This window comes from Symphalangus syndactylus, chromosome 18 (assembly GCF_028878055.3).
Source record: "Symphalangus syndactylus isolate Jambi chromosome 18, NHGRI_mSymSyn1-v2.1_pri, whole genome shotgun sequence".
Lineage (NCBI taxonomy): Eukaryota > Metazoa > Chordata > Mammalia > Primates > Hylobatidae > Symphalangus > Symphalangus syndactylus.
Window position 1 is genome coordinate 76,547,386 of NC_072440.2, and position 72,089 is coordinate 76,619,474.

General features: G+C 41.8%; 1 long non-coding RNA gene across 1 annotated transcript; it reads left to right on the plus strand.

Annotated features, from left to right (window-relative positions):
- The first annotated feature begins 350 nt into the window (after positions 1-350).
- Positions 351-26,959, plus strand: LOC134733590 (uncharacterized). Its single transcript, XR_010117219.1, has 5 exons — positions 351-608; positions 10,153-10,192; positions 14,241-14,296; positions 25,115-25,163; positions 26,331-26,959. It is a non-coding gene; the product is annotated as an uncharacterized lncRNA (long non-coding RNA).
- Positions 26,960-72,089: the final 45,130 nt, after the last annotated feature.

Sequence of the window (72,089 nt, forward strand, 5' to 3'; positions counted from 1 at the left end):
TTAAGTTTTCGTGTGATCTGTTACTCAGCAATAAGTAAACAAAATCCAAAAGTTTATCATTGCCTTCAAGACCCTGCATAATCTGAGCACTGGCTATATCGCTATACTAGTATCATGCCATTTTCCATATTACTCACTATGCTCCCAGCAAACTGGACTCCTTAGAGATTCTTAAACGCATCAACCCTTTCTTGATTCAAGCCTTCTGCTTTATCATTCCAACTCCCTGGGACATTATTTTCTTAATTCTTAGCATGGCAGGCTTCTATTTGTCCTTCTGGCTTAAATATCCTTCCTTTTGAGAAGCGCCATGTCATCCCTATTAAATCAGCCACCCAACCCTGTTTTTTAATTTATCACTATATTCCGATTATTTTATTACTACCACTGTTATAATTTGCAATTGCATATTTCTCTGTTGACTCATTATCTGTCTTTCCCAATAGATTTATTTTATTTTATTTTTTATTTATTTATTTTTTTCGAGACAGGTCTCACTCCGTCACCCAGGCTGGAGTGCCGTGGCATGATCTCAGCTCACTACAACCTCTGCCTCCTGGGTTCAAGCGATTCTTGTGTCTCAGCCTCCTGAGTAGCTGGGATTACAGGTAAATGCCACCACGCCCGGCTAATTTTTTTGTATTTTTAGTAGAGACGGGGTTTCACCATGTTGGCCAGGCTGGTCTCGAGCTCCTGACCTCAAATAATCCATCTACCTCGGCCCCCCAAAGTGTTGGGATTACAGGCGTGAGCCACCGTGCCTGGCCTGTCTTTCCCAATAGATTTTAAATACCACAATGGTAAAGACCAGGTCTGCCTTTTTATTTATTTATTTTTTTATTATACTTTAGGGTTTTAGGGTACATGTGCACAATGTGCAGGTTTGTTACATATGTATCCATGTGCCATGTTGATTTCCTGCACCCATTAACTCGTCATTTAGCATTAGGTGTATCTCCTAATGCTGTCCCTCCCCCCTCCCCCCACCCCACAACAGTCCCAGAGTGTGATGTTCCCCTTCCTGTGTCCATGAGTTCTCATTGTTCAATTCCCACCCATGAGTGAGAACATGCGGTGTTTGGTTTTTTGTCCTTGCGATAGTTTACTGAGAATGATGTTTTCCAGTTTCATCCATGTCCCTACAAAGGACACGAACTCATCATTTTTGATGGCTGCATAGTATTCCATGGTGTATATGTGCCACATTTTCTTAATCCAGTCTATCGTTGTTGGACATTTGGGTTGGTTCCAACTCTTTGCTATTGTGAATAGTGCCGCAATAAACATACGTGTGCATGTGTCTTTATAGCAGCATGATTTATAGTCCTTTGGGTATATACCCAGTAATGGGATGGCTGGGTCAAATGGTATTTCTAGTTCTAGATCCCTGAGGAATCGCCACACTGACTTCCACAATGGTTGAACTAGTCTACAGTCCCACCAACAGTGTAAAAGTGTTCCTATTTCTCCACATCCTCTCCAGCACCTGTTGTTTCCTGATTTTTTAATGATGGCCATTCTAACTGGTGTGAGATGGTATCTCACTGTGGTTTTGATTTGCATTTCTCTGATGGCCAGTGATGATGAGCATTTCTTCATGTGTTTTTTGGCTGCATAAATGTCTTCTTTTGAGAAGTGTCTGTTCATGTCCTCTGCCCACTTTTTGATGGGGTTGTTTGTTTTTTTCTTGTAAATTTGTTTGAGTTCATTGTAGATTCTGGATATTAGCCCTTTGTCAGATGAGTAGGTTGCAAAAATTTTCTCCCATTCTGTAGGTTGCCTGTTCACTCTGATGAAAGTTTCTTTTGCTGTGCAGAAGCTCTTTAGTTTAATAAGATCCCATTTGTCGATTTTGGCTTTTGTTGCCATTGCTTTTGGTGTTTTAGACATGAAGTCCTTGCCCACGCCTATGTCCTGAATGGTATTACCTAGGTTTTCTTGTAGGATTTTAATGGTTTTAGGTCTAACATATAAGTCTTTAATCCATCTTGAATTAATTTTTGTATAAGGTGTAAGGAAGGGATCCAGTTTCAGCTTTCTACATATGGCTAGCCAGTTTTCCCAGCACCATTTACTAAATAGGGAATCCTTTCCCCATTTCTTGTTTTTGTCAGGTTTGTCAAAGATCAGATAGTTGTAGCTATGCGGCATCATTTCTGAGGGCTCTGTTCTGTTCCATTGATCTATGTCTCTGTTGTGGTACCAGTACCATGCTGTTTTGGTTACTGTAGCCTTGTAGTAGAGTTTCAAGACAGGTAGCGTGATGCCTCCAGCTTTGTTCTTTTGGCTTAGGATTGACTTGGCAATGCGGGCTCTTTTTTGGTTCCATATGAACTTTAAAGTAGTTTTTTCCAATTCTGTGAAGAAAATCATTGGTAGCTTGATGGGGATGGCATTGAATCTATAAATTACCTTGGGCAGTATGGCCATTTTCACGATATTGATTCTTCCAACCCATGAGCATGGAATGTTCTTCCATTTGTTTGTATCCTCTTTTATTTCATTGAGCAGTGGTTTGTAGTTCTCCTTGAAGAGGTCCTTCACATCCCTTGTAAGTTGGATTCCTAGGTATTTTATTCTCTTTGAAGCAATTGTGAATGGGAGTTCACTCATGATTTGGCTCTCTGTTTGTCTGTGATTGGTGTACAAGAATGCTTGTGATTTTTGTACATTAATTTTGTATCCTGAGACTTTGCTGAAGTTGCTAATCAGCTTAAGGAGATTTTGGGCTGAGACAATGGGGTTTTCTAGATATACAATCATGTCATCTGCAAACAGGGACAATTTGACTTCCTCTTTTCCTAATTGAATACCCTTTATTTCCTTCTCCTGCCTGATTGCTCTGGCCAGAACTTCCAGCACTATGTTGAATAGGAGCGGTGAGAGAGGGCATCCCTGTCTTGTGCCAGTTTTCAGAGGGAATGCTTCCAGTTTTTGCCCATTCAGTATGATATTGGCTGTGGGTTTGTCGTAGATAGCTCTTATTATTTTGAGATACGTCCCATCAATACCTAATTTATTAAGAGTTTTTAGCATGAAGGGTTGTTGAATTTTGTCAAAGGCCTTTTCTGCATCTATTGAGATAATCATGTGGTTTTTGTCTTTGGTTCTGTTTATATGCTGGATTACATTTATTGATTTGCGTATGTTGAACCAGCCTTGCAACCCAGGGATGAAGCCCACTTGATCATGGTGGATAAGCTTTTTGATGTGCTGCTGGATTCGGTTTGCCAGTATTTTATTGAGGATTTTTGCATCAATGTTCATCAAGGATATTGGTCTGAAATTCTCTTTTTTGGTTATGTCTCTGCCAGGTTTTGGTATCAGGACGATGCTGGCTTCATAAAATGTGTTAGGGAGGATTCCCTCTTTTTCTATCGATTGGAATAGTTTCAGAAGGAATGGTACCAGTTCCTCCTTGTACCTCTGGTAGAATTCAGCTGTGAATCCATCAGGTCCTGGACTCTTTTTGGTTGGTAAGCTATTGATTATTGCCACAATTTCAGAACCTGTTATTGGTCTATTCAGAGATTCAACTTCTTCCTGGTTTAGTCTTGGGAGGGTGTATTTGTCAAGGAATTTATCCATTTCTTCTAGATTTTCTAGTTTATTTGCATAGAGGTGTTTGTAGTATTCTCTGATGGTAGATTGTATTTCTGTGGGATCGGTGGTGATATCCCCTTTTGCGTTTTTTATTGCATCTATTTGATTCTTCTCTCTTTTCTTCTTTGTTAGTCTTGCTAGCGGTCCATCAATTTTGTTGATCTTTTCAAAAAACCAGCTCCTGGATTCATTAATTTTTTGAAGGGTTTTTTGTGTCTCTATTTCCTTCAGTTCTGCTCTGATTTTAGTTATTTCTAGCCTTCTGCTAGCTTTTGAATGTGTTTGCTCTTGCTTTTCTAGTTCTTTTAATTGTGATGTTAGGGTGTCAATTTTGGATCTTTCCTGCTTTCTCTTGTGGGCATTTAGTGCTATAAATTTCCCTCTACACACTGCTTTGAACGTGTCCCAGAGATTCTGGTATGTTGTGTCTTTGTTCTCGTTGGTTTCAAAGAACATCTTTATTTCTGCCTTCATTTCATTATGTACCCAATAGTCATTCAGGAGCAGGTTGTTCAGTTTCCATGTAGTTGAGCGGTTTTGAGTGAGTTTCTTAATCCTGAGTTCTAGTTTGATTGCACTGTGGTCTGAGAGACAGTTTGTTATAATTTCTGTTCTTTTACATTTGCTGAGGAGAGCTTTACTTCCAACTATGTGGTCAATTTTGGAATAGGTGTGGTGTGGTGCTGAAAAAAATGTATATTCTGTTGACTTGGGGTGGAGAGTTCTGTAGATGTCTATTAGGTCCACTTTATGTAGAGCTGAGTTCAATTCCTGGATATCCTTGTTAACTTTCTGTCTCGTTGATCTGTCTAATGCTGACAGTGGGGTGTTAAAATCTCCCATTATTATTGTGTGGGAGTTTAAGTCCCTTTGTAGGTCACTGAGGACATGCTTTATGAATCTGGGTGCTCCTGTGTTGGGTGCATATATATTTAGGATAGTTAGCTCTTCTTGTTGAATTGATCCCTTAACCATTATGTAATGGCCTTCTTTGTCTCTTTTGATCTTTGTTGGTTTAAAGTCTATTTTATCAGAGACTAGGATTGCAACCCCTGCCTTTTTTTGTTTTCCAGTTGCTTGATAGATCTTCCTCCATCCCTTTATTTTGAGTCTATGTGTGTCTCTGCACGTGAGATGGGTTTCCTGAATACAGCACACTGATGGGTCCTGACTCCTTATCCAGTTTGCCAGTCTGTGTCTTTTGATTGGAGCATTTAGCCCATTTACATTTAACGTTAATATTGTTATGTGTGAATCTGATCCTGTCATTATGATGTTAGTTGGTTATTTTGCTCGTTAGTTGATGCAGTTTCTTCCTAGTCTCGATAGTCTTTACAATTTGGCATGTTTTTGCAGTGGCTGGTACCGGTTGTTCCTTTCCATGTTTAGTGCTTCCTTCAGGAGCTCTTTTAGGGCAGGCCTGGTGGTGACAAAATCACTCAGCGTTTGCTTGTCTGTAAAGTATTTTATTTCTCCTTCACTTATGAAGCTTAGTTTGGTGGGATAGGAAATTCTGGGTTGAAAATTCTTTTCTTTAAGAATGTTGAATATCGGCCCCCACTCTCTTCTGGCTTGTAGAGTTTCTGCTGAGAGATCAGCTGTTAGTCTGATGGGCTTCCCTTTGTGGGTAACCCAACCTTTCTCTCTGGCTGCCCTTAACATTTTTTCCTTCATTTCAACTTTGGTGAATCTGACAATTATGTGTCTTGGAGTTGCTCTTCTCGAGGAGTATCTTTGTGGCGTTCTCTGTATTTCCTGAATCTGAATGCTGGCCTGCCTTGCTAGATTGGGGAAGTTCTCCTGGATAATATCTTGCAGAGTGTTTTCCAACTTGGTTCCATTCTCCCCATCATTTTCAGGTACACCAATCAGACGTAGGTTTGGTCTTTTCACATAGTCCCAAATTTCTTGGAGGCTTTGTTCATTTCTTTTTATTCTTTTTTCTCTAAACTTCCCTTCTCTCTTCATTTCATTCATTTCATCTTCCATCAGCGATACCCTTTCTTCCAGTTGATCGCATCTGCTACTGAGGCTTCTGCAATCTTCGCGTAGTTCTCGAAACTTGGCTTTCAGCTCCATCAGTTCCTTTAAGCCCTTCTCTCTGTTGGTTATTCTAGTTATCCATTCTTCTAATTTTTTTTCAAAGTTTTTAACTTCTTTGCTATTGTTTTGAATTTCCTCTCGTAGCTCAGAGTAGTTTGATCGTCTGAAGCCTTCTTCTCTCAACTCATCAAAGTCATCCTCCATCCAGCTTTGTTCTGTTGCTGGTGAGGAACTGCGTTCCTTTGGAGGAGGAGAGGTGCTCTGTTTTTTAGAGTTTCCAGTTTTTTTGCTCTGTTTTTTCCCCATCTTTGTGGTTTTATCTACTTTTTGTCTTTGATGATGGTGATGTACAGATGGGTTTTTGGTGTGGATGTCCTTTCTGTTTGTTAGTTTTCCTTCTACCAGACAGGACCCTCAGCTGCAGGTCTGTTGGAGTTTACTAGAGATCCACTCTAGACCCTGTTTGGCTGGGTGTCAGCAGCGGTGGCTGCAGAACAGCGGATTTTCGTGAGACCACAAATTCAGCTGTCTGATAGTTCCTCTGAAAGTTTTGTCTCAGAGGAGTACCCGGTTGAATGAGGTGTCAGTCTGTCCCTACTGGGGGGGTGCCTCCCAGTTAGGCTGCTCAGGGGTGAGGGACCCGCTTTAGGAGGCAGTCTGTCCGTTCTCAGATCTCCAGCTGCGTGCTGGGAAAACCACTACTCTCTTCAAAGCTGTCAGTCAGACAGGGACATTTAAGTCTGTGGAGGTTCTTGCTGAGTTTTTGTTTGTCTGTGCCCTGCCCCCAGAGGTGGAGCCTACAGAGGCAGGCAGGCCTCCTTGAGCTGTGGTGGGCTCCACCCAGTTTGAGCTTCCTGGCTGCTTTGTTTACCTAAGCAAGCCTGGGCAATGGCGGGCACCCCTCCCCCAGCCTCGCTGCCGCCTTGCAGCTTGATCTCAGACTGCTGTGCTAGCAATCAGCGAGACTCCGTGGGCATAGGACCCTCCGAGCCAAGTGCGGGACACAATCTCCTAGTGTGCCGTTTTCCAGGCCCATTGGAAAAGCGCAGTATTAGGATGGGACTGACTCGATATTCCAGGTGCCGTCTGTTTCCCCTTTCTTTGACTAGGAAAGGGAACTCCCTGACCCCTTGCGCTTCCTGAGTGAGGCAATGCCTCGCCCTGCTTCGGCTCGCGCACAGCGCGCTTCACCGACTGTCCTGCACCCACCGTTAGGCACTCCCTAGTGAGATGAAACCCGTACCTCAAGCAGAAATGCAGAAATCACCCGTCTTCTGTGTCCCTGGGGCTGGGAGCTGGAGACTGGAGCTGTTCCTAGTCGGCCATCTTGGCTCCACCCCCCACCAGGTCTGCCTTTTTAAACAATGGATATTTTGTATCTAGTACTGTGCCGAGACACATGGCAGGTATACAGTACATTTATTTGTTGAGTAAATAAATGATTGGTATGTCATGCATTCCAGCCCCTGTTAATAGGTTGCTTAAAGTTATTCTAGCGCTATATCTCTGCCTTCCTAGGCAAAGGCTACATCTGGCACGTGGACATTTTTCTCCCTTTGCACATTAGGCAGATGTTAGTGTGGGATCCTGCATGATATATACTCAGCCAGAACTTGTAAAATGCAGAGATCATGGGTGTGAATCATCTGGATTCCTTTCTTTTTGTCCAAATACTTGCTTGCTTTGGTTTATTTTGTAGGTGGGAATCTGACAGCTACGTAGGCAATCTTTACAAATATGACCTAAAAATATTACACTCTCTGCTATACAAAGTATTTTAAAATATATTCCTTTATTTCATCCACCCATTCATTTATCTATATATCTATCCTTCCATCCATCTGTTCATTTATTTGCTCATTCTTTCAGCATTTTTTTTTTTGAGACAGAGTTTTGCTTTGTTGCCCAGGCTGCAGTGCAACGGTGCGATCTCAGCTTACTGCAACCTCCACCTCCCAGGTTCAAGCGATTCTCCTGCCTCAGCCTCTGGAATAGCTGGGATTACAAGCATGTGCCACCATGCTCGGCTAATTTTTGTATTTTTAGTAGGCAGGGGGTTTCACCACATTGGCCAGGCTGGTCTCGAACTCCTGACCTCAAGTGATCCACCCTCCTCAGCCTCCCAAAGTGCTAGGATTACAGGCATGAGCCACCACACCCACCCTCTTTCAGCAAATAGTTATTGAGCCTCTTTTATGTGCCAGGCACCATTCTAGGCACAAGCATACAATAGTAAATAAAGCGGATGTGGTCCTGTCCCTAATGAAGATTACTGATATGTGGCTGGCCATGAAAACACAAACAAAAATGTTAAAAGTATGTAATTACAAATATGTACAAATTACATATTTCTTACATGTTAAATTGGTGAAGAGGGTGCTGTCATATGTGCTGACTTGCTCACGCTTGCCATGAATATATCACACCTCTTTCTGGCTTAAATACCTTTCAAAGACCCTCCCATTGCCCTTGACATAAAATTCATCTTTCTTATGGTCCTTTCATGGCTCCATCCTCCCTTTTTCCCTCTTTCCTAAATGACTTTTGTTGTTTCTGTTTTCACACATATTTTCACCTCTAGATCAAAGTTTTTCAACCCCAGGGCTAAGTAATTCTTTGTCGTAGGGGGTGTCCTGAGTATTGTAGAATGTTTGCAGTCTCCTTTCCTCTACCCACTAGATGCCAGTTGACTTCCCCTTACCCTCAATTTGTGACAAGCAAAAATATCTGCAGAAATTCCCAAATGTTTCCTGGGAGGTGAAAGCACGCTTGTTTGAAAACTGCAGTTCTAGGTGAAGAGTATGGGGTTTGGCATTGGGAAGTCTATCCCGTCCTTTTTGAGCACTCTCTACTGTCAATCAAAGTGCACCTGTCCTCCAGCCAAGGGGTGGCTGCGTGACTGACATTAGGCTCCTATAGTGCTCCCTCTCTGGAATTTATTCTTGGGTGAAACACTGGATTGAAAACACGTTATCCATCCTCCTGCAACTTCCAGAGGAATCTAGTTACCTAAAGCTTCCTGAAACTGCACGTTGCAAGTTCTAGTTCACCTGTCTTGGTGCTTCTTAGAGCTGCCCTATATTAATCCAGTAAGCTTCCTTTCTCCCTTAGTTAGAGTCAGTTTCTATGATTTATGACCAAAGAATAACTAACTGGTACATCCTCCTACATGCTTTACAATTCTTTAAGATACCAGTAGTTACATAATCCCTGTCTTTTTGTCTCTCGTCTCTCTCTCCCCCGACCCCCTGCGCCTCCTTCTCTCCCTCTCCCGCTGCCTCCTCCCAAACTCCACTCTGTCTTTTCCCTTCTCTCTCTATTGCTCTTTCCCTCACTTCCATTGCTGTGCCTGGAAAACCCTACCATTCACCTGGCCCATCATCCTACAAGACCCAGATTAATTGCTATTTCCTTCCATTAATATTCCAGAAACTTTACGCTGGTTCTTCTATTTTCCCCATGGGGCTGTGTACATTCCTCGAGAGCAGCACTGTTTTAGTCCTTTCTCACACTGCTATGAAGACATACCTGAGACTGGGTAATTTATAAAAGAAAGAGGTTAAATTGACCTACAGTTCCATATGCCTGAGAAGGCTTCAGGAAACTTAAAATCATGGCGGAAGGTGAAGGGAAAGCAAACTTGGTCCGTCTCACATGGCGGCAAGAGAGAGAAAAGTGAGCAGCAAAGGGGGAACAGCCTCTTGTAAAACCATCAGCTCTTGTTAGAACTCACTCACTATCACAAGAACAGCATGGGGGAAACCGCCCCCATGATCCAATCACCTCTCAGCAGGTCTCTCCCTCAGTACCTGGGGATTACAGTTCAAGATGAGATTTGGGTAGGGACACAGCCAAGCCACATCAAGCATCTATCACACCACGCTGCTATATTTGCTTGGTCGTCTGTGTCCCTGCCATGCAGCACTCCTTTGGGGTGAGGATCAAGCCTCTGAGGGCTGCATGTGTGAAGATGAGCACAGTACCAGGCACATAGTTCCTGCTCAGCCATTGTTCTTTGTTTGGGTAAGTAGACGGATAGATGCACTGGCCCTGCACAAGGACAAAAGGTCTGAGAATCATTCTCCGTGACTCAGAGAAATTGTGCTGAATTGTCTCAGAATAAACCTTTTGTGGGTTTGCACTCATATGTTCAAAGTGCCCTGGGCCCAAATCAAAGAGTTTATTCTTCCTGATGTGCAGAGGACAAACAGTACAAAGTCACTGTGACCTTTGAGATTCTGCTTTCTTCAAAAATAAATGTTTTTTTTTACAAAACAGTACAAATATAGAGAATTTATATAATACAAAAAGGCATTAAGAAGAAAATAAGAATCACCCATAACCCCAGAACCCAGAGACAAATGCTGGCTTTTTGAAGTACTTTCTTCTGATCTTTTTCTATGTACTCATAATTTGTAGAGGTATTTATTTACATACTATTTTTGTTACATGCTTTCTCTCATTTAATCTTAAATAACATTCATTTTCCTTTGTGTATTCTTACAGAGCACCGCTTTTAGAATCTGCATACTATTCCACCCTACAGGTAAGATAATGTTGATTTAATCCATCTCTTTCTTTGCCAAAACTATGTCATTTTCCTATTTTTTGTGGGTGGTGATAAAATAACACTTTTCTTCTTCCTGCCCAACTTCAGAGCACAATGAAGTTTAGACACAGGAAATTCAGACAGGTGGAGATCAAACTGTCAACTTAATTACTGATTGGTTACTGATTGGTTTCTGCTTTAGAGGATGCTGCGTAGGTGGGGAAACAGAGTTCTCTGATACTGTACCCCAGAAGTGCACAGGCTTATCCAGGGCAGGCATAAGCATTGCTGGCAAACCTCAGGGGCAGACCTCTCACCTTATGTCTGGAGAACAGACCTGTAGGTATCCTCTCAGCAAGAAGGCAGATTCTTTCCAAAAGGAGGTGGAAAAAGAAGGCAGGACAGGCCAGATCAGTGTCTGCTAAATTCACAAACCAGACTGACCTCTCCCCTTTCCTTGGCACAACCAAGGAGTAATACCCTGGTGGATGTCTTCCATCTTACTACACTGGACGTCTTTGAAAACAAATCCATGATTACTTTCTTTTCTTTTCTTTCTTTTTTTTTTTTTGAGATGGAGTCTCACTCTGTCACCCAGGCTGGAGTGCAATGGTGTGATCTTGGCTCACTGCAACCTCCACCTCCCAGGTTCAAGTGATTCTCCTGCCTCAGCCTCCCAAGTAGCTGGGAATACAGGCGCCCGCCACCATACTCGGCTAATTTTTGTATTTTTAGTAGAGATGGGGTTTTACCGTGTCAGTCAGGTTGGTCTCAACCTCCTGACCTCAGGTGATCCTCCCACTTTGGCCTCCCAAAGTGCTGGGATTACAGGTGTGAGCCACCGCACCCAGCCGTGACTACTTTCTTAGGGTAAATTTCTGGAAGAATTACTGTGTAAAGGAAATTGAATATTTTTAAGACTTTTGAAACTTAGTTCCAACTTGTTTACTGCAAAGTTTACTCCAACTGCAATGTATGTAGTTGACCATGTCACTGTCTTTACACTAGCATTGAGGGGTAACAATTTAAAGCTTTCCTTCTATTTGTTTGATTTTTAAAGGCAGCCTTTTTAAAACATTTTTGTTTATCTGAATAATAATGAAACTGATTTTTTTGGTATCAATTTGTCATTTAGGGTCCTTTTCCTCTACATTGTCTGTTCACATCCTTTGTCTATTTTTTCTGCTGAATGTTAATATTGTCCCATGGATTCATATGCTAAATACATTAAACTTTTATCTGATATTTTTTAATTTGTTGTTTTATTTTGTTTGTAATTTAAATAGATTCTATATTGTCAAATTTGTTGAGTGTTTGCTTTGTGATTTTTTTCTATTGCTCACAAATTTCTTTCTCTTCAGATGCAAAATCTTTAATGTTTTAAGATTTCATTCATGTATTTGCACTTATTTTAATCTGATTTGAATTTATTTTGGTATTTGAAGCTTGTTTTCTCCTGTAACAAATAGATAATTAATTGTCCCAGCACCATTTATCTTTTCTTTCACTGGTAACTGGTGCATCTTTTATGTTTCATGTATCTGTCTGTCAACTTGTCTGCTAAGATATTTTATGTAGTATCTTATTAAAATTTTAATTTGTCCTTTTCTTTTTTTCTTTTTTTTTGGAGACAGAGTGTCACTCTGTCACCCAGGCTGGAGTGCAGTGGTGCAATCTCGGTTCACTGCAACCTCCGCCTGCTGGGTTCAATCAATTCTCCTGCCTCAGTTTCCTGAGTAGCTGGGACTACAGGCATGCACCACCATGCTCGGCTAATTTTTTGTATTTGTTGTAGAGATGGGGTTTCACCATGCTGGCCAGGCTGGTCTCGAACTCCTGACCTTGTGATCCTCCTGCCTCGGCCTCCCAAAGTGGTGGGATTACAGGTGTGAGCCACCACGTCCAGCCCCTCTCCTTTTCTTTACTGATTCATATGATGGTGGATACCTGGGTTGCTTCCATATTTGTTAGACAGATTTAATCATTCCACATTGTAAACATGTATCCAAGTATCACACTGTACCCCATAAATATATACAATTATTATTTGTCAATTAAAAATAAAATTTTTAAAAAGATGACTAACAACAAAATTGTAATATCTGGCAGGACAAGATGTTCCTTTTACTTGTCCTGTTTTTCCTCATATCTCTTGATCAGTCTCATCTGCTTATATTTTCAAATAAACTTCAGAACAATTGTATTAAGCTTTGAAGCAATCCTTTTTAGAATTCTGGTTAGCATTGAATTAAATGCATTAATTAACTTTGGAAAAAGTGACATTTTAATAATACTAAATTTTCCTATTTAGGAAAATGGCATATTGAGCTCTTCAAATCTTTATATATAGATAGATACTGATATATCTTCATCCTTTGGCCAAGATCATGTGTGTATTTTAACTTTCAGTTCTGGATGTTTTGTTTTTATTTCTATTATTTCTACTGTGAATGGATTTTTTTGTATTTCCTAATTGCTTTATGTCAAATACTACATAGGAAAAATGTAGACATACTGATTTTGTAACTCATCACCTCCAGACCATAATTATTATTTCCAATTTTTTTCCAGCTCGTTTTGTTTCTAAGTAAGCAATAATATCTTATGGAAGCAGTGATGAACTTCCTTATTTTTTTTTTTCTCATGACATATTGGATTTACTAGAAAATCCATAATGGTAATAAATAATAGTGGTTTCCTTATCTTATTAATAAATGAAAACTCTCTTTATATGATGTTGACCATTGACGTGAGATGGTTAAATAATTATTTTGAGGCACTTTCATCTTATTCTAGTTGTACTAAATTTTAATTAGTTATGGCAGTTTAGTTATCAAGTGCCTTATTGTTTACTTAATCATAAGTAACAATTATGATTATGTCATTACCTTATTATTATTATAACAGCTTGGAAATTTGGTGGAGATGCTTGGGTCATAATCTTTCCTTCTCAAAACTTGATGTTATGGAGAAAAAAAAAATGAGACCAGTTTGATGTTTTCATCTTTCTAGGTAAAACATTTTTTGAGTTGTTTTATTTTCTGCCTGGCCACATGCAGAATATAATAGTTGATCTTTGAAATTCTGAAAACTTATCATGTATATTTCCAGACAGTGGCATTTAGTGTATCTATTTGAGTTACAAATTCAGGTCATCCATAAATCTGGACAGTGTTTTGCTATTTTGTCTCTGTGATTATTGCTTTTGTCCTATTTTTTAGGATAGCTTTTTTAGAAACACCAGCTAGTGGTATGCTGAATCTATATGTTTGGTTCTCCACATCTTTTATTTTGTCTCTATTTCATGTCTTTGATCTTTGACTCTGCATTCTGGGCAGGGTTTGTGTGTTTGTCCTACATACCATTGGTTTAGTTTCTAAAGTGTTTTGTACTGTTTCAATGTGTGATTTAAGTTTGCTATTACATTTTGTATTTCCTTGCCATGTTTTCATATCTTACCGAGTCATTTTCTTTTTTGCCCTTCTTTTTCTCAATTCCCTTTTATAATATTATTATATACTTTTTCCTTTAAACGTTTACTTTTTACATTCACCAAATATTTAAAATCAGAACTTATAAGTTCTTTTCAGATTACAAAAGTAACATATATTACTGCAGAAAGTTTTGGAAGTACAGAAAAATACATAGAAGAATATAAAAATGACCATTATCCCGTTAACCAGAAAAGAAAAGTCACTGCCAATATAATGGAGTATTTTCTTCTAGTCAAAATTCGGATTTCTTTCTTTACAGTTCTTAAATGAAATTGGGATTCTTTGGTATATATTATCTTTCTTAATTTTTATTTTGAAATAATTATAGGAAATTGCGAAAATACGACATAGAGTTTAATGTCCATTTCACCTAGCTTCCTCAGGTACCATCCCGTGTAACTTTAGCAGAATATCAAAACTAGGAAATTGACCACTACTAAAATACTGTTTTCTACACTACAGATCTTACTCAGTTTTCACCAATTTTTACATGCGTCTGTTACCACATGTGTGCCTATGTGTATCATTCTGTGCAATTTTATCCCATATAGAGATTCATGGAATCATGACTACAATCAAAATACAGAGCTATTTCATCATCATAAAGGTACCTCATGTTACCCCTTTATATTTCCACCTCATCGTTATACCTTGGCAACAACTAATAATATGTCTCATCTGTATAGCTTTGTCGTTTCAAGAATGTTACATTAATGGAATCATACAGTATGTAATCTTGTCAGATTGACTTATTTTGTAAGGTGCAATGTCCTGGACATTTATGCAGGGTGTTGCATGTATCAGTGTATAGATAGAACAGAGTTTATATAACCATTGAGCTATTAAAGGACATTTGGGTTATTCTCAGATTTTTGCTATTGTGAATAAAGCTTCTATGAACATTCATGCACAGATAGGGATTTTCTGGTATTCACTGGTTTTAAATTCCCCTTTTAAAATATAGCATTCTATTGTTAAGTATGTTTCTACGTCATTATTTAGTTTCTGAAAACGTGGTTTATAATGGCTGTAAAATATTCTGCCATATGGATGTATCTCAATTTATTTAACCATTCCCCTATCAGTTCATGTTTTCTTTAATTTTACTGGCAGCATACCAGATGCTTTGCAGAATTTTCTTCTCTTTCTCATAACGAATCTTTCAAATGTGTGTACTTTCTATGCATTTTGGGTGCAATGTTCCTTTTCATTTATGATTGGAAGTTGTTTCTCAGACTCCAGGTTGTTGTTTTTTTATTTTAATTTTTTCCTTCTTTTTAAAGACAAGAAAACATTTAGGCAGTCTTGGTGTTTGTCCGTCAACACATTGGGTGGAGTTTTGGGTTTTTGGGTGTTTTTTTAGTGTCCCTAATTGTTCACCTGTATCCTGTTGCATCCTCATCCCTCAGACCTTTGATGAAAGGCTGATTAATCTATTCTGCTGTTGGCCAGACTTCTGAAGCCTGGTGGCTATATATTGAGTGTGGGCAGAGGAGAAATAGTTGCCCCACTGATGATACAGAGGGAATTTATTCATGGATTGTTTAACATGTGTCTAGCTCTTGTCTCATCAGCACCAGTGCATTAAATCTTACTCAGCATACACTGTTCCTACCACTATTTCTCTATCCTTCTTTCTTCCCACTTCAGTTCTCACATGTTGCATCTCAGGTTCCAATAAGCATCCATTGTTTACTCTTTCTGTTGCATCCTCCACCATGTCACAACTCCAGCCATCAGAATCTGCAGACCAGAGACCAGAACCTGAAGGCCCTTGGGGTAAACTGAGTCTGGAACTTTCATCTGGGATCTATGAGCTCTTCTGATTCTCTGCCCAATTATATTCCTGGTGTAATGTATGTATTGATCCACTCAAATGCTTTGAGACCTTCTCTGTCTTCTTCCCTTCTATAATGTGCCAGGCAAAGCAATTAGCACATAGAGGTGCATTAAATCTTACCCAGGGAACACTGTTTCTACCACTCCTTCTCTCTTCTTCATTCCTCCCACTTAGTTCTCACATCTTGGCTCTCAGGTTGCAATAAGCATCCACTATTTTCTCTTTCTCTTGCATCCTTCACCATGTCACAACTCCAGCCATCACAGTCTCCAAGTGAAAAGTAGTAAGAAAGACAGTATTTGGGGCATTGGGTCAATAAAAAAGCCATGACCTCATTAGAATGTACCTCCTACCTAACAGAGCCCCGTGTGTCTCAGATATCAGGGGTCATGAGAAACCATTACCTTTTCCCTTCCTGATCTCGCTGTTCTGCCTCAGGTAGCCAAGAGTGAATTCTTCACGGGAATTTTGCCTGGAGTCTGGCCAGTGCTATTGCAATCCTGCATCTTGGTGTGGTTTGAAATTATTTTAACAGAAATAAGGCACTGTAAAAAATCAGGTGCCTCTAGATTTCCACCCTCATTACCCAGAAATCTGTAATAGCTTTGTGATCTGAAAGAATGGTATTGGAGGCAGTGTCTTATTCTCCTCCAGCTGATGATGAGTGTCATTTCTGAAACACTTCATTGTTTCAAAAGCACTTTATATGCATTATCTCAGCTCATTCATCCAGTTTCTGAGCACCTGTTATGTGCCAAGCAATAGGGACACAGAGTGAATGACACATTCCCTTCTCCTCCACTTTTCCCCCTTAAAACTCTCCAATAGCTTTACATAACACTTAGAAAAATAATTCACATCTATCCTCTTGCAGCAGGAGCTGGCCCTTTCTATCTCTCCAATCTCATCTCTGCACACTCTGTTCATTCTCCACTTCTCTCTAGCCACAGAGGCCTCTGGCTGTTTCTCAAACATACTAAACTCCTTCCAACCCCAGAACCTGCTATTCCTTTACCCTGCAATGCTCTTTTTTCATATTCATATAACTCGCTGTTTCTTGTCATTCAAATCTCAGCTTAAATGTCTCTTGCCAGAAAGGTCAAAACATTCTGCTTTAAATGATCAAATATTGGAAACAAAAGCATTTTGCCCCAACCAAAGTTTTGTTTGTGATAGCTGCAATCAGTCCATTAGTTGAACAATAATTAGTAAGTTTCCCACTCTGACTCAGGTGCTATGTTAGATACTGTGGATACAGTGGTGAATGGCTTACATGGCCCCGGCTTCTTGAAGTCTACATGCTTTTGGCAGCCGACAGTCTTCAAACAGACAAGGCCTCAGCAAAAGGTGGGCAGTAGAGGTGAGATAAGATGATGTCAGCCTAAAAAGGATGCTCTAATGCCCTAAAAATTCCTTGCCAAGAACACTCATTTGTTTCCCCCCTTTGATTTCTAATCTGCTCATTTAGGAGCTCAGATTCTGAAGTAAAAAGGATTAATTTTCAAAGTGACCCCGAGGTTCTCCAAGAACACCATTAACCTTAGCTATTTAGGAACATGGCCTGCTCCCCAGCTCCAATTCCAGGATTGATTCACCTTATTTAAGTGAGAACACAGAGGCTCCAGCACATTTTCCCCAGTGCTTGCCCACAGAATGTTGCTGGGGAAGCTCTATTTGACATTTACTTTTCCCTTCCTTCTGAGGAAATTGACTAGCGCTGGTCATCATGGTGACACCGGAACAGATAGCCTTGCCTGATGCTCCAAGGGAAGGTTTTCTTTGTTCTTCCTTCTTGGTGCAAGAGGAGTGAGGTGGGTAGGGACAAAGATGGGGTCTGGAATCTAAAACAGGCAGATACTTCTATTCAAAAGGTCATTAGCTCTGGTTTAAAATCCCAGCCCTTAGCCGGGCATGGTGGCTCATGTTTGTTATCTCAGTAATTTGGGAGGCTGAGGCAGGAGGATTGCTTGAGCCCAGGAGTTCAAGACCAGCCTGAGCAAAATAGAGAGACCCCTATCTCAAAAAAAAAAAAAAAAAGGAAATAAATAAATATTTAAAAATCCCAGGCCAGGTGCAGGGGCTCATGCTTTAATCCCAGCACTTTGGGAGGCCGAGGTGGGTGGCTCTCTTGAGATCAGGAGTTTGAGACCAGCCTTGCCAATATGATGAAACCCCGACTCTACTAAAAATACAAAAAAAATGAACCAGGCCTGCTGGCATGCACCTGTAATCCTAGCTACCTGGGAGGCTGAGGCAGGATAATTGCTTGAACCCCAGAGGTGGAGGTTGTAGGAGCTGAGATGGTGCCACTTCACTCCAGCCTTGGTGACAGTGAGATTCAGTCTCAACAACAACAACAAATCCAGCCCTCTTATGAGTAAGCTACGTAATTTCAACAGGTTACTTAACACTTGCTAGCCTCAGTTTCACCATCAGGAAATTCTCCAAAAGGTAAAAAAAAAGGCTCTGAAAAGTAAATAGTTATTCCTTGAGGTACTTAGGACAATATCTGTTACACAACATGATAATCAGTGTTTTCTAGTTTTGTGGCTACTGGCACCGTCATCCTCGTTACCATCATCATCATCGTCATTGTCATTATCACCAATGGATTCCCAGTAGCATCTTTGTAGAGGGAAAAGCCATGGCAAAGAACAAAGAGAGCAGAGTTCAAATTCTGACTTCACCATTTATAAGCAAGTCTGTTAATGCATCTTTCTCAGTTTCTTTATGTAAAGAATGGAGACAATAGAGTCTGTTTTTCAGGGTGTTTAAGATTCAGTGAACACAGTTACATGAAAGTATTGGGTGTATTATAAGTGCTTAACACAAATTAGTTGAACCTGAACTTCAATATACATCTTGCAGCAATATAGCCTTTGATTTTAGGGCTGCTTCCACTGCTGAAACTTGAAAGGGCCTTCATAATTAAAGAAAAAATAAGAACATTTCCCTCTCCCAAATAGTGAAAAGCAGAGAATATATTACAGCCTGTTTGAAATAAAGTTAACCTTTGGTTGGTTTCTCTGGCATGTAATATTGTCATCAGCACAGTATACTGTTGGGCAGTCAGCTGGCCGATCAGCAGACATTTGTTAAGCACCTTCTAAGTGCTAAGTGCTTTGCTTGACACACTACAGAAGGGAAGAAGACACAGAACGTCCCAAACAGCTCAAGTGGATCAATACATACATCGCACCAAGAAGAAAATTGGGCAGAGAATCAGAAAGCCTGTAGTTTCCAGATGAAAGACTCAGACTCAGTTTACCCAAAGGGCCTTCAGGTTCTGTCCTCATTTGCTTTATTTATTTTTGAGACAGGCTCTTGCTCTGTTGCCCAGGCTGGAGTGCAGTGGCACAATCATGGCTCACTGCGGCCTTGACCTCATGGGCTCAAGTGATCTTCCCATCTCATCCTCCCAAGGAGCTGAGACTACAGGTGCACACCGCCACAGCTGGCTAATTTTTCTGGTTTGTTGTTGTTGTTGTTGTTTGTTTGTTTGTTTTGTAGAGATAGGGTCTCTCCATGTCACCCAGGCTGGTCTCAGGCAATCCACCCGCCTCAGCCTCCCAAAGTGCTGGGATTACAGGTGTGCGTCACTGTGCCCGGCCCTCATTTTCCACCATTGTTCGACAAACACCCAACGTTCCAGCCGGCATATTGTGTTGTGCTCTTCCATGCCCCAGTAACTGCTGCTATGGCTTTTGCCAACATCATCTGTTCCTAAACTTTCTTTGCCTCTTTATCTTCACAAACTCAGCTGCAACCAAACATCTCCCAGGGATGCCCTTTTTGACTTACTATCTTGTATGTCTACTATATTCCTACCATATGAAATTGACATCTTTTAGGTTAAAGTGGTTGAATATTGCCAATTTCATTCGATTTAACCAGACCCCTAGTATCCCATGCACGCCTCTTTTTACACTGTGCACTGCAGAGTCAACACAGGCAATGGTGTACATATGTAGGCTCTGGAGTCTGACTTCCTTGTTCCAATCCCAGATCTGCTACTTACCTGCACTGTGACCTTGGGAATGTTACTTAACCACTCTGTGCCTCAGTTTCCCCATTTATGTAATGAAGATAATAGAATCTATCTCATAGCATTCACGGGGGATTGTATTTGTTCTCATGCTGCTGATAAAGACATACCTGAGACTGGGTAATTTATAAAGGAAACAGGTTTAACTGACTCACAGTTCTACATGGCTGGGGAGGTCTCACAATCATGGTGGAAGGCAAGGAATGAATGAGAGCCAAGTGAAAGGGGAAACCACTTATAACATCATCAGATCTCATGAGACTTATTCACCACCACGAGAACAGTATGGGGGAAACCGCACCCATGATTCAATTATCTCCCACTGGATCCCTCTCACAACATGTGGGAATTATGGGAGCTACAATTCAAGATGAGATTTGAGTGGGGACACAGCCAAGCCATATCAAGAATCAAGTGAGAAAAAAATATGTACACACATAATCATATATCGCTTAACAACAGAGATACAGTTTCCCATATTTTGTTTCCTTCCAATTTCTGTAAAGTGTTTGGTTCCACTCTGGCCTCAGGGGTGCATGCCAGTATCTCTGAGTCATGAAACCATCCCTTAAAAAAATGAAAAACTGCCACCAATCCAGCCCTAAATGATTCATGGTGCCCAACATACATATTTATAGGCTACATCCAAGAGTGAAATCCACTTGAGGCTCTCTTGTTCACACCCCCACGCATCTGCAAGCCTGTATCAGGCACTTGGAAAAAGCAAAGACCCTGCCACTTTATTCACCCACATATGTCTGTGATGGGGTTTGAACTCTCCGTGAACCACCACCACCCCTCAGAGCCAAACTCTAAGTGCCCATCTGTGGAAGCGGAGGTCTGAAATGAGAATTCTGCTCTTGGCTCCCAGTAAACATTGCTCCAGTTAGTTTTTCTCCGAGTTACATCTCAGCCTTGGGGCACCAGCCACTCTCTCCCCTTAAATATCACAGAAGGGAAGCATTAGCAGTAGAGTTAGACAGATCTAGGTTGGAGGATCTGCTTCTACTGACTCCGTGACCTTGGACACGTCTCTCCTTTTTTTTTTTCTTTTTTTTTTAGTGACAGGATATTGCTCTGTTGCCAAGACTGGAATGCAGTGGCATGAACAGGGCTCATTGCAGCCTTGACTTCCTGGGCACAAGTGGTTCTCCTGCCTCAGCCTTCTGAGTAGCTGGGACTACAAGCATGTGCCACCAAGCCCAGCTAAATTTTTTACTTTTCTGTAGAGATGGGGTCTTTCCATGTTGCTCAGGCTGGTCTTGAACTCCTGGGCTCCAGTGTTCCTCCTGCCTCAGCCTCCCAAACTGCTAGGATTACAGGCATGAGCCACCACACCTGGCCTCGAAATGTCTCTTAATCTCTTTAAGACTTAGTGTCCTCCCTTTAAAATGGAGCTATTAATGACATAACTGCTGTTATGAGAAAAGGGTGACAGGATTTAAGGAAACCCACATGACATTGTGAACGCCCCTGGGGTAATAACAGAAGGCAGCTGATACGTCTCTAAGCCTGCAAGGGCAAGAGGAAGAGGTGGTTACTGGCATCCAGAAAAGGCAATTGTAAGGAGAAGGCTGCAAGACAGGCACTATGGTCTTCAGTAGATACAGTTAACTCATCCACGGTAACTTGGCAGGGAAAGAGCCAGCAGACTAAATACCCAGACTGCATTTTACCCTCTTCTCTGACTTCTGCTGATGCCTCCCAATGATTGAATCCATCTAGAAGCTGGAGAGCAAGAGGACCTAGTCAGTCTGTACAGGTTGGCATTCCAGCACCAGGTCAGGGATGGAAAAAGCACAGATGTGGATCTGGAAAGGCCAGTGGAAGACATTCAGCTCAAGTACCCAATGGAGGAAGGAATGCATGTAAAGAGTGCTGTGTCAGTGGTTGGCATGCGATAAGTGTTCAAAAAATATTGGCCTTGATTATTCAATCAAAGTATGTATGAGATCTCTTAATGAGATCTCTCTTAATGAGAGATCTACCATCTTGTGATTCATTTCCACTTCAATTTTGACATTCAATTTCGTAGAAATTTAGGGGAAAGATAGCTTCTGTTTTCAGTGTTATTTGCTTTGCAGATTTGCAGATCCTTATCACCATGGCAATGACCTCTGACACCTTCGACCTTCCCTCCCAGAGAAGGCATTCACTCATTCATTCATTCATTTACTCAACAATAATTTACCCAGTAGCATCTATGTGCTGGGCATGGTACAAGGCACTGAGGACACAGTGGTAGACATAAGGCTGGTCTCACAGTGTTTACAGGGCAGAGACACATAAGCTGTCAATTACAAAACAGCGTGCGAATGTGAGATGGCGAAAGGACAGAAGGCTGTAGTGGAAGCAGAAGGGATGCACCTCTACAGCACGGTTGAGGACAGCCTGACACCATCACTGCTAAAGTTAAAAGTGAATGAGTAAAACATATAGTCAGATGGAAGGAGTACGTTATAATGTTTGCTAGCACAGCATAGTGACTATAGTTAACAAAATGAGTTGTACTTTTTCCAGATAGCTAGAAGACCTTCTATGTACCCAACATACAGAAATGATAAATATGATAAATACTTGGGTGATGGGAAAAAATGCAAGAATGTCATGAAAATTCTAAATCATGTAAATAAAGTACACAGAGAATACTGCCTGGCCAAAAACAAATTGGAAATGAACGCTCAGGGTTTCGCAAAGAGTAGAAGCTTTTCAGAAAGGAAGATCAGTCTTTAATTGCAAAGGTTTGAAGCTTAGCAAAAGTGGTTGTACAGCCCCAACTCTGGTGTCTTTCCAACTCTTTGGTGTCTTTCCAGCTTTGTGGTTGGGTGTGTGTTTAAATGAGTAAGATTAGGGTGGTTCCTAATTGCTTATAAACAAAAGGCTTTTGTTTATATGCTGAGCACATTCTTTTCTAACAAATTAGCTTGACAAAACTGAACAGAGACTTGTTTCTGACCCTCCGAAGGCAATTAAACATAAGTGTTTTATCCTGTCTACAACCCCTCCACCGCCTTCTGAGTTTCTTCTGCCAAGGAGTGATTTGCAGGGGATGGACGCACAGATGGCTTGTCTTCTAGCAAAGGGATCACTGGTTTTAGGAGCTCTACCCTTGATGGTTTTCTGGCGCCATTCTCAGCCCCTTATCTCTGGCTGCCTACGAAAGAAAGCTTCCAAAGCAGCTTGGATGAGAGGGTAAAGATATGGTTTGCTCCAGAGGGTGCAAAGCATCGTGTGGTAGAAAAAACACAGGTAAAAAATGGCAAGACCCTAGCATGCCCCCTCCTGTGTCATCAGGGAATAGCAGAGGAAAAATGGAAGTGGGGTTGCCCTGACCAATTGTTCTGAGATAGATGTGCCAGGAACCTCAAGGTTCTGAGTGACCAGCAAGGTGCACGCTGACACAGTGGGGGAATGCATTCTCTCCCTGTTCCCCAAGCCTAGAGAAAGAGCAACCAAATATTTCCTGTATTCAAGAGAGTCCAAGAGTGATTGAGGCCTGGAGTGGTCCTGGTTTTGACCAGATGAAATAGGGCAGTTCTCAGGAGGAGCTGGCACCGACTGCTAATGACGTCTTCAGCATGATGTCACTCCACATGCCCCAAAACTTAGCCTCAACCCCTTGAGAAAAGAGAGAATAAAACCCCTAAATAGCCCAAGCCTTGTTTTCTCTGCATGTTAGAATTGAGGCTCAAAACAAAAATTAAGGCATTTTAGAGAATAAAAAAGCCCACTATACCTAACACCAAGCAAAACATGGGTGCAGGAGTGAGAAGAGGTAGGCCTAGGGTTCTAGTCTTTGCTGCTAGTTAATAGCTATGAGATACCATTTTTCAGATTATAAAACTGAGGCACAGAGAGGTTAAGTAATGTGCCAAACCCAATGCAGTTAGTAAGTGGCCAAGGCAGAATGTGAATTCAGGTCAGTCTGGCTCCTAAGCCATCTTGTCTTAATAGACACTATTCTATCTTCTGAGAAGAACACAGGAAATGGAACCAGGAAATGGAACCCCACCACAGTTGGTCCAATTTTCACACATGTGGGAATCCCTGACAAACGGGATAGAACTGAACCAGCTTTACCAAACCGCCAGTGAACCTGACAATTGTATTGCGACGGCATGGGCTGCATGATGTCATTTCTGGTCGTGCCTCTGGTCTCCCTGTTTTCCAGTTAATCACAACCTCATGCAGCTGTGATCAAGGGAAAGTAACTGCTGCAAACTAGCTTATGATTGGCATGTTATGGAGTTAACAGTTGAATAATGAAAGTACATATATATATTAAAAAATTAATTGCATGATGAAATGGAGGGTTCTAAATGATGCATGTGATTGCAGATTACCTGGTGGAATATAGATTATTTTTAGCAAGTGTTGCAGTGACATCTCCTAGAGTCAGTTTATTGGGTTTTATAAGAGAAAATTTGCAGCAACAAATTCTGGGGCCCCTTGTATCAGCCTCAGCAAAATCAAGGAAGTATGGGATATAGGCTGAATAAGGGCGTCCAAAGGATGTCTTTACCTTAATACCCAGACTTATGAATATGTTACCTGCATGGCAAAAGTGGCTTTGCAGACATGATAGAGTTAAGAATCTTGAGATGGGGAGATTATCCTGGATTATCCAAGAGGGCTCACAGTAATCACAGGGGCCCTTAAAAGAGGGAAGCAAGAGAGTTAGATTCAGAGTCAGTGAAAGGGATGAGACAAAGGAAACAGATAGGAGCCGTGCAGGACCATAAGCCGAGGAATATGAGCAGCTGCTAGAAGCTGGAAAAGGCAAGGAATGGGATTCTTCCAGTAGGAGGCCCTGCTGACACCTTTATTTTCACCCCATGAAAATAATTTAGAACTTCTAAACACATACAGACCTGTAAACATGACAGACTTGTGTTGTTTTAAGACACAAAGTTTATGGTAATATTCCACAGCAGCGATAGGACACTAATAAAATGTGCTACCTGCAGAAGCATCAGATGCACTAATGGTGGATCAGAATCACCCAGGTGGCTTATTGAGTACACGTCCCCAAGCACCACCCCCAGATATTAGGATTCATTAGCTCCAAGTCCAGCCATCGAGCCTGCATTCTTAACACCCTTCCTTTTCCAATTATCTAGGTTGCACCCATGTAGAAAGGCTAAGTAATACTCATGTAAGAAGATGAAATCTAGAAAGATCCGTTGTTTTTCAAAAGCTGGGTGAAGGTTTATGGAATATGTTTGGCAGAAGTACTAACTAAATCATAAATAAATTATTTACAAAATCCTAGACTATCAGAGTGGAACAGACCTTCCCGGATGATCTAGTTCAATGCTTGCATTTTACAGCCACAGGAACTGATGCATAAGGAAGTCCAGGGTTTCTAGGGGGTAAACTATAGAGTTCAAGTCTGGCCCAGAGGAGTCCAGACCTATAGGACCCTAAGAATTAGGTCAAAAGGGATTTGACCTAAGCAACAGGGAAAGCCTGGTTCTTAGGGTATGATCTTTTGCTTTGTGAACACAGCACTGATTTGCAAGTGTATATATTTTTCTTAGGATTCCAGACAACTCCATGAAGAAGCCCCAAAACTCTCAGCACTGAGAGGTGAGTTTTGGAGACAATCTTTGAAACAGAAAACATAAGAAACAGGAGGATGCCCCTCAGTGACTCAGGATCTCTTTTATGTGTTTTGAAACACACACAGACATTAGATGCTGTCAAGACCCCAACATGTTTCCCCTGGCAGGTTCCTTTTTCAGTTAAAGAAACAACCGGATGGAAGAGAGACAGAAAGGATTTCAGAGGAAAACGGGATGTCGCTCCAACAAAAGAGGATCCATGATCAGGATGTAGCATGTCCCCAGAAAATAAGAGGGGGAGAAAACTAACACAGTCTAGCCTTTTGTTTATTTATTTTCTGAGATGGAGTCTCGCTCTGTTGCCCAGGCTGCAGTACAATGGTGTGATCTCAGCTCACTGCAACCTCCACCTCCCGAGTTCAGGCCATTCTCCTGTCTCAGCCTCCCAACTAGCTGAGATTATAGGTGCACACCACCATGGCTGGCTAAGTTTTGTATTTTTAATAGAGACAGGGTTTCACCATGTTGGTTAGGCTGGTCTCGAACTCCTGACCTCAAGTGATCCACCTGCCTCGGCCTCCCAAAGTGCTGAGATTACAGGCATGAGCCATCGCGCCCGGCCCAATCTAGCCTTTCAAGTGCAGATTTCAGTTGGCAGTCTGCATTGGGAAATACTTTTGTTTTGTTTGTGGAAGAAGGAAAGGAGAGAGAAAAAGTGTGGTGCAAAGAGGCTTTGAAATGACTTGCCTTTGGGGCCAGGCTGGGATCTCTTTCTCCAGGCTCACCTCCCCCAACCCCCTTTTTCACTTTATGGTCCAAGCACATCATAGTTCCCTGCACTTGCCATGTTGTTTCAAGCCTCTGTGATTTTACTTGGATTGCTCTGTCTGCCTTGGAATTCTTTTTCTTTCTTTTCACATAGCAAAATCCATTTCCTTTTCCTTTTTCTCTATCAATCACTTCCTCTGAGAGAGCTTTTCTAATAACTTTTGCCCAATCTGTGTAAGGTACCTTCCCGTGTGACCCAACAATGTCCTGTGCCTCTATCACGGCCCTAATTGTACTGCATTGAAATAATTGTTTTTTTTTTATTATACTTTAGGTGAAATAATTGTTTATGATTATATTTTCCAATTAGACGATGGGCTCTTTGTAGACAGGGAGATCTATTACTCATTTTTTATTTCTCCAGTGACAAGTCCAGTGCCTGACACATTGGAGGTATGCAATAAGTGTTTACCAAGACTCCTGCAGTAATCACCAGTGGACCATGTAAGAAGAGACTTCAAAAGAAAAAAAGGCCTGGCGCGGTGGCTCACGCCTTTAATCCCAACACTTTGGGAGGCCGAGGCAGGCGGATCACGAGGTCAGGGGATCGAGACCATCCTGGCTAACATGGTGAAACCCCATCTCTACTAAAAGATACAAAAAATTAGCTGGGTGTGGTGGTGGGCGCCTGTAGTCCCAGCTACTCAGGGGGCTGAGGCAGGAGAATGGCGTGAACCCGGGAGGCAGAGCTTGCAGTGAGCCGAGATTGCACCACTGCACTTCAGCCTCGGCGACAGAGCGAGACTCCATCTCAAAAAAAAAAGAAAAAAGAAAAAAAAACACAAAACAGGCATGCTTGAGGCTGAATGACAAAAGCCAAGCAAAGAACAAGATGGGCTAAGTGCGATGGGAGGCAGGGTCTGTACGGTGCTGATCCCTGCATGTCCCCTTTCAAACAGCAGGAAATTCCATCAAACATCACATAAGCCAAAGTATGAACTTTGACTTACCATTACTGACTTTGAATTTCAAATCCTCCTAAGCACTTTAACAATGCAGTCAAATATCCTCTGAAACACCAGGGGTTCAGTCTAGATCCTGTTACTCTCTGTACAGAAAGCCAATCACTGAGACAATAGTTATTGCTAAGGAAGAAGGCTTTAATTGGGTGCTGCAGCTGAGGAGATGGGAGCTCAGTCTCAAATCCATCTCCCTAACTAGTCAGTTAGGACTAGTTTAGTCAATTAGGGGTTTATATAGCAGGAAAGAAATGTAACTTGGGAGGGGTAAGGAAGCAATCAGGATGAGTAAGTGGTCTAGTTTCTCATTGCCTGAATGTGATGATCTGGTGAGTTGCAGCTTTTTGATACTTTTTGAGAGTCTGGGGCAGGGGAACAGGGATCCTTTCCTGAGGAAGGAACTCTGATAAAACAAATGTAAGCTTCAAGCTTTAAGACCAGAAAGGTCAATTTCTATGTTTACTGGGGAAAAAAAGAAAAAAAAACTGTCAGTGACAGGGGTCTCCCCCAACCCTCAGGCCACAGAAGGGTGGTAGTCTGTAGCCTGTTAGGAAATGGGCCACACAGCAGGAGGTGAGTGGTGGGCAAGCAAAGCTTCATCTTTATTTACAGCCGCTCCCCATAGCTGGCATTACCACCTGAGCTCTGCCTCCTGCCAGATCAGCAGCAGCATTCAATTCTCATAGGAGCATGAACCCTATTGTGAACTGCACATACGAGGGACCTAGGTTGACTGTTCCTTATGAGAATCTAATACCTGATGATCTGTCACTGTCTCCCATCATGCCCGTATGGGACTGTCTAGTTGCAGGAAAACAAGGTCAGGGCTCCCACTGATTCTACATTGCGGTGAGTTGTATAATTATTTCATTATATATTACAATGTTATCATAATAGAAATAAAATGCACAATAAATGTGATATGCTTGAATCATCCCAAACCATCCCCCAACAACCCGGGTTTGTGGAAAAATTGTCTTCCATGAAATCGGTCCCTGGTGCCAAAAAGGTTGGGGACTATTGGTCTACGGGACTATTGAGTTGGTTTCAATTCCATGAGGGACCATGACTGTCTTGATCACTCTTATTTCTGCTGTGCTTGACACACATTTGTCAAATGAATAAATAAATACATAATTAATGAAAGTCATGGGGTACCAGTGTGACCTTTGACAAACTTCATAGTCTCATATATAATTGTTTCATATATGTATATGAAACATATATATAAAAATATGTTTATATATTCAACATATATATAAATATATATATGTTTTTTATATATATGTTTCCTCATTTATGACATGGGGATGATAATTCCTTAGTCAAAACCCTAACAGCAATCCTTGATTCCTTTTTCTCATAGCCTGTAAGCCAATCCCTAAATAGGCTCTGAGAACTCCACCTCCAAAACACAGTCCAAATTCATCTCCATCCCTTCTTCTTTCCTATCGCCCCATCCCAGCCAAGTCTTTTCATCTTCTGAATGGCTGCAAAGCTTCCTAATTCATTTTCTTGCTTTCACTCTTTTCCCCTACCCATAATCTATTGATTCACTAAAGAACAGCCAGATTGATTTTGTAAAATATGAAACTAATCACAGCACTCCTCTTAGAATGGAATAAAACTCATGACCTTGGTTTACCCAATCCTTTATGACTGTGCTCCTACCAGTACCTACAGCTTCATCCCCTTTCATCTTCACTCCCCAAACACACAGGACCTTTTTCTGTTCCTTCAACTCACCACGATCTTCTCAATTCAAGGCCTTTTGCACTCGCTGTAACCTCTGCCTGAAATGCCCTGATTTTCACATCGTTGTCTTATTCTTGTCATTAAGACTTCTTACCTTAAAAGGCACCTCCTCAGAGAGGCCTTCCCCAGTGAGCTGCCCTAAAATAGTCACTATCTTTATCACATCAGATGATTTAATAATCTTCAGAGATTTGTTCACCGTCTTCTATTTTTATTTTATTTATTTGTTTGATGTTGCTGGTCTCCCTCACCAGGCTATAACTCCATGGATAGAAAGTACCTTATAATTGATGGCTAGGTCCACAGTACCTAAAACAGTTCTAATAAATCATAAATATTGGTTGGATAAATATATCAATCCCTGCATCTTAATGTAGTTTTGAGGATTAAATGGTATAATTCACGTAAAGCACTTCTTAACCCACTATCTGACACATACATAACATGCAACAAATGTAGTTTCTTAAATCATTTATTACTTTGCATTAAATAGAAAGTTCCTACCTTGAAGTTTCTATTTCTGTATCAATTCTGTCAAAACCACTGGGTGTTGAGATGCAGGAGGTCCTCCAGGAAGAATTGATTTATTTCTGCTTTCTATGTTTTGAGTAGTGCTACAAGCCAATATTCCGCTACCTGTAGAGGAAAGAAGAAGAGGGATATAAGTCAAAATTATGCTCAGCTACAAGTAACAGAAACCAAGAAAAAAATGATTTAAACAGGCAAGGGGTATTTTTTTCTCACACAGCAAGAAGTCAGTCTAGTGCTCATACCCAGGGCCCTTCTATCTTCCTGCGTCTTCATCCTTCTTGTTAGGGCTTCTGAGTATGGCCACATATACTGCACATTGCACAGCATCAGGCAGTGGCACCATTCACTTCTTACTGTATATAAATAGCACTATCTGGTATTACACAATGTGTGTCATATATGTGCTTCTGGTTGCAAGACTGATGTTGCATCTCTAGGCATTGTATCCAAATTCCAAACAGTAAAGAATCAGATGCAAAAATAGCTCTGTTATTAAAAAAAAAAAAAAAAAAAACCACACAAACAAACAACTTTCCTGTGGCTACCACTGGATTTAATGAAGTCCAGAGAGGTAAGACTTAGCTGAGGAAAATTGCTTTCCTGAACAATATCAGAGTTTTATTACCTAGCAAACAAGTGGGAGGGATAACTATTAGGTAGGCAATTGGCAGTGTCTTCTAGAGAAAGACTGCATTAGATAGTTGACAGCTTAATGAAGAGTGTTGGTGTGACAAAAGAAACTGAGGAAGGGTGGGTATTTCAGGGACTCTGGGAAAGGTCAGAAAAAGGAAAAATAAATTATTCAACTAAGTGGGCCAAACCCAAGAAGGCAAGTTTAATCACAAATTCCAAAGGGAACTTTGATAAGAATTAAGATCAGTCACAGTTCTGCTTCCAGTCAACATAGATTAACAGGGACTAGATTTACTTTCTCACCTGAAACAACCCCCCTCAAAAAAAAAAAAAAGAAAAGAAAGAAAGAGAGAGAGAGAGAAAGAAAGAAAGAAAGAGAAAAAAGTAAAAGGAACAAAAAGAACAAAGAAGTAAACTGTATCAGACATGTGAAGTAATGACTTTAAAGAGAAGTATCTTGCCTCAGTAATGGAAAATAGCCCAAATTAGCCCAAGACTGAGCACTGTTCTAGTCCTGCCTAACAAATATTAAAACCAAAATCTGATAGAATAAAACTTTTCCAAGTAATTTAACTGTGCCCCATAACAAAACTCAAGAATACTTACAGAAATAGAAAGATAGTCAGAATCCAACAAGGTGTAATTTAAAATGACTGGCATCTAATCAAAAATTAACAGGCCTATAAAGAAGCAGAAAAATATGACCCATAATGAGGAGAATAATTAAATAATCAAAACTGATCCAGCACTGGCCTAGATGTTAGAATTAACATGGAAGGACATTAAAATAGTTATTATAACTGTATTCAAGATATCAAAACTTTGAATAGATACATGGGGAATAGTAAAAAGACATGGACATCTTGAGATGAAAACTACAATGTATGAGATTTTAAAAACAGTAGATGGAATTAATGGGAGATTAAATATGACAGAAGAAAAGACTTGAAGACATAGCAAGATAAACTATCAAAAATGAAATTAAAAGAGAAAAGATCATTCAAAAATTTTAGCAGAGGCCAGGCATTGTGGCTCACGCCTGTAATCCCAGCACTTTGGAAGGCCGAGGTGGGCGGATCATGAGGTCAGGAGATTGAGATCATCCTGGCTAACATGGTGAAACCCTGTCTCTACTAAAAATACAAAAAAATTAACTGGGCGTGGTGGCTGGCGCCTGTAGTCCCAGCTGCTGGGGAGGCTGAGGCAGGAGAATGGCATGAACCCGGGAGGCGGAGCGTGGAATGAGCCGAGATTGCACCACTGCACTCCAGCCTGGGTAACAGAGCAATAATCCATCTCAAAAAAAAAAAAAAAAAAAAAAAATTAGCAGAGCGTTAATAAGCTGTAAAGGAAGGGATGAATTCAAACAGGAAAATATATGCTTAATTGGATTCCCCAAATGAGGGGGCAGAGGAGAAAAACATTTGAACAAGAGTTGCCAGAGCCAAAATTTCAAAGCTAGTTTAGATAGGAAATTGTAGCGAAAGCAAATTAGAATAAGCAAGGGTGGGTGACATTGCTTCAATTATTCACATCTGTGGGCCAGCAAGTATGTTTTCCAGATCAATGAGCCCACTTAAAGAGTCAGAACAGGGAATGAAAACACAGCACTAAGCTCTCCTTTTCAAGAAGAGTTTGTTCATATCTGCTGCCATAAAATGGAACACCCTCCTCTAGACCATCTGATTCTTCAGAAACAAGACATTTCTATGTAGAGCTTGGGTCACTCACTGACCCTTTCTTTCCTTGTCTTTATGATTCTCTGTGAGTTACACTAAGAAGAACAGGCAATGGTTAGTCTTTCTTTGTCCTCTCCTTGTTTTTCTTGCTGTAACACTAGGTGACCCGTATCAGATATTCTGTGTAAGGAATATCTTAGATTACAGTGACTGTTGCTTATCTGGGGCTGTGTTCTCTAAGGCTGCTGCGTTACTCAGGGTGGGCTAGGCTTTGCTGTGATTAAGAAAAAGCCCTACATTCCAGTGGACTAACACATAAAAGCTGATTTCTTGCTCACTCGAAGTCCACTGCAGGTCAGGTAGCTCCCTGGGCCAGTCTCTTTCAAGTTTGCTCAGGGATCTCATCTGCTTTCTTCCTGTGGCCATCTCAACTGATGCATTCCAGGGTTGTCACTGCAGGGGAAGCAAAGAGGGAGAGTTGTGTGGAGACTTTTTCCACTTCAGCTTGGAAGGAACACACACTCAACTCCTCTTAATCTACTGACTAGCATTTGTCAGTGCTTATATTCCCATGAGGAAAAAGGAAAGAGTCGGATCTAGAAAAACACGAATAATTTAAAACAGAGTGGTGTTTCCTAAATTGTGTACATAGATTGCAAGTTTGTTTGGATGTTAATAAATTAGCATTTTAAAACATTTAAAAAATGTTATACAATGTAGCAAGAACTTGTGATGACCACACCACAGCCCTTCAGTCCTCCATATTTCAGCACTGCTCTGGCGGACAGTTCCATGCTCCATTGTCAGCCCCATATTAAGGGTGTGTTGTGTTTTCTCTCCATCAGCTGATCAACTCAGACATACACAGAAAAACAAACAATAAGAGATGTGAGTCCGTGGATAAATGCCTCAGCCTTTCTATCCTCCAGAAGGACAATTCTGTGATGCATTCTAGATGGATCTTTCGGGTTCCAGCAAGACTGAACCCCAGTTGTCCACAGCAGTAACTAGTTCATTAATACACTTTGATTGTCTTTCCTCCTATCCTGCCTCACTTTTCCCACTTCCTCACTTCTGTTTTCTGAAATCTTCTCTCAGCAAACTAACTGTGCTAAAAGTCCTTGTCTTAAGGTCTCATTTTGGGGGCAATAAAACTAAGATTTATGGTGTTTTTTTGCCCCTGAAATGAGACCCTAAGACAAGGACTTTAGCACAGTTCAATGTGTGGTAAAATAAATGTGTAAAATATTGGGTTAACTGTGTTTGGTTAATATGTTTTCTTTGTTACAGAATTTTCACAGCCTTTAATGTATGATTCTTTGATATGGTTTGGCTGTGTCCCCGCTCAAATATACCCATGTGCACATGAATTGTAATAATTCCCATGTGCCAAGGATGGGGCCATAGGGAGATAACTGAATCATGGCGGCGGTTTCCCTCATATTGTTCTCGTGGTAGTGAATAAGTCTTATGAGATCTGATGGTTTTATGATGGGCAGGTCCTCTGCACAAGCTCTCTTGCCTGCTGCCATGTAAGACATGCCTTTGCTTCTCCTTTGCCTTCCACCATGATTGTTAGGCCTCTCCAGCCATGTGGAACTGTGAGGCCATTAAGCCTCTTTCCTTTATAAACTACCCAGTCTCGGGTATGTCTTTATTAGCAGCAAGAGAACAGACTAATACACTCCTCATACGTTAAATTCTATAGATATTAAATTCAAAAGAAGAATACCGAAATTAGAGTTTCTCTATCTTGGATTGTAAACTTTTATTCCCCAAAGCAACTTTCAGAATTAACACTTCATAACACACACGTGAGGGATGCTTTTATAACTTCTCTTATTTTTTTTCAAATCTCCCATTCTGAGAAGCAACTTTTCTTATTTTTGAATAAATAAACATATTAAAAATTTTAAAGGTGTAGAAGAGTAAGTAGGGGAAAGAAAAGGATTTTAAAAATGCATTGAAACCTCATTTGGTTCCATCAAGAAGAGAGCACTGGCGACAATATTCGTGCCTAGCCCCAAGAAGGAGATGTTCAACAGCAGATCCCAAGAGGTGACAATAAGTGGCCATTTCCTGAAAAACTTCATACAGCTTCTATTGGAGAATGGTACCATGTACTCTTTAGTTGAAAAGAGCAAACTTCCCACCCACCCCTCCCCTTAATTACTGTGATGAATGGTGAAATTAAACCCAGCAGGTAGATACCTCCTATATAGATTTCTGAAGTTATCTCATACTCTGGTTAATTGGGTCAGGCTGTAGAGGCTGATTAGCATAATTAATCTTACCCTGTGATTACCCTGAGGAGGAAGATATTCTGGATGCACAGGTGGGATGTGAGGGAATGAGTGACTGCCCCTGTCTCCAAGGGGCAAAGAAGCATGGGTGGGAGAAGGTTTGAGAACAAGAGCCAGAGTCATTTGGGTGAGCACAGAACTGGATTTTATAGGATAGAAGAAGATGAGATGATAGGCAATCTGCACAGGTTGAGGCTCAAAGGCCAAGGTGTGCCCACCCCACATATCTTTATGTATTTGCAGAGTTTCTGTTCTCTTTCTTTCTTCTTTCTTTCTTTCTTTCTTTCTTTCTTTCTTTCTTTCTTTCTTTCTCTTTCTTCTTTCTTTCTTCTTTCTTTTCTTTCTTTCTTTCCTTCTTTCTTTCTTCTTTCTTTCTTTCTCGCTGTCTCTCTGTCTTTCTCTCTCTCTTACCTTAGCTTACCTTGCTTTCCTCTTTTTTTTTTCTTGGCAGAGTCTTGCTCTGTTGCCCAGGTTGGAGTGCAGTGGCATGATCTCAGCTCACTGCAACCTCCACCTCCAGGTTTCAAGCTATTCTCCTGCCTCAGCTTCCTGAATGGCTGGGATTACAGACGCCCACCATCACAGCTGGCTAATTTTTATATTTTTAGTAGAGATGGGGTTTCACCATGTTGGCCAGGCTGGTCTTGAACTCCTGATCTCAAGTGATCCACCTGCCTCAGCCTCCCAAAGTACTAGGGTTACAGGTGTGAGCCACAGTGCTTGGCCTCTTTTTTGTTGTTGCTGTTTTATATATATAACAACACATATATTTTATATATGTGTTTTATATACACATATATAAAGCAATATATAATGTACATACATATATAAAACAAAAAGGAATACATATATATATATTACTTTTTTTCATAGAGACAGGGTCTTACTACGTTTTTCAGGCTGGTCTCAAACTCCTGATCTCAAGCAATCCTCCCACCTCAGCCTCCCAAAGTGCTGGGATTGCAGATGTGAGCCATACACCTGGACTCTTCTTTCTGGTAGGATTTCTTTGAGGACTAGTCTACAGATTCACCTCCTAGAGTTCTCTTATTACTTGGTGCAGGAATGGACCTCCTATTACTTCTGAGTAGAGCAAGATATTTAGGAAAATATGGTAAAAGCAAATAAAAGAGAAACATAGGATAGAATTAGAGAAAGAAATGAAAGTATGAAAGTATTACATTTAAAAAGTTGGAGGTAGATGGATGCTTGGGTAAATGGATGGATAAGTCTATGCATCACATTTATATCTATGGTTATTGGATATAAACATATGAGAAGGAAGAAAAAGCATAGGTATCCTGACTCACACTTGGCTGTATGACTCTGAGTAAGTCAGGTCTCCTCTCTGAACCTCATCTCCCTGCCCCTCTCCCTGGGCACCAATAATCTGGGTCCAGATCTCAGTCAATAGTTGTTGAATCAATGGAGATAAATATATTTGGCTTCCAGCCACAAGCTTTCTGTGGAGTGGATCTATTTTTCCCCCTTTAAAAAGCCTCTTGAAATATAAGAACATCTTTTAAAATGAGATCTTGCTGCAGATTGATAGGTTCCAATATTAGATGAGAAGGGGAACAAAACTATATCCATTTAAAATCTGACAGAAGAACAGGAAGAATAAAACCCTCTCAGTCTAATGGCAGGACTGAGATGAGTTTTGTTGTAATATCTGTTGCTGTTAAGTTTTTCAGTTCTTTTGAAAGGAGATAAAACACCATGAAGGATAGCGATATGTACAATGCGTAAATTTCAGGAGCACTCACACATGAAATTTGTGTTACAAGTATTCCTTCCTGAAGTGTTTCCACTTTTAAACCACAGGCTTCTTCTAGTGGAGACAAATGAACCTGGTGTTAGGTGAATAGGAAAGAAAGCAAGAAATACGGCTGGTGGCCCAAGATCCCACATGGGAATGGACGAAGGAGGGAAATGAGGCAAGCTCGACGTCTTGCTGCCCCTTGGCTCCATCCAACAGGCAACTCTGGAGAATATCAGTAGAGATGCACTCTCTAAATCATGGATGGGCAAACTGTGAGTGTCAGGGTTCTTCCAAGAGATGGAAACAATCAGATATATGAGAGGGGATTTATTAGGGGAAGTGGATCACAGGATCATGGAGTTGAAGAAAACCCATGATAGGCCACGTACAAGTTGGAGAACCAGAGAAGCCGATAGTGTGGATGAATCCAAGCCCTGAAGCCTCAAAACCAGGAAAGCCAATTGTACAGTCCCCATTCTGAGTCTAAAGGCCCTAGAACTCCCAGGAGGTGGCTAGTGCCAGCCTCAGAATTCAGAAGCTAAAGAACCTGGAGTCTGACGTCTAGGGTAGAAGGAGAAAAGTGTGGGGGATTGGGAAAAAGAGAGAAAGAAAGATAGGATCCTCCTTCTTCTGCCAGGTTGTCCCAACTGGGCCCCCAGGAGATTGGATGCTACCCCCCACATAGAAGGCGAGTCTTCCTCTCTCAGTGCACTGACTCACAGGTCAATCTCTTCTGACAACACACTCACAGACACACCCAGAAACAATGCTTCACCAGCCATATAGACACTCTTCAATCCAGTCAAGTTGACACATAAAAAATTAATCAGCACAAGCCCACCCCTTGTCAACGTGGCAGCCATACGCATCTCTTTAAACCAAACTTAATTTCCAAATAAAGATCATAACAAGGTCATAATTCCACTTAAGATGATACAACTATCCTGAGTACAACCAAAACTGCACTAATCCAATTCCCAGAAGAGGAGGTAAAGTTCTTGAGTGACATTTACATTTCTCCTGATATCCTATAACTTAAATACCATGTAAAATTAACAATGCTTAGGTGCTGATACAAAGTCAGTAAACCTAAATACTATAATGCAAAATTAACAATGCTTAAATGCTCATACAAAGTTAATCAACATTGTGTTACATGACAAAGGAATAAAAGAAGAAAGAAAACAAAGATGTTTGCTTAATATATGTGATATATGCACAAATGTATTTTTAACAAAATAGGGGGAAATACTCATTACAGTTACAATCCTCATTTTTGAAACTGGTCATGTGGTTGTAGCTGACATTTATAATTACTTTTTTTTTTTAACAACAACAACAACAACTACCCATTTTGTATTTCCTTTGCCCTCAATAAGCAACCCAGTTGGTCATGGCTTGTTACTTGGTGGGATGACCCAAACCTTCATTCCTAAAGAGTCTGGGCCATTTGTAGTCCCACCTGGATTGAGATGTTGTACTTTTTCACTGACCCTAATCACAGGGCATGGTAATTTTAAGGGATGCCCTAATGGATCTCCTGTATTCCAGACACACTCTTCCTTACTGCTATTGTGGAGCAGTATTTAATTTCCCCTTGATTGTCCAGATCAATCATCCCAGCCAGCACCATCACTCTCTTCTTAGCCTGTTGACTCAGAAGCATAGGAGCCCCAAGTGGCTGCGTGGCAGTCTTAACTCCCAGTTCAGTGGGATCATTGTAGTGTTTCCTAGTAGAAGCATTTCTCCCTCTGGAACTAAGACCTCTAGGCCAGCAGAACATAACATTGTGGGAGCAGGAAGCACATATTTTGCTAGTGGGTCACTAGGAGTAATGGTGAGTGGTGCACATCCCCCAATCCACTCAAGCCGATGCCAAAAAAATTTGGCAAACTTTTTCTTAAAGGGGCAGATTGCAAATCATGTGGGCCTTTCAGGCCATGCAGTCTCTGTTACTACTAGCCAGCTCTGTGGCTAGAGCATGAAGGCAGTCATAAGTAATATGTACCTAAATGGATTTGCCTGTGTTATAATGAAACTACTTATCAAAACAGGCAGTGGGCCACATTTGACCCATGGGACGTAGTTGGCCAGTCCCTACACTAAATCACTGCAGCAGCTTTTTCTTTCTGGAGAGGTAGAGGGGAGAGAGAGAAAGGTCCATGGAGTCAGACAGATTGAGGCTTGAACCTGGATCTGCCTTCAAAGGTCTATCACCTTGAGATAAATGACTCAGCTTTCTGAGGCTCTGTGGAGATTTGTTGACTTTTCTCCCTAGCATCCTTCCCCTCCTCCTTCCTGAGGTAGCAAGACAACAGGTACCATTTGATATCTTTGTTCTGTGTTGCAGTTCAACTTTTCCTTATGCCCAATCCTGTGATTCTCATGCCCTTATGGGTATTGTTCCTCCTCAGTCAACCCGGCTTAAGGTGATATCTTTTCAAATCCATGCCCCACAACCTACTAGAAATCCTAGCCTTGTGGATGAAATCTTATTGGGCTTTTCCTTTGACCTCCAGTTCTGCCAAAATGAACCTGCCCCATGTTCAACTTCATTTGAGGGATGATTTCTAGCATTACTCTGTGCTTCAAAGCAGCAGTCCTCAACTAGGGGTGACTGTGTCCCCAAAAGACATCTGGCAATGCCTGGAGGCATTTTTGGTTGTCAGAGTTTGGGCAGAGGGCTGCTGGCATCTAACAAGTAGAGGCTGAGTATGTTGCTAAATGCTCTGCAATGCACAGGAGCATCGCAATGCTCCTTCCTCCACCTACCCAGCCCCCTACCCCCAGAATAGATCATTATTTGTTCCAAAATGTTAATAAGACTGAGGTATAGAAGCCCTGCCATAAGGTTAATGGCAAATAGTAGCCTTTTCTTTGATAAAAGGTATGTTTTAGGATGATGTCTCCATTATCCTTCATAAGAAAATCTTTAATCCACTAGGCCCCTAAATATCAACATTAGAAAAAACTGTCTCTTTGTTTGAGGATTTATGGAAGTCTATCTAGATGTAGGATTTAATGAATTACTCATGTCTTTATTTTTCTGAACCATAAAAGGTGGAGGGGCCTAGAAATAGAATGTATCTCAGAAATTTTATGAGGACCAAGGGGTACTAACTATGTGAATCCCTTAGGAGAGCACCCAGTACTTAGTAAGCACTCAACTTCAGCCACCATTACTATCTATTTTACTGTATATTTGTAGTAGAGGTAGTAGTGGTAGTAAATGGGAAAGTTTCCGGTTGCTCTATTCAGGGAAAGCAAATCAGTGGTTTTGGGAAAGAGGGAGGCAATCTCAGCTTAGACCAAAACAAAATCGAGATGAAATTCCAAGAAGGGGGCTTTAGCTTTAGACAAGAAACTCTGGTTCAGGCTCAAGTTGCAAAATCAAAATACACGTTCAAAACATCTGAGCAGTTAGGCTGATAGGGAGAACTAGAGTTGGGGGAAATAGCACCAGTTTTGGGGCTGCAGGGTTGTAAGTTTCAGACTGATTTTGGACAAAGCTTAGCAGCTATCCATGAGAAACCCATGGTAAGACAGGCCAGTGAAAGAATGGTAGCATCGACCAAGTGTGATTCTCCAACTCCTCCAACAGGTCAGGGAGGCCTCGGCAACATCTCCCCACAGATGAGGTGATTATTTTTTAGAGCTACCCTTAATTAAACCCTAAATGCTAGGTAGCACACTTACCTGGAAAGCTTCCTCCAATCCTCACAATTACTCTATAAAGAAAGTCACGGAGTTAATCTAATTATGCCCATTTTAAAGATAAGGTAACTAAGGCATGGAAAGCTTAAGAGATGAAACTTCTATGTAATTCTCATGACATACAAGTAGTGGAATGAGGAGAAAAGAGGATGTAGTTTGAGTCTGAGAGAGCCTGGATCTTTCTGTTAATTAGCATTGCCTTTGGGCATAAGGTAACTAGGAAAAAAATTTTTAAAGAACAATCCTGCCAACTAAATAGTGAAGTAATTAGATGAAAGTCAATATTAACAAGCTTCTGCAATTCCAGGGAGCCAACAGCAGGGATTCAGAAGCCTCTGCCACTTGGCAATTTTGTAGACTTGTGGCCTAAGGGGAAGGGATGTGACACAGGAATCGATTCTTTGCCAGCTGATGAGCCCATTTGCTCGATATTTCCTGAGCAGCCAGCAGTCCTGTCCCAGCCACAACCATGAGGATGCTGCCAACTGGAACTGATGAAATAAAGAATCTGCTAAGGAAGCTCTTTCTTTAAGGAAACAGAGCTTCCTGGTTTGTACCTATTCATGACTTACAAATGCTATTTTTTCCTTCTTTTAAACCTTGGCTACCAGAAGCACCAAGCCAAGATCAAGATCATCACTCTCAATAGGTGACATTTAATTCCTTCATTTCTGCAACTGGGAAGGCAACAGAACTCCCGAGCAACTCTTCAAAGAGTAGGTGAAGCCCTCCAGCCACAACAGTCCCAGGAATCTTTCCAGACTCCTCTCTGTGTTCCACAACTTTCAAGGACTCTTTCTCCAAGTAGTGTTGATTCCACCTGCACGCTACCTCTCCTGCCCACATGGTCCTCTCCCTCTCCACACCCACTAGTTAGTTCCCAACCTCACTTTCCTCAGGATTGAACTATTGCAACAGCTTCCTCATGGGTCATGCCATGCTCTTTCTTCCCAATCTATCCTTTACATGAAAGCTATAGTGAACTTTCTACACTGCAGGGGTTTTTGTTTGTTTTTTGAGACAGGGTCTCACTCTGTCACCCAGTCAAAATGGAGTGCAATGGCACCATCACAACTCACTGCAACCTTCATCCCCCAGGCTCAAGTGATCCTCCCACCTCAGCCTCCCTAGTAGCTGGGACCACAGGCATGTGCCACCACACCCGGCTAATTTTTTTGTATTTTTATTTTTTATTTATTTATTTTTTTAAGATGGAGTCTCCCTCTGTCACTCAGGTTGGAGTGCAATGGTGTGATCTCGGCTCACTGCAATCTCTGCCTCCCGGGTTCAAGCAATTCTCCTGCCTCGGCCTCCCGAGTAGCTAGGATTACTGGTGCCCGCCACCACGCCTGGCTAATTTTTGTATTTTTAGTAGAGATGCGGTTTCACCATGTTGGCCAGGCTGGTCTCGAACTTCTGACTTCAGGTGATCCCCCCACTTTGGCCTCCTAAAGTCCACGTGTGAGTCACTGTGCCCGGCCAAATTTTTTGTATTTTTAGTAGAGACAGGGTTTTACCATGTTGGCCAGGCTGGTTTCGAACTCGTGACCTCAAAGCCATCTGCCTGCTTCTGCCTCCCAAAGTGCTGGGATTACAGGTGTGAGCCACAGCATCCAGCCTACATTGCAGTTTTGCCTGTGCCTTAGATGGTCCCAGAACAACAGGATGAAATTAAGCTCATTAACAAGACATAATATCCTCTGAAATCTAGGCCTCACCTAATCCTTCACCCTCATCTCTCACACCTGTTTTCTTCAGGCCTCTGTATTGAGCAATCTGTTAGTTTCCTGAACTTTTTTTACCTTTATACATGCTGTTTCTTTTGTCTGAATTACTTTTTCTTCCTTCTCCAAGCTGAATGACATTAAATAAATGATTTGACTCTGTTTATTTTTACAGAATTTTTTTTTTTTTGGTAGAGGTAGGGGTCTCACCATGTTGCCCAGGCTCATCTTGAACTCCTGGGCTCGAACAACCCTCCCACCTCAGGCTCTTGAATAGCTGGGACTACAGGTGGATGCCACCATACCCAGCTATTTTTTTTTTCTTTAAGCAGAGATGTGGGTCTCACTATGTTGCTCAGCCTGGTCTTGAACTCCTGTCCTCAAGTGATCCTCCTGCCTCAGCCTCCCAAAGTGCTACATGAATTAGATTAATAAGAGTGGAAAATAGTAGGTATGCAACAATTCTTCTTTATTGAATGGGTGAATACTTCCTGGGTGAATACTTCCTTAAGAAAGTAAGTCTAGGCCGGGCACGGTGGCTCACGCCTGTAATCCCAGCACTTTGGGAGGCCGAGGCGGGTGGATCACGAGGTCAGGAGATCGAGACCATCCTGGCTAACACGGTGAAACCCCGTCTCTACTAAAATTACAAAAAATTAGCTGGGCGTGGTGGCGGGGGCCTGTGGTCCCAGCTACTCGGGAGGCTGAGGCAGGAGAATGGCGTGAACCTGGAGCTTGCAGTGAGCTGAGATCATGCCACTGCACTCCAGCCTGGGTGACAGAGTGTCTCAAAAAAAAAAAAAAAGAAAGTAAGTCTATAAATCTTTTGTTTTTTTGCGAGGGAGTTCCGCTCTTGTTGTCCAGGCTGGAGTGCAATGGCACAGTCTCGGCTCACTACAACTTCTGCCACCAGGGGTCAAGCGATTCCCCAGCCTCAGCCTCATGAGTAGCTGGGATTACAGGCGTGTGCCACCACGTCTGGCTAATTTTGTATTTTTAGCAGAGACAGAATTTCATCATGTTGATCAGGCTGGTCTGGAACTCCTGAGCTCAGGTGATCCACCCGCCTTGGCCTCCCAAAGTACTAGGATTACAGGTGTTAGCCACTTCGCCTGGCTGTAAGTCTATAACCCTTTAAAGAACCACTAAACCGGAAGGGCTACCTGTCTTGGATTCAGCCACCAGGACAGTTCCTCAGCCAGTCTTTGAGGACACTAAGAGTTGCCCAAGAGGGGCGAGTGTGCACAGGTTGAGAGAGCTGTCAGAACTTCAGGCTTGAGTTTCTATTAATATTATTGCCACCTCAGCAAGGGTGCCACCTTCATTTGCCAAAGATGTTTGGGCAAATCAAAACTGTCTTGTTGCTCTGTTGTCTATTGGATAAGTGACATGTTGAGAAATGGATTACTGCCTGAGACAGCAAAAGACACAAGTAGAAAGGTGAAAGTGGTTTTAACAAGGAGCAATGAAGGACAAGGATGGGTGTGCTCATGCCATACTGAGCAGCTGGTTGGGAGAAAGTGATGACTCTGGAAGGCAAGTCCAGTTTCTCTGAACATGGGGCAGGATTTGCCACAAGACCTAACCATAGTATTCTGCATCATTACAAATCCAGACCAGCTGTAGTCGACCTAGGACAAGTCACACCAGAGAGAAGGAAGGTAGATTCTGCCCATAATATGAATCTCACTAACCTTGGGCTGCTTTGGAGTTAGACCCACGGATCCTCATGCGTGCCCTTGTTCTAAGATATCCTACTGATAAGCTCTATCATATCCTTTTAAGCATCAAACAAGTTCTACTTGAACCTATCCATCCATATGTGACACGCACTGTGGTTGTCCCTAAAAATACAAACTACGAGAAAACTCATGGGCTTTGGAGGAATTAGACATTCTTGAGTGCATTCGAGTGGGAAAGAGGTTGAAGTGCACAGTCTAACAGCTTCCACTTTTCATTTTAGAAGGATGACATGAGGAAGTCCCATCATGTGTCCAGGACATAGTGACAAAGTCATTCACATTCACAAGAAATTGGCAAAGAGGAGTCACTAGCCAGATTTTGATTCCATTTGATTTTCTTCTTAGCAGTCCTTACATCTAAACTGATTTTGTTTACGTGTTTGTGTAGTGTTTGTCTCTCCTAGGACAATGGAGAACAGCATTTGTTTGCCTTTCTTAAGACACCTGCCAGGTCCTGAGAGTCCTTAGCCCAAGGTAGCCACATTTTATCCCCTCATTAAGTGAGTCTGATTCCAATTCCAGGCAACAAGAAATATCTCTAAACTTTCTACTTACGGGGCTTAGGTTTCTCCAGCTAAATCTTAGAGAAAAACTCACAGTCACCAACAGAGTGGCTAGCTCCGTATCAACTTTCCTTCATCTCTTCAAACAGGAGAATGATGCATTGTATCGGGGGAGGGAGGCTGCGGTTAGGGTGGTTCACTTGCCCTTTTAGATGCACTAAAAAGCTGACGGGTAATTGCAGATGCAAACCTGGCACCGTTAACTGCAAAACTCCACACTGAGTTAATAAAGAATTGGTCACTTAGCTTCATGTTTTTGCATCTTAACACATGAAGGCACTTTGTAAAGGGTTGAATGAACATAATTATCAATTTCTACATGCATATTAGGATTCAGCTGGGGCCAGGCAAATGCTTCCTAAACACAGGCTGTCAGCAATGACAATGAGCACTTCTACTCTCTTCTCTCATCTACCATGTGCACATTTGTGTCACTTTTTTCTTTGGACTCCTTTTTACTGGTTTCTACATAAATCCCTGGTGAATGCAAAACTCTGAAGGTGCACTTGAAGCCAATGTAATCGGGAGTGGAGGACAAAATGGAATTTGACTTTACTTTCTTTGGAGAAAATAAGAGATATATCCTATGGGATGGTGGAATTGGCAGAGAATGACTTGGGACAATGCAGGGGAAGGCTGCTTCATTTACTGAGAAATAACTTCAGACAGAGGCTGAGGCAGGGGATGACGTGAAATAGGGAACAGAAGGGAAATCTCATTCTGGAGAAGGAAAAATACTAAGGTATGTATATAAAATGAATTTTGGATACATGGTCTATAAAGGTATAATTATGTGGTTATATATATTTGGGCATACTCTGGTGTAGAAATTGAATAAACCAAAATAGTAGAATTAGAAAATGACTTACGGGATATGATCGAAAAAGAAGGTAGCTGATTATGCTTTTGTGATTGCAATAGTGAGACTGGCCAAGGACATAGACAGCATTCAACCAAGTAGAGTGAGGTGAACACTCAGGCAAGTCTTCACGTGGTCTGGATATGCGACTGCCCTTCCCTCAGCTAATGAGTTTGTAATGAAGGAAGCCACATGCCTAGAAGTAAATAGTAAGCAGGGACAGAGTAGCACAGGTCTGGTATCTCCAATTTTGGAGAAGGTCTAAGATGGAATATAGACAAGATGATTCTCCTTCCTTCTGTCCATTTCTATTGATCCACATCCAAAGCCTAACGCCACATAATGGGCTTCGGGGGACAGTCTGGCTTCTTTCGTAGAGGCCAGGTGAAGCGCAGGTGTTAGAGCAAGTCTGCCTATATTTGAATCTTCATTTTGTCACTATCTGTGTGACTTTGGGCATATTTCTTCCTGACTCTTCCTCCCTCGCCTGTAAAACAAAGATGACGACAATGGTACCAACCTATAGAATTATTGGGAGAGACAGGTGAATTTGCACAATTCCTGGCATGTAACAAGCACTCATCAAACACTTTCTATTATGATATTTAATACATTGAGAAGAGGATCCATGCGTGTGAGTCAGAGTGAGAGGTGGAGAGGTGTCAGTGAAGGCAAACACCTTTCGTAAAGTGCTTCCCCTACTCTGCCTGCATCTTTTAGTTCTTCTTCCTTCTGCCCATATCCTCATCTCCATTTTTTCCTTAATTTACATTGATATAGTATCTCCTTCATGTTCCAAAACAAACCCACATTATAGGAAAACAGGGTATACAATGATTCTCAAAAGGTCAACCTTTAATAATTGTGCATGGTTGGTTAAATTTGTCCTGCAGGGGGAGCCCTTTCCCTCTCACCTCCTTACAACTAGCCCATAAAAGAGAAATTTCTGTCCTCTAGAAAGGATCAAGTAGATATGTCTGCCTTCTCATTACCTCTCACTGGTACTCTTCGAAGAAGGAGGAGTTCTTTAAATGACATATGAGATGAGGGTATTATTTGATGTATGAGATGACGGTATTATTTGATGTATGAGATGACGGTATTATAACATTTGATGTATGAGATGAGGGTATTATAACGTAGATTGGACGAGCCTCTGTACCGGAAAGAATTCATGTTCTACAGACAGTGGATCCCTCTTTTTCTCATCTCTTACTCTTGATTGGGAGTGAGGTGAGCTGCAGTCTTCCATGCAGCTGTCGGACAACAACCAACCAGACCTAAGCCTTCTCCTATGTGGTCCCCTATATCATTTAACAATGGGCATAAAACGAAGTAGTTTAAAACGTAGTGGCTTAAAACAACAACCATTTATTATGTTTTACTAGTCTATGGACTATCAGGATAGTTCTGCCGATTCGGGTGGGCTCATTCCTGCATCTTCAGGCAGCCGGAGGGTTGTCTGGGGGCTGGCTGGTCTAGGATGGCCTGGTCTGGGGCAATTCAGCTTTGTTCCATGTGTCTGTCATCCTCCAGTAGGCTAGCCCAGGCTTGTTCTCATGACCATGGCAGGGATTCAAGAGTGAGCAAAGCCAGTTGCATTGAGAAGGCAAGAAAAAACGCACACAGGTTTGCAAGCCTCTGCTTTTGTATGAAGTTTGTGATTGTCTTATCTTACAAAACAGCTCACATTTCCAAGCCAGGGAGCTATAGAATTACAGGCAAAAGGTGTGGATAAAGGAAGGCCATTAATTGGGGTCACGAATGCAATCAATATATGTCGATCCCAAAGTGTGCAATAAGGAGACTGGGACACATATTCCCATATTGCAAGGGCAAAAACAAATGGTTTTCCCTGGGGATGCTGGAAAAGCTATACAGGGCTGGGTGCGGTGGCTCACGCCTGTAATCCCAGAACTTTGGGAGGCTGAGGCGGGCGGATCACGAGGTCAGGAGACCAGCCTGACCAACATACAAAACACAAAATACAAAAATTAGCCGGGTGTGGTAGTGCGTGAGTATAGTCCCAGCTACTTGGGAGGCTGAGGTAGGAGAATCGCTTGAAACAAGGAGGTGGAGGTTGCAGTGAGCTGAGATTGCGCCACCGCACTCCAGCCTGGGTGATAGAGTGAGACTCTGTCTCAAAAAGAAAAGAAAAGCAAAGCTATACAAGGTGAGGGATTCTTGAGCCAACCTTTAGAAGATGAGAGTATATTCTTTAAGAGGGAAGAGGGCAAACCAGCTCAAGCAGAAGACCAGAGGCCCCAGACAGCTTGGTGTATTGGAAGACCTAGTAATAGCTCAGTGGAGTAAGTACAAAGAGGCAACATGAGAGCTGAGGTTGAAGAGGTTGAGCCAAATAGCTTAGGTTTTTATCTTGCAGTCTACCAGAAGCCACTGAAGATTATTATGCTATTGAATGATGTGATCAACTTTTCTTTGGAAAGATAACCCTTGCCCAAAGTAAGTAGGAAGAGGATGAAGAGACTTACACCCATCTGATCTGTAAGTTGGGAGAGTTTTGTTGTCAAATAATGCTCCATCTTCCACCTACCCACCTTTGTTTAGCTCTATTGTTTCTCTCAGGAACACAGCCAAGTGGTTGTAATTCACAAACCTGGAAGCCAGCTCTTTTCATAGTTGTCAGACAATACGGTATATGGACCGTGGCCACAAAAAAAGAACACTGGAAACAGTGGCTAGAATAAGAAGCAAAGCCTCAGTTTGAGGCTCTTTCTTGCATTTTCACCCCGAAGCATCTATAATTAAGCTGGAGAGAAATGATCTACTTAATTCATATTATTTTATGCAATATCATTAGCAATATTCAGTTGTGTCTTTATTACCCCTGTGCACCCTCCCTCTGTAACAGTTGAGAACAACAATGGGGCTTTACTTATCTTCAGGAAGCCAGCCCATTCATTGAAGGAAAAATGGCCCCAGCCCCAGGTTGCCATAGACACTGGAGAAGGCTGTCACCGAGCTGCAGCACACCTATTTCATGGTGACATAACAGAATTAGAGGTATTGAGGAATCAAAGGGAAAACTAACTTGATGAAACAAAGGGTCCCTTCAGCATCTCCTGACATACTTCTTTTCAAAAGCAGTCTCTCTGTACCCCTTCTCCCTTCCCCTTCTCCTTGAAGCCAGGTGAATGAATTTGAATCCCAAGCCGTTAGAATGAAAGCAGTAACCTCCATGCATGGCTCAAAGTTACGTACAGGGCAAAGACCTCCTTTAAGTCACATCAGTGACAGGATTCCAAACTTCTTGACATGTCCACATTCCTAAAGGATCTGTCACCTGCCTATGTCTCTACATTCCTCAGTTACTCTGTTATCATTATGCTGTCTTCCTTTGAGTGCATAAATATGCAAAGCATTTTCCCAACTAGGGGATCTTTGTCCTCCGTGATTCCTCTTGCTAGAATTCTCTCTCTCTTGCCCTTTATGTGGTTGGCTCCTTCTTGCTCTTCAGGTCCTCCGATCTTCAGTTTCATGGCCACTTTTCATGATGACCAGGTCTGCCCATTATATCTAAAAGTAATCCCTCCACCTTATTCTCTATCACAGCATCTTGGATCTTTCCTGGTTAATTTGAGGATCTATAATTATCTTTATTTGCTGTTGGCTTATTTATGACTTAGTCTCTCCCAATAGGGAGCAGGTTGCATAGATCGGTACCTTATAGATGTGTGTGCTTATCTGTGTTTGGTTTCTTCCCAAAGCAGACGCTGAGTCAGGGATTCAAGTGCAAGTGGTTGATCTGGGAGGTGAAGGCAGGGCAGTGATGAAAGGCAGACCATAAAGGGTGTGTTATCCAGTAAGTTACCACGGGGGCAGCTGGAGAATAATCCTCCTGGGGAACTCCAAGAGCCAGCGTGGAACACGCACCTCAGACGTACCCCAACTGAGAAGTGATAGGGCTGGGGCAGCTATACACAAATTCCCATCCATCACTGAGGGCTGTTCCTGGGAAGCAGGCATTCTCCATCACTTTCACTCTGGCATGTCCAGGGGCAGAGAAGACTCTGGTGGCCAGAGAAAGTCTTTAGGTGAACAGTTGTGGATGATACCGCTGGGAGCTGGGTTATGTGTACCAAGATGTAAGAGGAAAAAGAGGGGACACTGATAGCATCTGCCACAGTTCTCTGTGGGTATTTGTTAAATGAATGAATGCATGATTCCTATGCCTCCTGCTGACAATCATATCAGATCCTCAAGAAATTTTCAAGCCTAATAGGGCAGATCACTAGCACATGTTAAGGAAGAAAACAACAACAACAACAACAAGAAAAAAAAACACACAGATTTTGAGCTCAGACAGAGCTGGCTTCAAATTCAGCTGTGTGACCTTAGACAAATTCCACGACCCTCTCTGAGTCTGCAGTTTTCTGCCTTGTAAAATGGGGATAATAATTACACCTCATAGGACTGTTGCAAAATGATTAGAGACAGTGTATATAGTTTATAATTGTGTCTGCATATAACAGGTGATCAATAAATATAATTTTTATTTGCCATGAAATAGCAGCAAGTTCTACACGGCAGTGAGTGACAAAGGGCTAAATTGGGCTACAAAAATGAGGAGACCCATGAAAGTTGGAGTGGCCATGAATGGCTTCTAGAGGAGTTAGTTATGCTTTGAAGAATTAGTGGGATTAGCACAAATCAGTGGGGGATGGGAGACCAGTTTGGCTAAGAGTAATATTCACCTCGACTTATCAGATGCTCACCATGCCTTAGACCTTTTTGGGAAGTACTTTATATATATATATATAATCTTCACAATATAACCCTACGAGGTAGATGTTCTTAACCCTACCCTCAAGTTTGAAGATGCAAAAAACTAAAGGAAAAGTTAATTACCTGAGGTCATTCAGCAAGTAAGTAGTAGAGCATGGACTAAAAGTAGGAATTGCCTTTGGCGAGCTTTGAGTGTGTTTTTTTTTTTTTTTTTTTTTTTTAAACACAGAGTCTCGCTCTGTCACTCGGGTTGGAGTGCAGTGGTGCGATCTTGGCTCACTGCAACCTCCTCCTCCCAGGTTCAAGAGATTCTTCTGCCTCATCCTCCCGAGTAGCTGGGACTACAGGCGTGTGCCACCACACCCTGCTATTTTTTGTGTGTTTTTAGTAGAGACGGGGTTTCACCATGTGAGCCAGGATGGTCTCGATCTCCTGACCTTGGGATCCACCCACCTAGGCCTCCCGAAGTGCTAGGATTACAGGCATGAGCCACAGCACCCGGACCTGTCTTTGGAGAGCTTTGTAGGAAAGAGACAATGCGGTTCTTCCCTGAAGATGTCTACAATATAATGGTGAAGGTGGGACATGTGGGTAGAAGCAATTTTTAAGAGGAGTGATGGGAACCACATGGAAATGGGGTTTGCCATGAATATTGTGGAAGAAAGGCAAGTGGGGGCTTTACACAATGAAAGGAATGGAAGGGCAAATATGCTGTATTTTAAAAATTGAGGAAAAGTTTACCTACAATGGAGTACACACACACTGATGGTACAATCCAATGGATTCTCTCTGTATACAACCATCTAGCCGCCACTCACATCAAGATATAGAGTATTCTCATCACTCCAGGAAGTTCCCTCATGCTCCTTTCCAATCAACACCTTCCCCTTACCCCCAGGAAGTTACTCTTCTGACTTTTATCCCCAAATATTAGATTTTTAAAGTAACACTTTTCTAATGTATAAAAAGAATACACGCATGTCATAGAAAATTTAGACAATGACAAAAAGATAGAAGACAATGACAAAAAGTTAAACCACACATAATCTTATGGCCTGAACATTTTGGTCTATTCCTTGAACATTTTGGTCTATTTCTTGCTGTCTTTGTTGTATATTTTAAAATTTTAACTTGAGACTGTATTGTATATTTAATTTTATACTCTATTTTTTAAGTGAATCATTAGGACATTAGCATTTTTCCCAGCACAAATTCTTTGTAAACTTCATTTCACATGGCTTGAAATATTTCATTGAGGAATTCAGCTAAAAGGACTTACTGGTTCCCTAAATGTTGGCTATTTTAGTCTGTTTCCAAGTTTTCACAGTAATGACCACCTTTTCCATAAAGCTCTGTCTGAATTTCAGACCATTTTATTAGAATAGGGGTGAAAGTACTGGGCGAAAAAATTACATATTCTTCAAACGCTTGAAACCCATTGCCAAACAGCTTTCCAAAATATATAGATTTACATTCTTATCACCTGGATACACAAAGGGCACCCACGGAGCCACACACTTACCAGCATTGAGTGCTAATTTTTATTTGACATTTGAGACTATCCAGGAAAGTTTAGAAAAGCTCTTGAGCTAAACGTTCTGTTTGGTATTCACTCTGAAGAGCAATACTGGCTTATTTTCCTCTGATATTCTGTAATGTTTGGATATTCTGAATAGGTGACCTCAGAAATCACTTTAGTTCAACATCTGGAGCCATCAGTGAGAAATGAGTAGGGAGGACATACGAGGAACATGTATGCTCTTCCTTGGGGCAGGGTCACAGATGGCCTCCTGTTATATAACTGTCTGCAGAAGAGTACGGTCCATTCATCTCTTATCTCATTCTAGGCATCAGCAAGGAAGAAGTTGACAGACCCAGTCTGTGACTTGTGCCGCTTAAGAGAGTGTCTTTGTGACAATCGGGGCAGCATGAGAACGGATTATTATAGCGTAGGGCACAGTTAAGAGGCATAATGATCAGGGCCAGCCTAGTGCTTAGGTCAGACTCGATAATGGCCTTTGAAGGCGAGTTCCGCCATTTAAAATTACCCTCCCATCACCAGGAAATCTGGCCTTTTGCACTGGAATAAAAGACCAGGGTCCATGTGCATGCTCTCTATAGGACACCTCCAAACCTACTTCCAGGAAAAGCACTCCAACAAAAATTATTCTCCAAATGAGTGGGAAAACTCACCTCTGGCAGACTTTCAAAAGGCTCAAAGCAGCAAGTCTGATGGTGTACGTGTCTGGCAGCAAGAGGTTCATGTGGACAGGTGATTTCTAAACCCACCCTGGAAGTAATGCTTCTGTGACTAACGACAGACACCCTGGGCCTGTGTTTGTTGAAATGGTTTTCCTTTTCAGGCTTCTCTCTAAGTGACTTTGGAGCACATGACGGTCACCTTCACCTAATGACTTTTGTATGTCTTTTCTCAAGTTCATCATGCATTCAAATGAAGGGCATGCAATAATTTTTGTTGCGAATGCATTTTTTTCAGAAGACCTTATTAGGTGCTGTGATGTTTATCCACTACAGTAATCACATTTCTGTGACAATCTTTCAACATGTGGGATAGAAAAAAAAGAGTTTTTTGTGTGTATGCAGTATGCAGCTGGCGAGTTGATGCTCTCCGAGTCTCATTAGCCCCGCCATTCTTGGTTCCTCTGTGTTTATTCCGTGATTTGCTGATTATAATGCATGTCTGTCTCCCAAAGAAAATGATTCCAACTTCCATGGAGATTAGACTGAGACTAGAAAGGCAAATGCCTGGATGCTGGACACTCCTGGTAGCCTGGATCTGCCCACATGTGCAGCATCTGTAGTGGGTCTGGCAGGTGCTCTGTCTGTCCCTGTCTGCCCCACATTGCTGGGTAAGCTGCCCCACCTTTCGGCCACACTGTGCGGCCAGAGACGGGCCAACATGTGACCAGCCTTTCCACCCATCAGTTATTGCTCTCAGAGTTCCTGCCACCTCCTTGGGACACTGTGAATGTGTAGAACGCAAATCTGCAATCCATAGGGAATCCCAAACCACCACTTCTAGACTTAGGAACCCCCCTGTTGTTCCTGCAGCTTCCGAATACTGGGACTCAAACCAGCCCCCTGACACAATTCACAAAATCTCTTTAATGGATTTTTCAGAATGAAAATGTGAAAGGGACAGGGTGGTGTCTTCAGCTTCTGGGTGAACATTCTCAAGCCAAAGGCTCACATGTGCCGGGATGCCATCTTTAAGCAGGGGTGGAGAGAAAATACAGAAAACCAAATACAGATGGATCTTATTCTTTCTCTCTCTCTCTCTCTTTTTTTTTTTTTTTTTTTTTTACAGCCCCACGCATAGTTTTACCCTGTCCCTTTCACTTTTTTTTGTTGTTGTTGTTGTTGAGATGGAGTCTCGCTCTGTTACTCAGGCTGGAGTGCAGTGGCACGATCTCGGTTCACCACAACCTTCACCTCCCGGGTTCAAGCGATTCTCGTTCCTCAGCCTCCCAAGCAGCTGGGACTACAGGCGTGTGTCAGCATGCCTGGCTAATTTTTTTGTATATTTTAGTAGAGACAGGGTTTCACCATGTTGGCCAGACTGGTCTTGAACTCCTGGTCTCAAGTGATCCACCCGCCTTGGCCTCCCAAAGTGCTGAGATTATAGGAGTAAGCCACCGCACCTGGCCTGGATCTTATCCTTTCTGATTCTCCCACAACCAGAAACACACACACACACACACACACACACACACACACACACACACACAGTCTCAACAAGTTGCCTTGCCATACTTATGCTCTCTTGCTTAACTCCTATTAATCCTTCTAACCCCCAGCTCAAAATCTCATTCTCTAAGACACCTTATTGGTCTCGCTCCAGCAATTGAAAGCAATTCACTTCCCCCTCAGCTGACCCTGCTTTATTGGCCTCACTGAACTCATAAGACCAAATTCAATTTTTTCTCTTATAGACTACAAGGGACTTGTGGGCAAGAATTTTTCTTTCCAACATCTTTGCCTCCCTAGGACATAGCCCAGTGTCAAATGCATATTAGGGACTCAGTAAGTGTTTTTCATTATATTGAATGTTACAGTAAACCTGCTCCTAGTTAGTATAAATAATAATAATACAATGAGCTCTTAAAATGTGCTAGGCATGGTGGCTCACACCTGTAATCCCAGCACTTTGGGAGGCTGAGGCTGGCGGATCACGAGGTCAGGAGATCGAGACCATCCTGGCCAACATGGGGAAACTCCGTGTCTACTAAAAACACACAAAAAAACTAACTGGGTGTGGTGGCGGGCACCTGTAATCCCACCTACTTGGGAGGCTGAGGCAGGAGAATCACTTGAACCAGGGAGTTGGAGGCTGTGGTGAGCTGAGATCGTGCCACTGTACTCAGGCCTAGCAACAGAGTGAGACTCTGTCTCAAAGAAAAAAAAAAGTGCTAGGCATTATTCTAAATGCCTCTTTGACTCTCAAATGAGGGCAAAACTTCTTACTAGTCTTGGAGGTAATGTTATTAGCCCCCATTTTACAGGTAAGAAAACAGAGGCTCAGAGAGGTTTAACAACCTCCCAAAGTCACATAGCTGGTAAGTGGTAAAGTCAGGATTTGAGTCTAGGTCGTCTGGCTTCAAGTAGAACCCATGAGTTTAACCTACTGCTTCAGTATATTGTCCCTAGAATAATCTCATAGCACTGTGAATGAAAACCAAAAGTTTCAATGAAAGGAAATGGTAGTGAGCAAAATAATGTCAAATTTACCTAATAATCTCATAGCACTATGAATTAAGACCCAGCATTTCAAAGCAAAGGGTAGTGAACAAAATAATTTCAAATCCACCTCTAAGAATAACAGCCTCTTTTTACTATCACTAATATTTAAGCCAATATGTGCTCATTCCTTCGTGCCTTCCTTCATTCTTTCTGCAAATATTTATTGACCACTAGGTTCCAAAGACTATTATAGGAATTGGGCTTCAGTAATGAACAGAAAAGGACACAACCTTTATCTCCACAAAGCTTAGCATCTAAATTCATTCAAATTTAACTGTTTTTCAGCAAACCTCTCTTGAGAACCTCCTTTGTGCTGAGATTGTGTTAGGTGCTGGAGATGCAAAGAAAGATCCACAAGACTCTGTGGGTGCCTTCATGAACTTATAAATAGCAGGGAGACAAACACATAAGAAGAATTAAAATGTAAAAGGATGAAAAAGAAATCTTTTTCCAGGCCGGGTGCAGTGGCTCACGCCTATAATCCTAGCTCTCTGGGAGGCCAAGGTGGGCAGACTGCTTGAGCTCAGGAGTTCGAGACCAGCCTGGGCAACAAGACAAGTCTCCATCAAAAATACAAAAATATATTTAAAAAAATAGCTAGGCTTGGTGGTGTGTGCCCGTGGTCCCAGCTCTCTGGGAGGCTGAGACAGAGGAATCACTTGAGCCCAGGAGGACAGAGGTTGCAGCGAGCTGAGGTCACACCACTGCACTCCAGCCTGGGTGACAGAGCAAGAGCAGAAAAGAGGAGGGAAGGGAAGAGAAGGGAAGGGAAGAGCGAGGGAGGAGGGAGGGAAGAAAGAGAAATCTTTTTCCAGATCTGGAAGTCTTTCCGGAGGAGACACGGCAGCACTGAATCTTGAAGAATGCACAAGCGTTAACCAGGTGGAGAACACTGGTGCAGCTGTTGCAAAGGTGTAGAGATGAGGACCCACAACCTCCTGAGCAGCTCTTTACAAACAGTTTGGTGTTGCTCACACGTAGTGAGAGACAATCAAGACTAGCAGATAAAGTTGGAGAACATAAAGGACATAGACAATAGAATGTGCCGGAAAAATGAAAATATTTCCAAAAAACCTGCAAGACTTTCCCTTTCCTCCCTTCCTTTTTTCCTTCTTTCCTCCCTCCCTTCCTTCCTTCCTTCCTTCCTCCCTCCCTCCTTTCCTTCTTTCTTTCTTCTCTCTCTTTCTTTTCACACAGTCTTGCTCTGTCACTGAGGCTGGAGTTCAGTGGTGTGATCTCAGCTCACTGCAACTTCCACCCTCTGGGCTCAAGTGATCCTCCTACCTCAGTATCCTGAGTAGCTGGGACTATAGGTGCATGCCACCACACCTGGCTAATTTTCATATTTTTTGTAGAGACAGGGTCTGTCTATATTGCCCAGGCTGGTCTTGAACTCTTGGGCTCAAGAGATCCTCCAGCCTCCGCCTCCCAAAGTGCTTGGATGACAGGTGTTGGCCACATTTTTTACCTAATATTTAACAGCAATGAAAAGGAAACAAACCAGTCTTGGTGAAGGGGAGGGGTGAGGAGCTTACTTCTAAGATGGTTTTGTAAAACACAGATTCTGGGAGATGGCTATTCCATAACAATTATTGCCTTGCCAGGCCTAAGAAGTACTTTGGAAGTAAGTTACTGGACTTCTAGGCTGGACTTCTACTTTGTACAAGAAGAAAACTGTGCTTAAACAAGATTGATGTCCAGATGATTCCATAAGAGACAGAAAATAATGTCAAGGGGGAGAAAAATGAATAAAGAGAGGCCTAAGAAGAATAATAAAGGGGCATTAGTGGATGGTTTATGATGCGTGCCATTTTGTTAATGTTAATCTTTCCCAGGTGTGTCATAGAAGTCACAGAACAAGGCAATAAATGAAAGTTTTATTTTCTTGTTTAAAATGAGCCCCTATAAACTAAATAAAAACATAGGGGCTTGGGAACTTGGAGAATTGATTACAAGGGCATAAAATTGATCAGAGGGGTATGTCCCAGCATGTAGTAACAAAAACAATCGCTGTCATTTATGTTGGATTGCTGCTTTAAAGATTATCAGTGCTTGCATGCTGCATGACTTCCTAAGATCCTATCTCAGCCCTGGGAAGTGGAAATTGTACCATCCCCATTGTATAGATAAGAGATAATAAAATGGACAAGTATTTCCCAAAGTCTTTCAGTAAGTAAGAAGCCAAACTGGAATTCAAACTCAGATGCACTGACTCTAAAATGAATTCATTTGGTCTATATGACATCCTCTCCCAAACACCCTCTCCTAGAAAAAGCTCTCCGAAGATTAGTTAGAATTTCTTCATTTCCCTGGTCCCAAGTCACATTTAACCATCAATCTCAATATAATCTCTTCAACACAGATGATGTTCACTATATTTGGTATAGTTGGATTCCTGAAACATTGTTTTCCACTGTTCTCCAATGAACTTGCCCAGAAGGAACAGTATGTTGTCTCAAAAGAAAAGAAGTGTAATGAAAAGTCCTTTTATGGGCCGTCTTGTGAGTCTGCTCTGTTTTGCCCCTCGGTGAGTTATGGCTCTGATGAAGGAAAGAAGTCTCTCAAACTAAAGGACAGTAGGAAACAGTCAGCTGCCAACCTACTTTTATTTGGTGTGCAAAGTATTTTGTTTTGAGCAGCTTGTTTTCTTTTAACTATTAATTTTGAAATAGGTATGAACTCCCTGGAAGTTGCAAACTTAGTACACACTCCCATGCACCCTTCCTCCAGCCATCCGACAGTAACATGCTTTTATAAATTTTTATTTTTTTGTCGAGACCAAGTCTCACTATGTTGGCCAGGTTGGTCTCAGACTCTGGGGCTCAAGTGATCCTCCTGCCTCAGCCTCTTGAAATGCTGAGATTATAGGCATAAGTCACCATACCTAGTCCCCAACAGTAACATCTTGAAAATCTGAAGTACAATATTATCGCAGATTTTTTTTAAATGAATTTGTTGGCTGGGCAAGATGGCTCATGCCTGTAATCCCAGCACTTTGGGAGGCCAAGGTGGGTGGATCACCTGAAGTCAGTTCGAGACCAGCCTGGCCAACAAGGTGAAACCCTGTCTCTAATAATAATACAAAAATTAGCCGAGTGTGGTGGCGCATACCTGTAATCCCAGCTACTCGGTAGGCTGAGGCAGGAGAATCACTGTACCTGGGAGGTGGAGGTTGCAGTGAGACAAGATCGCGCCACTGCACTCTAGCCTGGGAAACAGAGTGAGACTCCATATAAAAAAAAAAAAATTGTTTCCTTGTTAACATTTGCAGACACATCAAGATTCAGGTGTCTCTGTGTCTCTTCCAGAAAGATTTCTACAGCTGGAAAAAGATTTTGTTTTTCATCCTTTTACCAAACCAAAACAAGCAAAGAAACATCAACAACAAAACTAGGATGTCTAACAGAAGAGTTAGATTTCCGGCCTTTCTTGGCGACTTGGAAGATATAGCAATGTGCTCCCACTTGGAAACTACTGAGGCTGACTACTGGCTGCTTCTTGCCAACAGGCAAGCACTCTTCAGATCTATGAAGATCCATCACTTTCATTATCTGTCAGGCCTCTGGAGGCAGCTGAGTTTGCATTTGCAAATACAGAGTAGAGGTAACTGCATTTTTTGGAAGGGAAAGTTTTGAGTCATCTTGGGTCACCTTTTCAGCACATCCCTTTGGGTTGGGAATTATATGGCTACAGCCCCACACATAGTTTCAGGTCAAAACACATCTGAAACCAGAGCTCTGAGGCTGGGGTGCCGTCATGCTTAAGTCATCCCAGTCTTAAGCTGGGGTGACTTCAGTAGGGACGGCACCAGGTTTGAGAGGCCAACGAGACCCAAAGCCAGTGAATGACACATAGAGTTCATTGAAGACTTACATACAGGGCAGTCCAGTGGGGGCAGACTGGACAGGGGAATCACAATCACTTATAGAAAGCATGCAGTCTATAGAGCATTTTCACTTAGCACCCTCCCCTTAGCAACCTACACCTAGCAACCAACATTTAACCCAAAACAAAGGGCATTGATCTCCATGCACGGCCTGTGTTCCATGGGATAGGCTGGGGGATTCAGATGTTCCTCACAGATAGGGAATGGATCTCTAGGTTGGCCACTCTTGGATTCCTTCACTTAGAACTCCAAACACAGATTCTTCTTAGATGATAGGGTCATTCTCAGGTATGCTTAAGTTAAACTCTTGCTCTCAGGTGTGTCTGCCATGCAGGTGCACAAATTTCCATTCTTGGGATTTGGTGACTCCAGGAACCTCCTGACAGTGAGGAAAGTTTTGTGTCTGTCTGAGCCTGGCAGGTTTAAGCATTTTCATTTTAGAAGGATGCCATATTGTTGATTACGTTTCCTTCTCTACAATTCAGCGTCCTCCTTCCCAACAGACAGAAATGGACTTCTAAGCACACTTTGCATGTATTTTTCTTCAACTGCTTTTATCTTCTGCTTTTATTTTTCCTCAGGTCCCTGTGAAATAAAATATATTTCTTCTCTGCTATCTCTGTCCTCTCCACTCCCTTCCCAGACCCCATCTCTTGCTCTCATTACTGCCATGTGAGTTGGATTAATTTTCTCCACTCCCAGATTATCCCTCCCAGGATCTGGAATATACCAATGACTTTTTTTTTTTCCCCCGGAGTCTTGCTCTGTCACCAGGCTGGAGTGCAGTGGCACGATCTCAGCTCACTACAATCTCTGCCTCCCGGGTTCGAACGATTCTCCTGCCTCAGCCTCCTGAGTAGCTGCGACTACAGGCACGTGCCACCATGCCTGGCTAATTTTTATATTTTTAGTAAAGAAGGTATTTCACCATGTTGGGCAGGATGGTCTCGATTTCCTTGTGATCTGCCTGCCTCGGCCTCCCCAAATGCTGGGATTATAGTCGTGAGCTGCCGCGCCCAGCCACCAATGTCCCTTTTTAAATCAAAGCACACACAAGTTTTAGGCTAACAGAAAAGACATTTAGAAAAGAAGTTCAGAGCAGAAGACACTCTGTTAACAGAATAACTAGGAGACATGCAAAGAGGACGTGAGTCTTGACATTTTGAAAACTGGATGTCTCTGCTCTGTTCTAAAGCCAGTCAATAGCAAGGGGCTTTCTTTTTCCTTCTCCGCCTTCAATAAAGGAGCTTAAACTCTATCCCTGATTCCCAACACAGCAGGAAACCAAATAGATGGAATCAAATGACTGACAACTATTCCCTAAAGCCAAAGAGAAAAGCAGATGAGGCTCTATTACAGAAACTGAAGGCATTAACGGGATTAGAGTTCCATGGATGAAGACTGGGAAGTAGAGGGTATACAAATGGGAGAGGCTTCCTTCTGAGGAAAGGGAGCCCCCAAGTATTCAGAATGAACCTTCCACCCCCACCCCCATACCATTAAGGAGATAAACTTACCAATGACTGTAGGAAGGCTTTGACCCTCCCACAACACACATCCTCTTGAGGCGCCCCTGCCTGAGTATTAACTCAGTCCCTTAACAGCATTTTATCTAATCACAGCCCCAGCTGCCCATGCTGGTAAATCACTGAGATCACTGCCCTTCTAATGGAAAGTTTGGAAGGTCAGAAGAAGCAGAGTTGACTCCCAGCTGGGCTTTTGAGAGCTGACCTTTTTATTTCCCTCCATGGCTCTGTGGCAGAACCAAGTCCTCATTTCTCAAGAAGGCCCTCGTAATTGGTTTTCACACACTCGCAGCAGCAGAGACATTTAATGAGGGGGATGCTCAGGCTCACATTCAAGGTATTAAAGATTTGAGAACTTGAAGGGCCACCAGAAGCCATGTCTCCTGCCTTCAGTTTCTGCCATTTTTTTTGTGCCACTTTTGGTTTCTTCCAGCAACCCCTAGGTCCCCTTTCCAAGGATTACATCTGAAAGACAGGCTTTCCTGAATATCCAATTCTAGAGTCACTTCAGGTAACCTCTTCCCTCCTTCCAGATGTATTAAGGTACAATAGACAAACAAAAATTGTGTATATTTAAGGTAAATAACCAACAATTTGATACATGTATGTGTTGTGAAATGATTACCACAATCAAGTTAATTAACACATCCATCTCGTTCCATAGTTACGTGTGCCTGTGTGCGTTTGGTAAGAACACTTAAGATCTACTCTTCCAGCAAATTTTAAGTATACAATAGAGTCACCATGCTGTACATCAGAGATTGGGAACATAATCATCTTACAATTGAAAGTTTGTTCCCTTTGATCAGCATCTCCCCACGTCCTTCTCCCCCTGGCCCCTGGAAACTACTCACTGTTTTGATATCAGTCTAGGGGAAAAGAGGAGATGTAGGGTCCATCTCTTGCTCTTATGTAAGCTCTCTGCTTCTATGAGTTTGACTTTTTTAAGACTTTTTTTAAGATATAAGCGAGCTCATGCACTACTTGTCTTCCTGTGTCTGGCTGATTTCACTTAGCATAATGTCCTCCAGGGGCATCCATATTTTCACGAATGGCAGGATTTTAAATGTTTGCTCTCTTCCGTAAAATGTCCCAAGAATGACCTACATTTCCTTTGCTTTCTTTTAGGGTCACTTTTTCTAGTTTTCTCATTAGCAGAGACAGCTGGGATGGAGCAGACCTCATTTTGCAAAGGAATAAAGACAGTAATTAAGTTGCCGTTTAGTCTTTTCCTTTCTGGGATAACTAATCCCAATTATTTTTAACCTTTTCACATAGGCCCTTTATTTTCTGACCTTTTAATGAATTTTCACTGCTTACTTCTGGTTCTTCTCCAGCGGTTACATAGTCTTCACAGTTTGCCAAAACTTTTCAATAGTCATAATGCAATGATTATTTTCCCCCTATTTGCAGTAGCAAACTCCCATACATTTTTGAGAAATACCTAATAACAATGATATGTCTAATTTTTCAGTTACATTTCTGTAAGGACATTTTCCCTCCAAAGTGTCAGCTATGCTCTCTTCTTTATTTTTGTAGCTTAATTTCTTATCCACAAAATAACATGATTATTTAAGATTTGTTCAAATAGCTATCAAAGCACTGCTAGGTATGTAAGAGTGTGCTAGCTACTGTTAGAGACAGAAAATAGGTAGATGCTGTTAGATCTCTGTGATACAAACACCACAATGATGGATATTGGGGAGCTGATACTGTTTGAGCACCTCCTATGTGCCCAATGCATACTTAACCTCTTCTAAACCTCCCAGAATCTTAAGAAAATGATTTCATTGCCACTTTCCAGATTAGAAAACTAAGGGTCACAGAAGGTGAACGCCTTGCAGACATTCTCACAGTTATTGAAACGGTAGAAAAAGTGCTGAGGCCAGGTGCGCTGGCTCACTTCTGTAATCCCAGCACTTTGGGAGGCGGAGGTGTGTGGATTACCTGAGGTCAGGAGTTCGAGATCAACCTGGACAGCATGGTGAAACCTCATCTCTACTAAAAATACAAAAATTAGCTGGGCATGGTGGCGGATGCCTGTAATCCCAGCTACTTGGGAGGCTGAGACAGGAAAATGGCTTTAACCCAGGAAGCGGAGGTTGCAGTGAGCTGAGATCTCGTCACTGCACTCCAGCCTGGGCAACAAGAGAGAAACTCTGTCTCAAAAAAAAAAAAAAAAAGTGCTAGGAACTTAGACTTGCCTTCCCTTAGATCCAACACTTGGAATTGTCAAGCCTTTGATTATTTTTGCTGTCCTCACTGATAGGACCTTGGATCCCTTTCCCCATGAGTCAAGGATCATCTAGGGGGGAAAAGCTGACATCAATAATGACTTGAGAAATGCTCTTGGCCCCCAGAAGTCAGTGGGGGAGTTCACAGGAGAGGGAATTGCAAGCTATCAGGATCTTCTCAGTGGAATCACAGTAACTGAGTTGTTTATGGCTTGAGAGGTAACACAGATGAGGGTAAACACACGGGCCCTGGGGCCAGGCTGGGTCTCATCCTGGCATCTCTACTTAATGACTGCTCAGCCTCGGGCAAAACGGATCACGTCTCTCCACCTCCAGCTTTTCATCCATAAAATTGGAATATTGATAATGTCTTTTTTACTGAGTGGTTGGGCATATTAATACGTTTAAAGTGCTTAGATTTCAGGCTGGAATAGATAAGTGCTGAGTAATTAGTAACCATCATCATCACAGAAATCTCTTTTCTCCCCAGGGTAGAGTGGAAGGGGAGCCTTTTAATGTCCATCTTTTTTGAAGCCATATCATCTTACAGTAACCATGGCAACCAATCCCCCCAGATGTTTCCATGACATTTTTTTTGAGTAAGAACTTGAAAATCTTTTTTGTGAACCAAAGATCCCTAATTTTTCTGGAACGATGTGGTTTGGTTGTGTCCCCACCCGAATCTCATCCTGAATTGTAGCTCCCGTAATCCCCATGTGCCATGGGAGGGACCCGGTGGGAGGTTAACTGAATCATGGGGTGGGGTTTGTGCTTTTCTCATGAAAGTGAGTAAGTCTCATGAGAGCTGCTGGTTTATAAAGGGCAGTTCCCCTGCACATGCTGTCTTGCCTGTCCCCATTTAAGACTTTGCTTTGAACTGCTGGTGAAACCGAAGGTTACCCTGATTAAGCCCATCAAACTTCACTGCCTTGCTTGCTTTTAATCATTTACTTCTGGTTGATCTTAAAAACTCCCACTAGCAAATCACGTGGCCAAACAATACATGACTCAACTCCCACTAGCTTCCCGGGTGGATAACATCTCTGACTGTGTGTCACTATAGTAACAGGTGCTTAAAGTTGGTTTTCAGGAACTAGTATTACCAGAAACGGATCCCAGTCCAGACCCCAGGAGAGGGTTCTTGGATCTCATGCAAGAAAGAATCGAGGGTGAGTCCACAGAGTAAAGTAAAAGCACGTTTATTAAGAAAGTAAAGGAATAAAAGAATGGCTACGTCATAGGCAGAGCAGCCCCTGAGAGCTGCTGATCGACTATTTTTGTGGTTATTTCTTGATCATATGTTACACAAAGGGTGGATTATTGATGAGTTTTCTGGGAAAGGGATGGGGGATTCCTGGAATTGAGGGTTCCTCTTCTTTTTAGGCCATAAGGGGTAATTTATCGACATTGCCGTGGCATTTTAAACTGTCATGGCACTGGTGAAGTGTACTTTAGCATGCTAATGCATTATGGTTAGCGTATAATGACCAGTGAGAATGGCCAGAGGCCACTTTTAATCGCCATCTTGGATTTGGTAGGTTTTTGCTGGTTTCTTTACTACATCCTTTTTTACCAGCAGGGTCTTTGTGACCTGTATCTTTTGACCTCTTGTCTTATCCTGTTGACTAAGAATGCCTAACCTCCTGGGAATGCAGCCCAGTGGGTTTCAGCCTTATTTTACTCAGTCTGTATTCAAGATGGAGTCACTCTGGTTCTAACACCTCTGACACTAGGGGGCAGCTCTTGTTAGGTTCAAGCCAGTTCAGATTGCTGACCCTTCAACTGGGCCTACAAGAGTGCCCCAACAGTGACTTTTGACAGCAGAAGACCAAAACTCCACCCTCAAGTTATGCTAAAGCCACCATTTTCTGTATGTGAGTCCTGTGAAGAGCCATACAGCTCACTTATGCTTGCACAGAAACCTGATTCCCTCACCTTTCCTACCACACGATCACGTTTCCTCACACTTTAGACCATCTTGCTTCCTATCCCACAAGTATCCCCAAGCCCTATGGTTCAAGGAGGAGGATTTGAGATTTGTTCTTCTGTCTCCTAGCACAGCAGCCTTGTGAATCAAATCTTCACTCTTTTGCAAAATCTGTCACCTCAGTGATTGGCTTGCTGCGTGTGGGCAGAATGAAATGGCTTGATAACATCAGAGGCTGTAGGATGTACTATTTTTTTCCCCCTCAGATTTTTGCCAAGGCTGAGCCCAGCAGAAGTAATTTTCAAAGGGTTGGGATAGTTTGTGTATTAGCTGACTCATTGAAAAGTGCCTTTTCTAGTCATATTCCAAAGAATGTAAAGTTGTAAAAATAAAAACCCCCATTGGAACAGGTGTCATTTTCCAGCAAGGTGGGCTCGATCACACACAGCTTTCTGTCCTTTCTTTTGACGTAGTTTACTGTCATTTGCCTGATGTTTTATTTAACTTTGTTATGTGCATCTATCTCATCTTTTCAACCATATTTCAGATTCCTTGAGGGGAGAGTTCTTGCTGAACCTCTTTGAAGTCTTTGCAGTTCTAAGTGCTCCTGACACATAGTTATCTCAGTTACATTTACTGAAAAAAAAATGATTCTAAGAATGGGTACATCTATCCTTTCAGGGAATAAATATGGTTAAAATGATAGAGGCTTTACTACAAAAATCAAAACAAATCCTTGGGATATTCCTGGAAGCTGGTGTTTTCCTTAATTAACATAATGGATTCAGTAAACAGGGAGGAAAACATGTTTGAAAAAAGAACAGATTACCTACAGGGCTGAAATCTTGTCATGTAACACATTTGTAGTTTTAGTGTACTTTTCGTTTTAAACAGGGATTATTAATTGAGCCCCAAAGGCTTTCTCGTCTCACAGTGCCTTCTGAAAAGCACCAATCTCTTTCTAAACAAAAGAGACTCCAACTACTTTGTAGTCAGAAGACTGGCTAATGGGCTGGTTGAATGCTACTGAGTTGCTTAATTAAAGTTCCACTAAAAACCTGAAATACCAGTCCTCTCCTATTCATTTATTCGTTCATTTATTCTTCATTCTAATGAGGATTATTGAGTACTTACTATGTATAAGACATAGGTTGTCTAGGCCTGGCGCGGTGGCTCACGCCTGTAATCCCAGCACTTTGGGAGGCAGAGGTGGGAGGATCATGACGTCAGGAGATTAAGACCATCTTCGCTAACACAGTGAAACCCTGTCTCTACGAAAAATACAAAAAAATTAGCCGGGCTTGGTGGCGGGCGCCTGTAGTCCCAGCTACTCTGGAGGCTGAGGCCATTCTTAGAAGAATGGCGTGAACTTGGGAGGTGGAGCTTGCAGTGAACCGAGATCGCGCCACTGCACTCCAGCCTGGGTGACAGAGCGAAACTCGGTCTCAAAAACAAAAACAAAAACAAACAAACAAACAAAAAAACATAGCTTGTCTAACACAGTGTGATGGCAATACTGAGCATCAATTTGATTGGATTGAAGGATGCAAAGTATTGTTCCTGGGTGCGTCTGCAAGGGTGCTATCAAAGGAGATGAACATCTGAGTCAGTGGACTGAGAAAGGAAGGCCTACCCTCAATCTGGGTGAACACAATCTAATCAGCTGCCAGCATGGCCAGAATAAAAGCAGGCAGGGGAATGTGGAAAGAGTAGGCTGGCTGGGTCTTCTGGCCTCCATCTTTCTCCCGTGCCAGATGCTTCCTGCCTTTGAACATTGGACTCCAGCTTCTTCAGCTTTGGGACTCTTGGACCTTCGACCACAGACTGAAGGCTGCACTGTCGGCTTCCCTACTTTTGAGGTTTTGGGACTAGTACTGAGTACTATGTTACTCACCTTGCAGACGGCCTATTATGGGACCTCACCTTGTGATCGTGTGAGTCAATACTCCTTAATAAACTGTCCTTTATATATACATCTATCCTGTTAGTTCTGTCCCTCTAGGGAACCCTGACTAATACACACAAGCAATATCACCAAGCTGACAAAAATCGGACAATAGATGGTCAAAGCCAAATCACACCAGGGCTGTCTATCCTGGGGATACAAGGGTTAGTCAGTGGACAAATCCTTCCTCCAAGCTCGGTTCCAATGCTACCTCCTCTATGAATCTATCCATTTCCCCTTGCATTCCCAGAGTTTTTACCCAATACCTCCTTTTTCACATATTTCCTTTTGTGTTATATTATTCTTACCTTGTATGCAGTGACATGCAGTGGTAAGAACATGAATCTTAGAGGCAGGTTGACATTTGCATCCTTTCTTTAACCCTTACTTGCTCTGTATCCTTGAACACATTAATTAATCTCTCTGACTTCTTTCTTCACCCATGAAATAAGGATAATAGCAGGTTGCCCCAAAATACAATATATGTGATGTATTTCATGCACATAGAGATAATGGCAATTATAACTAACACACACAGCACTAACTACATTTTTCTAAGTACTTTATGTATATTAACCCATTTGATTTTCACAATAACTCTTTTAATACTGTGGTTACTTCAGATTTACAGATGAGCAACTGAGATGCAGACAAATTGAGGAAATCTCAAAGTCACACCATGAGTTAAGTGGTGGATCTGAAGTTCGACTGGAGGCTTATTGCCTCCTGTGTTTGTCATCTTGCCACTCTGCGCTACTGATTTTTCTAGAAGAAATTGGAAAGCATTAATAAGTTATAACTATGACTATCCCTATCATAAACACAATTTTAATTGTCTTTTTTTCATTTTCAAGCTTTAATATAGCATTTTAAAAAATTTTTAAGTTCAGGGTTACAAGTGCAGATTTGTTACTTAGGTAAACTTGTGTCATGGGGGTTTGTTGCACAGATTATTTCATCACCTAAGCGTTAAGCCTAGTACCCATTAGTTATTTTTCTCGATCCTCTCCCTCCTCCCACCCTCCACCCTCCAATAGACCCCAGGGTATGCTGCTACCTTCAGTGTGTCCATCTGTTCTCATCATTTAGCTCCCATTTATAAGCGAGAACATGTAGTATTTGTTTTTTTTTCCTGTGTTAGTTTGCTAAGGATAATGGCCTCCAGCTTCATCCATGTCCCTGCAAAGGACATGAACTTATTCCTTTTTATGGCTGCATACTACTCTGTTAACAACATCTTGACACCAAAATTATATTATAATCACTTATATGCCTTTCACTCCTGTGCTTTGAACATAGTAGTTCCACAATATTTGTTTGTGGACTTGAACTGAAATGACTGCCATAAAAAAAAAGCAAAAACAAACTAACAAAAATCTAAGAAATATACTGTTAAATTAGGGTTGTGTCAATTTTTGTGGATAACTATTTTTTCTATGACTCTAGAGCCTTGTCTAGAATGCAAATTCTTGAATACTTTAGAATATCACCCTCCATTTGAATCATTTCACAGCTCATTGGCCTCCAATTCTCTTCTTTCTCAACGCATCACCACAAGTCATTTTTAGAATGTAATTCTCACCCTCCATTCCACATTTGTAACTTTTATTTATTTACAGGCTTGCAAATAGTCACCTGCCCAGTGTTCCTGGGGAACAGGCATCTATGCTAAAAGGGACAAAGAATACAGATATCCTACATCTTCTGAACTTGGAAGTGTACAGATAAGAGGACTGAGGGTGGACTTACCAGCCTTTTCAATTGGATGGGTGACTTTTTACCTATCAGAGATTATAGCCTAGAAATTCATAACAGAATTTACAAGTCTGGGTACGACATGAAGACAGGTTATTTTCATTTTGTTATTTAAGCTTTTTTGTTTGTTTTGAAATGAAGTCTCACTCTGTCATCCAGGCTGGAGTGCAGTGGCATGATCTCAGCTCACTGCAACCTCTGCCTCCGGGGCTTAAGAAATTCTCCTGCCTCAGCCTCCTGAGTAGCTGGGACTGCAGGGGTGTGCCACCACGCCTGGCTAATTTTTGTATTTTTAGTAGAGATGAGGTTTCACTATGTTGGCCAGGCTGGTCTCGAACTCCTGACCTCAGGTGATCCGCCCACCTCAGCCTCCCAAAGTGCTGGGATTACAGGAGTGAGCCACTCGCCCAGCCTATTTTGTTATTCAAATTAAATACATATTTTCTTACAGGTCTTAACTCTCCAGCAGATGTTTGTCTAAGCACTTGCTATGAGAAGGCAGGGAGCTGACTCAGTCCAGAAGCTACTGTTGAGGTCAGTGGATTCTCAGATTAATCCTTCAATGAGAAAAATCATGTAAACTACAAAAAGGACCACTGGGCATTGTGTTGGAAAAAAAAAAAAAAAGACAAGAAAACAGTGGACCAAATGTTTGTTTGTTTTTCCCTTTCTTGCTTCAAGCTGTTGTTTTGATGCCGGCCATTCAGCCTGATAAGGCCTTGATAAAAATAAGTTGCATGTTGAAAAATAACGACCAAGAAAGCATCACATATTTGAGTTCAATGGAAATTTCCTTAACTGGAAGTTTATAGGTAGTGAACTTCAATCCCTTCTCCAAAGTAGAAATTGCTTTTGTCCATCATTTATTTTTTTTTCCTATTCGACCCATCTGAGTATTTGCTCACTCCCAGACTTGATGATGGGGTCCTTGGCTAAAGGGGTGAACAACTGAGTTTCTGTTTTAGAAGAGCTCACCATTTAGTTGTAGAAAAAGGCACCTAAGCAGTAAAGGTTTTGTGTGTGGGACGAGGGGAGGTCAAATTCAAGGAGCTGAATTTAGGGTGGACCATGCAGCTTATCTGGGCAGGTTTCCTCAGTTAGGGTCATCTGAGATGGGTCTTGGAGGATGTGTAGGAGATTTCCCTCAACTAGCTGAAGAGGTTTCCCAAACAGCCTCTGCTCAACCATGTCTCCTGAGGAGACCTTCCCTGCTTCTGCAGTAGTTAGCAATGTCAGAACAGTCAACAACCTCCATTTTCAAAATATACATCTTTCATTTTCATTTTTTTTTTTAGAAACAGAGTCTAGCTCTGTTGCCCAGGATGGAGTGCAGTGACACAATCATAGTTCACTGTAGCCTAGAACTCCTGGGCTCAAGAGATCCTCCCACCTTGACCTCCCAACTAGCTGGGACTACAGTCATGTTCCACCACACCCAGCTGGGGTGTGGCTATGTTGCCCAGGCTGCTTTCAAAGTCCTGGCCTCAAGTGATCCTCCTATCTCAGCCTCCCAAACTGCCGGGATTATAGGAATAAACCACCATGTCTGGTCTGTCTAATCCTCTTTTCCATCCGACTTCTTTTCCCTCTTGATGAAAGATAAAGTATTTGTCACTGAGCAGACATTACATCTGAAAACCCACAGGGTAAGATTGCCGGGGGCAAACAACTTGGTGGTGTTTAGGATACCAGGGCTTGTTATAGTGGAGTGTCCTACATAAATGTTTCATCCTCTGAGCTTCAGGCCCACTTGAGTTTGAAAATCATCAGATTCCAAAAGGCAACATGAAATTTGTTCCTAAACAGATAAGAATCAAGTTACATGGAAAGACAGGATGGTTTCCACTTCCAAAGTTTTGTTTCCTGCACTGGTCTGGCACAATACTCAAATGACTGTCATTAGATTATTAAGCACTGTATTCGTCAGCTAGGGGCTGCCTTATCACAGACTGGGTGGCTGAAACAACACAAATTTGTTTTCTCACAGTTCTAGAGGCTATAAGTCTGAGATCAAGGTGTCAGCAGGGTTATTTTTTTCTGAGTTCTTTCTCCTGGACTTATAGATGCGTGTCTTTTCCCTCTGATTTCACATGGCCTTTCTTCTGGGTATGTCAGTGTTCTAATTTCTCCTCCTTACAAGGACATTAATCACGTTGTATTGGGACCTACATTAAAGATCCCATTTAACCTTAATTATCTCTTTAAAGACTCAATCTCCTAATATAGTCACATTCTGAGATACTAAGGGTTAGAACTTCAACATACACATTTGGGGGAGACACAATTTAGCTCATAACAAGGACATTGTCGCTATTGTTTATCCTTTGGTAAATTGCAAATATCATCTTTATATGCTGATACATCATCTGCAAACTATCTTAATTCATAAATAACCAAGCACATTCAATTAGTTATCAAGTCATTTTAACTATAACTCCAACATACTTTTGAAATAGGTCCTGTCATGGTTTGAGTTATGTACCCCCCCAAATTCCTATGTTGAATTCCTAAACTCCAGGTCATCACAGTGTGACCTTATTTGGAAATAGAGCCTTTGCAGATATAATTAGTTAAGAAGAAGTGATGCTGGAGTAGGGAGGGCCTGCAATCCAATATGACTGGTGTCCTTATAGAAAGGGGAAATTTGGACATAGGGACAGACACGCAAAGAAGGAAGACGATGTGAAGACACCCAGGAAAACACCATGTGAAGAGGAAGGCAGAGATCAGGGTGATGCAGCAGAAGACAAGGGATGCCAACAAACCACACAGAGCTGTGAGAGAGGCATGGAACACAGTCTCCCTTACAGCCCTCAGAAAAAACCAACTCTGTTGGCTTGCACTTCTAGCCTTCAAAACTGTATGACAATACATTTCTCTTATTTAAGCCACCCAGTTTGTGGTATTTTGTTATGGCAGCCCTAGCAAATTAATATAGGTTTGCTCCTCTATATTCCTATCATTACTACTAAAATTGAGATCTTTGTTATTTCTCACCTGGTCTATTGCTATCAACCATCAGCGCCAACGCCACTGCAAAACCTTCCCGTCATCCATCCTCCACCCAGCTGCCTAGTGATCTTTCTAAAATTTAGCTGGGTTTGGTGGCTCATGCCTATAATCCCAGCACTTTGGGAGGCTGAGGCGGGCAGATAACTTGAGGCTGGGAGTTTGAGACCAGCCTGGTCAACATAGCAAAACCCTGTCTCTACTAAAAAACACAAAAATTAGTCGGGCCTGGTGGCATGCATCTGTAATCCCAGCTACTCGGGAGGCTGAGGCAGGAGAATCACTTGAACCTGGGAGGCGGAGGTTGTAGTGAGTGATCACACCACTGCACTCCAACCTTCCAACCTGGGCAACAGAGTGAGACTCTGTCTCAAAAAAAAAAAATAAAATAAAAAATAAAATAAAATAAAATTCGAATGTCCCTTTGCAACAAATGTTCACCACTAGTCTCAGGATATATTTCAAGATCATCAGCCCAACAGACAAGACCCTTCATTAATAAAATAACTTCTCTTCCCTGAGCATTATTTATCCAATATTTAGATCTTCTAAATTTCTTCTTAGTGTGCAGAATTCATCTGGGCATGAAATGAAAAGAATGACCCACTTCAAGGAAGCTATCCATCAGGAGGTTTTATGACTATCTTCAAGGTTGTAGATCACCAAGTTTCCCAGAGCAGAATTCTCTCTCCACTTAGAGTTTGTGTCTATAAAACCCAATTGTTTTGAGCTCTTGGTCAATGTATTTGACAAGCCAGCCCTTGACAGCTTTTTGGTCATCCATCCAGGAGGGCTCCACCGATGAAATTCTGCCAAGGATGTAACTTAACTCCAATGTTTTTGAATGAATTTCTCTCTCTCTCTCTCTCTCTTTCTTTGTTTTTCTTGCTAGTTATTCTAAGCACAAATAATCAGCTTCATTATGCTAGGTTAGAAGAATGCTCTTCCACAGAAAATTATCCACATCAAATAAAAACAATTCCATATGGCAGTCCCTTTCATCACAAGACTATTTAAACCTTGACCACACAGTTTGCATCTGTCTTATTGGTTTGGATGTTTGCCAGTATGTTGATGTTCTGTGTCTTCAGTGACAAATTCAATCTAGAAAATTCTTTGCAGGGCTTCCTTTATGCTTAGATTTTTTATAGTTCTTTCTGTTTTGTCACTGGGGCAAACTCTAAACCTCATGTACACTTCTCCTGGAAATCATTCAATGTGCACTAAATATTTATCAAACATCTACAATGTGCCAAGCACTCTATAGAACTCTAGGACTACCGTGATTCTATAAAAGATAAGGCTTTTGACTCATTATTGAGTGGGTTTATGTTTCAGTGCATTTTCTAGTTGTGGGTATGAGTTATTCTGGAATAATACCCTGTTTGCCTCTCCTTACAGCTAGGAGAATAAAACCTGTTGTCTGTTGCCAGTCCACTTTTTGCCTCATTTCCTGCTGTATCTCTACTCATTTCTTTCTCTCAAGTTCCCTCTCTCTCTCCAGCCACACTGTCATTCATGTCCCAACTTATCCTCTGCTCTTCCCTCTCTTTGCCTCTACTTCCCTCTACTTTTTCCTGGAATGCCTTTCCCATGTTTCATCATTCAACTCAAGCCACATGTCTTCCATAAGGCTTTGTTTTTCTCTTTTTTAAATCTTTCACGTCCCAATTAGAATTGCTCATTCCCTACAGTTCTTTTGAGCTTTAATTTTTGTTTAAAACGCTGTTGCATTTTAATCTTCTTTTATACCATAGAAACCTGTTTACACTTCCATCTCTAACAGAGAGGGTGAAGAGTCAAGTCAGAAAGTCAAATCTTGGCTCAACCATTCATCTAGCTGCATAACCTTGGATAAGTGCCTTAGCTTCTCTTTCCTCTCTTATAAAAGGCAGGATAAGGATGACATTTGCCTTAGAGGAAATATTTTATTTCTTTCTCTTTGACATATGACTCTGGCTGATGAGTTTGTACAAAAGCAACATGTGACAATTTTAGGCTTAGCATTTAATTGATAAAGTCATATGCTCTCCAGAGCTTCCTTTCCCCTCTTGCAAAGCCAGCCAACAATGTTTCAGATACCAGCTAGGAATGTTCCCGATAAAACATT